Here is a 72,089-nt window from a genome sequence, read left to right on the forward strand (position 1 = left end):
ACGAAAAACTCTCCCCACTGTAGTTGCCATAGTAACCAGCGATTCGCCGCATCTGGCAAATTATAGGGTTGTATTGAAGGGCGAGAAGGTGTGTGTGTACGTGAGAGTGTAAAGTGTGTGTTGCTTTGAGTGTGTGTGTGAGATTGTAAGGGAGAGCGAACTTCTCCTGCATACAAAAGCTGATGTTCAGGTGAAAATGAAAAGCAGAAATGGATCTTCGATTACCATTTTTGCAGCCAATCAATGTCAGATACGACGGCACTCACACACTCACATATACACAAGGAGACAAAGACACAAACACACACACACACACACACACACAGCGTGGATCATTAATGTCAGTTATTAGACTCTAAAACTCAGAGTGTGTTCAGATACCGTCCTCCCAGGGGACATCTCTCTGTGCTGATGTTTTATGACTTTGTTGAGGACGAATGGACAAAGACAGACCGGAGAGAGAGATTTCGTCTCCAGTGACCTTGCAATAACATCTCCATCGCTGATAAGGAGAGAAAAGGTATTGTGAAAAAAGCAGTTTGGTCCAGCTGATACAATCCCCGAGTGGAGATGTTTGGGGGCACAGTGATTCTCCTCTTTGCTCTTATGAACCCTGGAGAAGGTCAAGAGAAAACAATTGTCTCCTGTCAGTCATTTAAATCAGTGATTCTCAAAGTGAGGTCTGTGGCACGGGCGGGGATCCCTTTAAAATTTCAGATTCATTAATTCACGTCAAGTCAATTAATTACATGATCTGTGATTAATTAATCTAAATTAATCACATACATCAATTTTTGTTGTGAAAGTATTTACGAAATTTTAGATCAAATGAATTTTGGCAGATGTGTCGCAGTAAAGCTGCTGGATTTTGGACACAGCTGTCCCCCTGTCTTCTACCACCAAAACTGGTCCACAGTCCATTGCAGTCCATTTTGTAAGGGAGTTAGTTAGTCGGTCGCAGGTAGACTTGCTCAGTTTGAATGCCTGGTTGAGTGTGGCTTGGCTAGGCTGGCTGCTAGCGCTAGCATCAGAGGCTGTGCTCGCTTGGACCTCCGGGTTTGCTGCTAAATGCTTTGTGTTGAGGTGATATTTCAGGCTTTACGTGCTCTAATGGTATGAGAATTCCTTACTGCAGGAACTGCAGAGACTTTGGGACTTGTCCCACTGCGTTTCCCCCTGACACTCACGGCTCAACTACAACAGCAACCGGCTGCGTATCATGCCGACATTAAAGGACACCGTTTTTTGTTGGTTTCTGTTGCTGCAAATCACTGCCCAAGCGTCAGATTTCAATGACTTTGGAGTAAGACCGGGATCACGGAACAGGTGTGAAGGGAAGACTCTGGGAACAGGGAAGGACTAACCAGACAGGTGTGACAGAAAACAGGTGGGAAAACACACAAAGACAGGAAGTAAAACCAGACACGACACATGAGAATGAAATCTACAAAATAAAACAGGAAACAGATTTCCATTTCTGCCCATAAATCCCACACACTGGACCTCCAAAGTATCTTGAGGCGAAGTATCCACTCTTTTGTTCGCTTGTGGTGTCTGTGCTGATTAAGCTTTATTTAAATATCAACCTAAGATCACAGTTTGGTGGATACATCATATCTGACTACATACATTTGTCCTTAATCTGCAACATAATTGATGGTTGTGTTCAAGGTGTACCTGCAAACGTGAGACAGTACATGTGTGCATGATACGAGCATCACAACAAGCATTTTTACAGCGGATAAACAGGATCAGTCCTGCCCAGTGGCTGCAAGCACTGCTCTATAAATCACAAGGGTAAATGGTCTGTGTTTAAGGTTTAACCGCTCCCCATTAGAGAGTCATGTATGGCTGTCAGCGTGGTGTTTATTGGGAACATTACGCTATTTATAAAAACACATCGGTGTTACAGTGTGAGTCTGTTTCCTCTTCACCTGACAGCATCTATAAACTCCTCCTCACCCTCAGGATGATGGTTGAACCGAGCCAGACTTTGACGTCTTTATTTTTACTGTATTTCAATTAACTGAGCGAAAAAGGAGAAATTAGGAGCTGTGTGTGGAGGAGCGGAGGAGGAGGAAGGAAAGGGAAAATGGAGGAGAGGAATGAGAAGTAAAGGGAGACGTTAGATGGACAGCGGATAGAGGAGAGGCGGAGGAAAAACAGAGAAGGGTGAATGATGGATGGATGTGTGTTTGTGTGTCCGTGTGTGAGGACACAGGTACACAGAGAGAGGGAGAGGTGTGTGAGGGCGCCATTAAAGCCTTGTACTATAAATCTCTGCCAGTGCGTGTGTGTGTGGAGATAACAGAGGGATGTCTCTCTCCATTCTGGCTCTGTCAGAATGATGTATGCATCCCTTTCTTCCTCGCTGTGAAATATTACAGGGGGGCCCTGTGTGTGTGATCTCAGCCAGCATGTGGCCACCGTGTTTGGTAATTCTTCACCTCTTATCAGCGCTCACATGAGGTATTGTGGGTGCCAGACGTGTGGCTGCCTGGGAAAAGAGACAAAATGACCCAGAAACACACTCACACACATCCAGGTGACTGGGAAACAAACAAAAATGAGAGAAAGTCGGGGACGAGGGACGAACTGGAGACAGCTGACAGTGACAGCTTTCTTGATCGAGCGCTACAAGCTTGACAGGTGTGATTGATTATGTAATGGTGAGCACATTTTGGTGCTCTGCTCTTCATTTAGCTGACAACATTTTCTTTATGGCACCTTGTGTTATGGTATCATAATCATGCCAGTGCCGCCGGAGCGCCCGAGGAATAAATCTTTATAATCTCCCCCCACCACATGACACACTGAGAGGTGAGCTGTTGCCCAGGCCTCTCAGGCTGTTTCAAATGGCCTCCTCACTTGTCACTCAAATTACATCATCATTCAACTGCGTCACGGACAGAGAGAGATGGAGTGAAAGACATGGAGGTGGAGGGGAAGAGAAAGGATGGAGAGTGTGTTTCTCCTCAGGTGACATTTCGCCATCTCACGTGTTAGCTGCAGCGACTGATGAGTGATTGCTTGGAATCGTAAGTGTTTCTCTTTAAAGCTGCACTAATTAATGTTATGTAAACAATGGATGAAATAAAAATGTGTGATGCAAAAAGGGTGGATGTGAATGAAACACCACCCGAAGCTCTACAGAGCCTTTAAGTCTCTTTTGGCTCATTGTTTTGGTTTCCTGCCTCTCATCAGCCGTGTTTCCAGCAGCAGCAGGCTGCTTCTTTACAGTGATAAAGCTCTAACACACAGACTCTGCACTGTCCAGGACCAGATGGCCCAACAACAAAGTTGGCGACTAGCTGGTAAACAAAGTGGAGCATTTAGCAGCTAAAGAGTCCAAGTTTTTCCCCCAGGAGCTGTTGAAGGCCATAAAAGAGTGAATGTTCATGAAGTGGCCAGAACAGCCTCAAAATGAATGTGAATGTTGCTCCATATCTGCTCAATATAACACGAGGCAACTGTTTGCTTATGAGGTGAAAATATGTGATTTTCTGCATGTTCTGCTGCCCCCAAGTGGCCCAAAAAAGGTAGGTTTAAAATAATATTTGTAACAAAATATGCATCAGAGTATGAGTTCCAAGCTTTTCGATATTTTTTTAAGCTGTCATGGGATAAAAATTATGCACATAAATCTTGCACAGAGTCTGACGTGTTTTATTGTTCTGTTCATTGAAAGTAAAAAAAGGGGGATTTTGAGTCTATCCAATTCTAAAAAAAAGGGGAGCAGCAGGAGTGTGCCACATCATCTCATTCACAATAATACCCGTATAATTTTTAATATCATGTGAAAATTTCATATCATGACACTTGCAATATTTCGACTTGTTGACATATTGAAGTCATACTGTAACCCACGGCAACAACAAAGATGGCTGAAATTATTACAGACTCTGCGGTGGTTCCAAAAATAGGAGCAGCTTCAGTAGTGTGGAATAAACTGTGGCATCCTGAATGTTTTATGAACAGCCCTGGACTTCTCAGACTCTTTTAGTGTCTTACTGCTCAGAGGGAACTCATTCAGCGGCTCCTCTGGCAGCAGCACAGCATCTCTCCCTCTCCTCTCTTGCCGTGAGCACACGGGAGTCGGTGTCGTCAAGTGATTTCGTCATAAACCTTTGGTAAGGTAAACCTACGTGACGCTTGCAGCTCAACAAAAAACTCCATATATGTGAATGTGTGATAGCTGTGGTATCATAACAGCCTGTCACAGGTTACAGCGTGATGATTAGAGGAGAAATGGCAGAGTGTAAAGGTCCAGGTGGAAAAAAAAACCCAACTCAATCATTTAGGATTTTACTGAAAGAAGGAAATCACCTGTTGATTTATATATATAGATCCCAGGGGAGATTTCTCTGTATTTGGGAGCTGTTTAAATGTGTAATTTGTGGTAGATTTTATTTTGTTGACCTACTGATATTGTATATTAACCTGCATGTATTTGGACTGTGGGAGGAAGCTGGAGTACCCAGAGAAAACCCACACTGACGGGGAGAACATGCAAAGTCCACACAGAAGGGCTTCCCCACCCCAGGTTCGAACCAGGAACCCTCTTGCTGTGAGGCGACAATGCTAACCACTGCTCCACCGTTCCACCATCATCATCAGGAAATGACCCTAAAAAATAGACATAGAGGTAGAGTGGAGAGCACAGTCTCACATTTTTGTCTCATGAATCTCCTTGAAGGTAAAAACCAGCCTTGTGGATCTCTGTTAGTTCTGGTTTATGAAGCATCCACCCTCCTGTACCATCTCTACTCTTTCACTTCTTTTTGCCACTTTCAAAGGGCTCTGCTGCACCCTCAGATGGTGTGAATATGTGTGTGTCTTAATGGTTAATAACTTTTTACTACAATTATTTTTAATGCTGCTTTACTGTTCAGCTCCTCAGTGCAGAGCATTTTGGCCTGGACATCGGACTCCCTCTTGTTGCACAATCATCATTACAGATTAATTGGTCAGTTTCATCATCTGATCACAAGACGTAACCTTTTTTTGACATTTTGCAAAATTCACTCATCCAGTCGCCTCATAAAGTCAGCCCGTGTAGACTCTGTCATGGATGGACGGCCGGGAGAAACGACAGAGGCAGAAAATGAAGCGTGGAAAAGGGGGATACTGTGAAAAGTGGGAGGCAGATGGATGGTAGCGGAAGGAAGGGGTGGAACGCAAAACCCCCTGAAATGGGTGATGAGCGAGGGAGAGACAGAGACGGAGCGAGGAAAGAAAATGAAGAAATACAGAGCTGATGAGTGAGGAAATGATGAATGGGCTGAAAGGGAGACAGATGGGGCCGGCTCCATCGGAGAGCTGTGTGGCAGGGAAATGGAAACAGTAAGTGAAGCAGTGCTTATGAAGTCAAAGATGATGATGATGATGATGATGATGATTGTGATGATGACATACAGACACACATAATAAAGGGCCCAGAGGCTGGAGTCATCCTCTTAAATAGATTTCACATTAAAAGCAAAGCATGGGTAATAATATAAATATTAGCAGTAAAAGCCCTCGGCTCATGTTACGACGACACAAACTAGTGAGTGATTTAATAGAGCAAATATAATAAACTGATGTGTTGCTACTGTATGTGTTTGTGCACCAGTGCAATGAATGAAGGAAAGAGGTGAGGACTATTTCCTGGACCTGTAATGGAGTAAAAGAACTGATAAATGTGAATCAGATGAGACGGTGTTACCTAAGAGAACAATTCAAGATTTGTCTTCCAGAACTGATGGCCCTTTATATGAGATTCTGCAACACATTCTCACTCCGACCTCGTCACATATTGATGTTTGGTCATGGACCTTCAGTGTCTAGATACGACATGAAAGGTACCCTGGGTGTATAAGGAGCTGGAAAGTTCTTATAGGGTAGGTGGTTGGGGTGGATGGGTCCAACAAACATTAGACTTTCAGCTGGAGCCTACTGTTCACTTCCTGTATGAATGTAGAACCAAACCAAGCCTAATCACATGTTTTTGTTGACTAAACGTAACCATGTGTAACGAGTGTGGTTTGAACCCAATAGCAGCACCAAAAGCAGGCAAAACAGTTTGTAATGACTTCTTATGTACTGTTTGGCAAAAACAGATTGAGCAGGCAGGTAAACAACAATAGAAGTCAGTTTCTTGGTTCGCGGCCTACCGGGACACAGGTGAAGGCGAAGCAGGAGAATCAGAGACAGGCAAGGTCGGCAACAAGAAAGCAGTCTGGGAACACACACTGGAAGCTCTTGCACAGGAATAACAAAGAATAGTCTGACAACAGTTGCCTCGATGAGGTGAATGTGGTGGACTGACAGGAGCAGGAGATGTGTGGGCAGGTGATAGGCTGGCAGGTAGGTGTTGTGAAGAAACATGGTGAATGGAAATTTACTGGGTCAACTAAGAGAATGGCACGTATGGCAGTTTGGGAGTGCACACTGTGACACCATGTAAAATGTATGAAATAAACGTAGATAGGTGTTTCGCCGATGTTTATCTTGAAAACGACTGTATGCATCTGCCAAGCAGAAACTGTACATTTGGTGGGTTGCAGTCGCATTCATACTGGCACTACTTCGTCCGCTTTAAACGAACCTTGGTCCGCTTCCACGGATAGTCCGGTTCGTTTGGAGTGGTAGGTCTCGGTTCACTTGCAAGTGATCCCTGGTGCGGTTTGCTTACAGTGGGAAATGCAAGAGAACTATCCAGTGAACCAAAGAGAGGAAGTGATGTAGAGCGCATTGTATTTTGTTTGGTGTTTTTGTGGTGACCAAACCGGCTGAAGGGGATGGATTTCCTTTTTTGGTCCTGAGCCGGGTTTTCTTCTTCCTCATGCTTTTTTTCTTTCAGGTCAGTGGTTGTTTCGGGCAATACCACCCCCAAATGAGCAGCTGTTTTAACTCCGTGACGTTGTCCAGGCGTTTTGGTCCGCTTTAAAAAGTGTAGTGTGAAAGTGAACCGAACCAAATGAAGGTGTGAAATTTTTCAGCATTCCCCGCCCAATTGAACCGAGTCCCCCAGACTATCCTGGTGTGAATGCACCCTGAAAGTGGGTCACTGGTCCATTGTGAATGGACTGCAAAAGACCCGCAAACATGTCAAGTTTGTAAAAAATACAGTTTATTTTGAAGTACAGTAATTTGCAGCACAGAGTTTTTATTTTGAAGTCCCATTTGCTGCTGTAGAGTGAGTGACTAACGGACAGCTACTTGACAGAGACACAGCTCAATGACATGGCTAAATGCAAATATGACGCTGAATATATTAAAGTGTGTGGTTCTTAAACTAATGACTAAAGTGAAATCTGGACACTGTGGCTGGACCAGTTGGGAACCACTGGCTTAAAAATTAATTGACATGATGCCTTCACCTTTTTGCACCACACCCTCCCACTCATAAATAACAAACAGTCCCTAAATCACTGACAGTTTGTCCAATTCTTAATGAACCTGCTGAAGCGTGTCCCCAAACTGTTTTCATAAATGATCAGTGGGTGATGGTATCGCCAAAGAGGGTGGCCCAACAGAGAATTGGTCGATAATGACTGATCGTCTGTCCAAACGTAATAAAACCTGTTAGTCATGTTTAATGTGGATGTTGGAAGCTATCAAAGGTCTGTCAAAGGTCTGTCAAAGGTTTTGATCCTTTGTCGCATTTAACTTTTAAAGGTCTGTGATGGCTTGAACCGCAGAATCTGGTTTTGTACATTGTGAAATGGTGTCTGTTAATGTAATTTGTGTGTGTTTCTCTGTGTGTATGTGTGTGTGTGTGTGTGTGTGTGTGTGTGTGTGTGTGTGTGTATGCACCCCAGGAGAAATACTAATACTAGCCTCTGTTTTGATGAAGCTAATGAGGATCCTAATAAATTAATGAAGGAATGTCACTGAAAGAGACAAATTACTGGAATTACTTATACAACATCCACACAGTTTCGCATTTCAAACACTGATTTCAAACTGTGGCGTTCAGGAGCAGCTCATAATCTAGACCTGCCTTTGTGTCTTTTGATTTGTGCCTAGCAGTTGCGTCACACACTTTAATTAGCCTCACTTGGCCCTCGCCCTGGAAAAGTAGAATTTTGGCCAACAAATAAATCAATACTTGTAACACCTCACTTGTCCTATTATGTCGTCTGTTTGTGACGTCAGTACCTGGCTACTCTCTCTCTCTGTTATACAAGACAGACGCACACACACACACACACACACACACACACACACACAGCCATAATGGAGCAATTATCCTCTCCAGCTCCGATCTGCTCCTCTGATTGTAATTTGCATTTATTATTAGCCTTCAGCCTGCCAGAGGCTGTGAGGCATGAGGATGGATCGTCATACACCACATCACACTGATAGACCTGCACAGATGCTTCATAAACACGTGTGCCCGAGGACACAGCAACATGAGCATCAACGTGCCACACACACACACACACACACACACGGATGAAGTCGTTACGACAGCATGATGTTGCTTCGTTTTGTTAATGCTGATCCCCGTTAACGATGGGAACAGTATGCTCAGTGACGCTCCATCACAGAGATACATGCTCCACATTCTCCACATTGTGAAATGCTGTTTTGAGTCGTCCTGCTCTGCTCTCTCCTTTGCAGTCGAGACAGCCTCGAGGCTCATCATATGGAAATTTGTGAGAAGCAGAGTCTCTCAAGGCACATACAGTACATACAACCTGCCAACACACTAATAGATGTGTGTGTGCTGGTGCTCTCACACACATGCACACAAAGGGAATGTGCCGAGGATCACTGGGGTGTGAAATGATTCTGTTATCATGTCGTCTGTGCAGAATATATTTTCTCATCAACCGTCCATGGCAGGTGTGCCTGATGGGCTGCTGGTGCCGTGTGTATGTGAGTGTGTGTGTGCATTTTGTGGCTCTCTCCGTCTGTTTGTTGTTGGGGAGGAGGTGGTGGTAGTGGTGGTGGAGGGGGTCTCCATAAAAACAAGGTGACAGTGTCAGAGCAGCCTCTGCAGCTCATGTTCCACCTTGGTGTTTGACATTTGACATCAGGAGACTCATTTTCTGTAAAATCAGGTCTTACATGATCAGTTGGGTCTGGAAACATGTTTTAGATGAAGGCAAATGTCAATGTTGGGCTGGTTACTCAAAAAAATTGAATCCATTACTCATTACTGGTCACATATTTTAAAAAGTAATACCATTATTTTGCTTATTCCTCCCTCCCTTTCTCCTCAAAATTCAGAGTTCGCATGTGCCCCTCCGTATAAATGTCAGGATAATCTCTTTTAAGCACAGCTACGACTAGGTAACTTGCAAATTATTTTTTACCCGGCAGGCCCTCGTGCCTCTGAAAGATCTGTCTGAAAGTTGTGACAGGCAACATTTCATCCACCGTATATCCAGCCAAAAGGTTCACAAGTTCTTTGTAGCCTGCTGTCCATAATTAAGGGCGCATTCACACCAGGATAGTCTGGGGGATTCAGTTCGATCGGGCAGGGAATGCCGAAAAATTTCACACCTTCATTTGGTTCGGTTCACTTTCACACTGCACTTTTTAAAGTGGACCAAACCGCCTGGACAACGTCATGCAGTTACAACAGCTGCTTGTTTGGGGGCGGTATTGCCCGAAATGACCACTGACCAGTAAGGAAAAAAGCTTGAAGAAGAAAACCCGGCTCATTGATTGTCCAGGACCGAAAACGGAAATCCATTGTGGGTAGCCACAAGCAACTGCGATATATAGCCCTCTGACCATATATCAATAAGCACCTGCACCTCCATGTCTGCCCATGAGACATTTTCCAACTTTTTCTTTTTTTTTTTTTACCTCTGCATCGCCCAGTTCTACACAAAATGCACTGTGCTCTACATCACTTTCTCTCTTTGGTTCACTTCCTCTCTTTGGTTCGCCAGGGTTCACTTGCAAGTGAACCAAGACCCCTAGTTTTCAAGCGGACCAGGGTTCGCTTGTTTGGTCCACACCAGGGTTCAAATGAGTGTTCACACCACTCCAAACAAACCAATCTATCCGTGGAAGCGGACCAGGGTTCTTTTAAAGTGGACCAAATAGCGCCAGTGTGACTGCGTCCTTAAATACAGCCTTTGATATTTAGCCAGTTTTGGGCTGCAGCCATCCTCCATGGCCAAGGAGGGCTCAACCTCAATTGGGTGCATTCCCATAGGTTTCACATTGTGCTGTCGGTCGTAGTCAGGGAGGTTCAACAGAGCAGAAGTCACAGCATCATATTGCATCATATCATCAGGGTATAACCATAGACTGTACAACACATGGGCAGTGAAATCTAGTCTACAGTTCTCGAAAGGCTCGATAGCTGCTGCGCTATCATTTCGATGCTCTGGGAATGAGTAGCATTAATGTTGGTTGATTCAAGAAATGAAGGGAAATTAACTGATCCATGGCACACTTTTTTAAATAACGTACTTTTTAATCTTTGGGCTTGAGAGAAGGTATCAAGTATTTTCAAGTCAAAAGACTCACAACCAAGTGAAGTCATGAGTCATTGGTATTACAGTCCACAACAAGTTGCAAGTCAAGTGGTGTCTAAAGTCATCAAATTTGGCTCTAGTCTGATTTGAGTCCAACTCCTGTGAGTTTAGTCTACACTTCTGGTCTTTATGTTGTTTATTTATGTTGCTGGAATTGTAAATATTTGATCGAAGCCCACTGACACATTTTTTTTAAGTGTGAAACTCTATATATACTACTAGTAACTTTTCCCTCCATACTTAAATGAAGCTCTGGAAGAAGAACCCTCCACCTCTCCACCACTGCCTAATCTTCATGGATTCATCAGCCTCATTTGCCTCATAAGCCATTATCCTCAGTCATCAGCCACCACCATGATCTGGACTCCATGGGGGGGATTTATCTTGCCGCCCTTCAGATTTCCTTGAACACAAAAAAATCTTCCTCTGGTGTCCAAGTGCCAAAACCCTCTGTTAAATCTTAATTAGCTCAAATCATCTGTTTATGTGTTCATTCATATTCTGTATTAAACTTTAACTTTACTTCACTCCTCTGTCCTTTCTGATTGAAGTGCAAGCGTTACACATTTCCTACCATTCAGCCATTCAGCCACAAATAGGGTCTTCAGAAACTGGAATCTCCAACAGAATCAGTAGAAATAAAGTTATGTATATTTAAGCAACGTCTGGCTGCACAGCATGAGGTGGCTTAGTACAGTTTACAAGGTTAAATTTGTCCATACCTCAGTGTATGTGTTCATTCTCGCCATATTTTGCAGGCGTTAAAGCCCAAACTGTGTGCTTATTTCTGCTTTCATGCATGAAAGGTGTCCTGTATATTTGTGTGGCTTCCTGGAATTGTACACCTGTGATGCCGAAGGAAATTAATGGACGTTTATTTTGGCAGGACAAAGAACCATAGAACAGATTTACATTAGCAACAGTTAATGAATGCAACATGTTCACAACAAATTAACAGACTTCAGGGGTCAGTAACCTCCAGGTTGGACTGTGTGCACTCTGGCAACTCTTTCCTCCACATTATATTTGTGTTTGCATGTTAATTTCTACCATTTTTTGAAACCGTAATCTAAAAGTTTAACGATTAAACGACATTCTGTGAGATATCGACAGTAGCTGTGACTGATAGATGTGTTTTTGTCTGTTTCTTTGCTGGGTTTCTTTTGCTCATGCAGTGACAGGGCAAACTCTGCATAAGACTGATTGCCTCCTCTCCACTTTTTACACTCAAGAAAACACACACAGGAGCGTGCACACGTACACACTCACTTAAACACACATGCACACAGTTCAGTGGCATGTCACTGTGCATGAGAGGGATGTCAAGGGAGAGCTCAGTCCGAGCAACTTCACTGCACTGCCTAATTGATGTGTGTGTTTGTGTGTGTGTGTGTGTGTGTGTGTGTGTGTGTGTGTGTGTATGTGTGTGTGAGGAAGTAGGAGTTGCAAACTAACTTCACCTTTCTATAAACAGTGCTTCAAACTGTGGAAGAAAATGAGCAGCCTGTCAGTCATGTGCTCATTTAGTCTCTGTGAGAAGCCTTCAGCCTGTCAGTCTGACAGTTTATATCTTCCTGAGATTGCAAGACAACCGTGAAACAATGCAGCCAAGCACTGTGGAGACCTGAACCTATTAACCACACACACACACACAATACCTCCATCATCACATTCTCACATTCTCACACACACACACACACACACACACACACACACACACACACACACACACACACACACAGATTCAAGACTGAGGGCAGCTCTTTCGATGTATGCGCAGCTAATGTAGCAGTTACAGCTACTTATTGGATGAAATATGGCCGACATGGAGGGTGGATGGAAACAGCTCGGCTATGTGTAAGACAGGGGGCTATAAGAGACGCCTTCAAGATCTTATATTTCTGAGCTTAACTCATAATAACATGACTCTTTGTGCACTCAAATGCTTCTTTGGTGGGTTTTTTATGTCACAAATATCCCAAAGCAGCCAAACAATTTTGTACCATACTGTTGCAAACTGAAGGAGATATAACCTGGGGTAAATGTACATATATAGCCTACTCAGCATCAGAACACAGAAGAAAGCGAAATCGTCGCATTGTTGAGGCTGTTGAAATGTCACAAGTACTAAAGTATCTGTGTTTCAAATTAGCCTGTCTCTGGCCTGCATATTTCAACGGTAGCAACATATCCGGCAGCACCTGAAGGCAGCATCGACTCGGAGTAGCTCTGTTACTATGGTAACGACTGTTTGCATTCTGTTGCGTCTGTCCTCAGCTAACTTAGCTAGTTAGCCGGGTGAGCCATAAACAAGAAAACTTTATCCGACATTACAGGAAAATTTAAGAATTTCACCGCTTATTTCTTTGAGTTGAAGCCGCTTTATCTTCCTCAATGAGCAGGTGAGCAACTGGTGTCAGCTAATTAGCTATGTTACGTTAGCTACCTGCTAATGTTAGCTAGCTCTGAACTAGCTACCCATGTTAATGAGCAGGATGGTTAATGACACAGTAATGTATTTCAGTACCGTCAATGTTGCCTGTAGCTGTCATAATAAATAAAATAACGGTAAATACAAATAAGTGGACCTGAACTTCTGATTAAAAAAATACCATTTTAGCCTTAAATAATATTAAGAAATAATAATGATAATAACTTTATTGATATAGCACCTTTAAAAACAGAGTTTACAAAGTGCTTTGACAAATAAATTAAAAGCAGATACGGGATATTCAGAAGGCAAAACAGAAAGCCACACTGTCCAACCAAACATAAGCGACACAAAACTAGGGTAGAGTTAATATAAAGTTAAAACAGACAGACACTGTGCAGTAAAAAGTCCCTATATACCAGTGGTGGAATGTAACTAAGTATATTTAGTACCAGGGGCGTAAATGTAGACGATGTAGGCTGTATGGTTGCACTGGGGCCCATGGGGTGGGGAGTGGAGGTGCCCATAGAGAGCGATTTTACATAAACTATAAATGAACTATTTTTAAAATCTATATAATTAATAATTTCTTATTTTATTTGGTATTTTAGTCATATACAGATTTGCAGTGATGATTGGTAATATGCATGTTGATATTGTCCAACTTCAAGTCTGTATTTGATCATGTTAGGATACTATATAATATACAGGCGCTGTTTGGACCAAAAATCTGGCACTAGGGCCAGCATACTTTTTCTCTTTACTTTTAGTATGTACTGCACCTGCCCTTAAATGTACATACTGCTGCATGCAGTATGCACACAAGGGGACATACTACTGTCTCATAACATTACACCCTGAGCTTTGAGCCTCCCTTTTATATACGTTACCTTGAAAATAAAACAGACGCCACTCACAAAATTCAGAAACAGAGATCAACCCGTTGAGCTCTGCTGTTGTTACTTTGCAATGTGTGTAGTTTAACTTTAAAGTTATAACTGCACAGATTGTAGATTCTGACATATTTGTAAAAGTGAAATTACTTCTGCAGTTATCTGTTGTTATTTTTATAGTTATGTCCTGTTGTTTGTAATATATGTGATTATTTTTACTTAATTAATATTCCTATTGTTACTGTGCTGTCAACCGTCATTGTGACTTTCTGACAGCTGTCAACTGTCATCTGTTTGCAGCTCAGGCCATGTAACATGTCATTCGCTGTGCAGAGGATTGTGGGTCAGAATAGCCAGAAAAGCATGCTGGCTTGCATACTGCCAAATACGACCAGATGTAGTAGAACATCCTGGTATTTTTGGCATACGGCATTTGACATATTATGTATTGGTACACACTAAATCTTTTTCTGGAATACTATATAGCGTGGTAGTATGGGAAGTGGAACGCACAGTGTGTGCACAGGCCCATCTGAACTACCGTATGCCACTGCTCAGAAGCTACTTGTACCACTTAATTTAAATATTTCCATTTTATGCTACTTTATATTTTTACTCCGCTGCATCACAGAGATAAATATTTTGCTTTTTACTGCACTACATTTGTCTGATGGCTTTAGTTGCTTTCCAGATGACAGTTTTTTTATCCCCTTCCTGTCCAGTGAAAACTATGAATCTCCAGTTGTGTTGATGTTGAATGTTTGTGATAAACTGAAGGATGAAGTGTTCCTTCATGTATTAAGAAAATTCTCATTCCTCTATAGATAAATAAACTCTTTAAAACCCTCTTTGATCAGCAGGAAAATTAATCGTCACAAAGCTGAAAACTGGGCTGTTTTTCTGACACTATGAAAAGTTGACTTTTAACCAACATATGATGATCATATAGACCATGATACATTGCTGTAGATTAAACTACCCAACAGTATATAAAGGAGTTAAAATGAGCTCCACCTTAAACATGAACAGCATTAAAATACAACATATAGGTCTATACATTAATGCAGCAGTTTTATGAATCCAAAAACATCAGATTGAATAGGAAAACAGAGTGTAAGTGCTTTCTGCTGAGATATACTTTTAGTTCAGTAATGTTTTGAATGGAGGCCTACTACTTGTAGAGGAATGTTTTCATAGCGTGGTATAAGTGCTTTTACGTAAGTATCTGAATACTTCTTCCACCACTGCTAGCTAACACTGAAGTGCCACATATAAACTTTAACCCCATATGGAAACGTTAGGATTTTATGACCCAAATTAATTTACAAACAGACATTTACATTTTTTTCACTGCTGTGATTTGATGTCCAGGTTAGAGTGTTTGGGGACATCGTCCACCAGTTCACAGAAACAGGTAAACACTATGGAAAAGAGTCAACATGTCTGATCTATTACAACACTCTAATATTCTATGTATGAAATATACATTGTGGATATTCTGTGTTGTTAGACACAAATACACTTCACTGTATGATTATTAATTTCGATCTCTGGACATAGGTGGCAGCAGGAGTCACCTCTGCTCATGCTGAGACGCACAAACCCAAAGGTAAGATGTAATTCAGACTTCACGTCCGTCAACAAAACATCACATCCAGACTTATTTCCTTTTTTTTTTTTAAGACTGACATGATGAGACCATCATGTCAGTCTTAAAAAAAAAAAAAAAAAAGGAAATAAGTCTGGATTCATTTGAGTTTCACAAGAATTCATTTGAGATCCACCATTTTTCATGATTATATTTTATGTTTTAGACAAAATGGAGAGAAAGGCAGTCTCTGATAAACCTCGGTGAGAAAAGTTCCATCTTTACAAATATACATTTCTGTCGTAACACACCATGCTCATCCACTATCTTTATTTTTCCCATTTTGCATCCAGCAGGAGCCTTCCTGCCCGCGCAGTGCCTCGTTCTGTACAGGTGGGCATTCTGAGATAGACGGCACCAAGACTGGATTGACAGGAACATGATTTGCTTCACTGCTGTAATGAAATTCTTTTATTTCTTTAACGTTTCTTGCCAGGAGACTCAAAAGTCTGGGCTTCCAAGTGGGGAGGTGCAGGATTCAGATGGTATGTGACAGTGTGTAACGATCGAGTACAAAACTGGACTCAGTGGCAGAGGAAAACCCTAAACACCAAGAACAGTTTATCAAATCCAAATCTTTACTTAGGAGGTCAGGGGTCAAACACGTGAAGGCAGAAAAGGAAATCAAACAAAAAGCAAAGTCCATTAATCCAAGCAGAGTCAAAAACCAAGGAATCAAACAAAAGGAAAAGGCTGGAGAGCATGGACACACTAGGGCAACAATGACAATCAGGCAACTGGATAGGGGAAACACTGGGCTTTAAATACACAACCATTGAGTACTATCTACACACAGGTGAGAGGAACAAGACACAGGTGAAACACATGAAGTAATTAACAAAGGCAGGAAAACTCGGGAAGTAAAAGGAACACTAAAAGCAATCAGAATACATTTAAAAATTAAACAGGAAGTGGACACAAACAGCATAAACTTGACAGAATATCTCACAGTGGACTCACCTCATCAGTTCTATTTCACAATTAAGCAGAGAGAAGTCTGTGTCTGAACATGCAAAAATAATAATGTCTTAACCCAAATCAGTCTCAAAGGACAAAAATGCAATGCAACCCTCAGACATGTAGAGGAATGCATGCTTTGCCTCATCATGAATGAGAAACTTTTTTTTTGCAGTTGCTGTTCATCACTCCCATAAGCAGAATATCTCACAGTGGACTCACCTCATCAGTTCTATTTCACAATTAAGCAGAGAGAAGTCTGTGTCTGAACATGCAAAAATAATAATGTCTTAACCCAAATCAGTCTCAAAGGACAAAAATGCAATGCAACCCTCAGACATGTAGAGGAATGCATGCTTTGCCTCATCATGAATGAGAAACTTTTTTTCGCAGTTGCTGTTCATCACTCCCATAAGCACATGGATGAATGCGTATGTGCATGCTTGAGTTAATCAGAAGTCATTCTGGAAAATGTAGTGACTCACAAACAAAGTCAGGTTACACCAAAAGTAAACTTTACTATCTGTGTCATTTTTCCTCATCTTATCTCCAGAATAGGGGCCGATACCGATACTCATATATCAACTGTTTTTCCATTGTCTTTTTAAGTAATTATCAGGGTCTCTTCTGTAGTGGAATTAACATCATATTATATATGCATACTCTTATCGTAGTGGCACACCAGCAGATGGAGACATGAAATACAGTGGTTTTCAATGTAGGTAATATTTATTAATTGTGCAAATTAAGAAAAGGCATGTTGGCCGATTGTAATAGTTCATTTTAAAGCCGATATTGGCCGATACCGATGATGTGTTGATACCATCGTGCATCCTTACTCCAGACTGTTAGAGTGAGTTGAATATTTATACTTTATATTATATACTTGGATATCCGCTGAAATATTGGCCCTCAGCCCAAGAAGCTAATTATCATCAGACCAATAGCCGATGGGTTCCAAGTTTGCTTATCCATAGTCAATGTATTACCTACAGCAGAACACAGTCAGCATGCACACAGTTTGGAGAAGCAGACTGGAGTACTGACACGCTGTCTGCACCGAGGTAAAGTGGTGAAAATATTCAAAATATAGCGTACACTTAAACTGATACTGATTTTTTTTTAAGTGGCTAAAATACATTCTGCTGCTGCCCCCATCCATAGCAGTACATTTCTTAGCTTCTCTAAGCTAGTACCTCATATAGCTCCACTTCAAAAAATCCAAACTTTCCCTTTAAATACTACTATCTGTGGTGCCGAAAAATATTTAGAATCAATGCAAGGATTTTTCTGTCTAAATGAAATGTCTTGTATGTTTGTGGTTCTCCTGCAGAGCGCTCACCAGAGGAACTGATCAACATATCACAGAGGTCTGTACTCTGAATTCACACAGGAGGTGATCAGACAAATGAAATATCACCAACACTCAGTTTTAAGTCTTAAATGTGATTACAGGGTTGAAGAACACAGACAGTCGACTGCAGCGCACGATGACGAGCTGAAAATGAAAGACATGAGGAAGACTCCAGGCTCAGCACTAACAGGTATGTTGTTGTAAATGCAAAGTAAGAAATGAGGCAAGAAAGAAGCTGATGATGGTTTTAATGGTTGTCAGGCGGAGCGATGCATTCTCCTCCACCAGCTGAGCCTCTCTCCGCACCTGGAGAGGAAGAACAGACCGAGGAAGAGGACTCTGATGATGAAGACATTAAGGCACCAGTGGAGCTGATAATGGAGGTAAAGTTATTCCACACTCATGCTGTGCTGAGAGGGTGGGATAAACTGTCGTTTAGTTTTATTTTAAATGCCAAAAAATCATTTGAATCCTTGGTTTTAGTCAGAGATATATTTTTTACTCAACATTGGATATTCTTGAAAATTGAATCTGAGGTGAAAATGTGTGGTTTCAGTTCCTCAGAGCTGTGATGGACAGAGACTTTCAGCTGGCCAGCAAGCTGTGTCAGATGAGTATGTATCCTGCAGCCATCACCCGTATGTCTGTCAATCAATAAACCAGCCACCGGTGAAGTCAGCCAACGTTGCCTCTTCTCTCCTCATTCCAGTCCTCATCTATGAGCCAGACAATCCTGAGGCCTCTGAGTTTCTCCCACTGATCCACAAGAAGCTGTTGGAGGGTGAGAGCAGAGTCCATCCATACAGACACAAACGCTGCGTCTGAAATGACACACTGCACACTACATATCCAATATGTGCAACATGCTTTTGTGAGACTTAACAGTTGTATGTATCTGAGCTATAATTACAACGTCACTTCCTAAGAGCATCTGTGCCAGCTGAAGGCACGTAACCACGGTAACCTGTGCCAAAGTAATCGCTACCGTCATCTTCAAGCACTTCTACTATGACGTTGCTGTGTTTCCAACAGTGATTCTGCCCCTATGTCAGGCAGTTTAGGCTATGCCTTCTTTTCCTAACCATAACAAAGTGTTTTTGTGACTAAACATAACCACACGTTAACTGCAGTGTTGTTCAAACATAAACATTTCAACATATCCCCTACATACCTATCTGTGGGTTGCAGAAATGCACAATGCCAACATTTTTTTCTGGCGATTAGGTTGTGAATTTCTTGAGTTTTTGGTTTTTCTTGGAGTTCTTGGGCTGATAGAAAGGGCAAACCACAGACAAACTTGTCATCTTGGTCACCAGATAATGCTTAAATTTGGCCTACTGGAAAAGCTGAGCAACTAGTCCAATAGTTGCATGATAAAATCACTGGTTTTTAATATGTAGCATGTAGATTATGTATAATTTAGTGGTTAGTTGAAAGCTGTCGTCAGTGCCTCGTTGCATTGTGGGTTTTTGTTATTCTAGTATAGAGTCCAGTGTTATGCTGTAATATTTCACTGGAAATGAAATGCAATTCACACACTACTGGTTTCGGACCAAAGATATGGACGCTAAAAAATCTCACATACTGTTTCAGTGTCACAGTCTGCTCTGCGTTAGTTAGGGTGCTTTCAGACCTAGAGTTGTCTTGCTTTGGTCTGAATCAGGGACTTATTTTTTCTTCCAAATTTGCATAATTGCCTAGAGTTGGTTTGTGTTCTCACGGCAGCATTTACAAGCGGACCAGATCAAATGTCTTGTGCAAGAAAGCTGCTCTTGATTGGTCAGAATTTCCATGTGGGAAAAATCCAGGAAGTAAACCAAACGTTAAAGAAGAGTACACTTGCAAGATAAATGTGACACTTTCTAATGTCACAATGGAGGGACAACTACGCAGGTTGATTTTAGCGCTGCTCATCGTGGACTATATTGCTGTCATTGTTCATTTTAGTCAAACCATACTAGGGATGGGTCACGATTTTCGAATTTTCGAATAGTCGTTTTATTTTGAAAAATCGATTTTTTTAATGTGACTATTACTATTCGCCGTCTTATTTCCCCCCTTTATTTGACATGCAATTCAGCTCCTAACTGCACGAGGGCAGTATAGGATTGCTACAGCAGTGTGAGATGGGCTACCAGCTAGTTTGATGCTCTTCTACAAACAGGAGAAACATGCAGAGACTACTGCAGTCATCAAAAAGTTCCGTGTGGAACAACTTCGACAAAATAAACGAAAATGGGGTGCAGTGCAAACTCTGTGAGGCAAAGCTTGCGTATCACAAGTCTACAACAAGTATGCACAGTCATTTGAGAGCGAGGCACGCAGGAGGCGGCGAAGGATGTACGGCTGGGCTCAGCGGCGCGACACGTCTGCAGCGCGAGTCCCGTAGCAGCTCGCCCCCGTTAATCAATTACAGCGGCTCCACCGGCAACCCCCGTCTGCCGCGCGACAACTCTCTATTTTACGCGGCTCTTCTATTTTTGTCGCGCTACGCTCCCCTACGCGACCCTCCAGCAGATAAAAACTACATGAAATAGTGTGCTAAACGAGCACAATGTGTTTTTAAATGAATAAACCATTATCAGAGGTGATATGTGATGATTTTTTCCATGCATTTACCCATGTTTATCCGTGACATTGTGTAAATGTCCGTGGCGGACATTTGAAAGTGAGTAGATGACAAACAGTACAGTAAACTTGTAGATAACTCAAATATATGTAATAACTTGGGTGGAAAATGCTTTAACATTTCATGCAGCCTACATGCAGCCTCTCGGCTCAGCAAACGGTAAACAACCCCGCTAGCGTCTCTACGTGTCGCTTCCGTACACAGTCAGTGGAGTCCAAATGAATACGCCGCGACGCTACGCTGACGTGACGCTTTGCAGCCGGTGGAGCCCGGCCGTAATGATGAATGGATCTCTGTGTGCGTGGCTCCGGGGGGGGTGGGGGGTGGGTGCGATTATTCGAAAAATCATCGAATAGTTACCATGATTTTCAAATAGTGTTTTTGCTTGTGCTGCCCATCCCTAAACCATACAGTTTGAAAACGAGGTGCGGCTCCAACTAGAAAACAATGTTTTGATGCATTGGATGTGCTGAATGTGCATATTAAGGCAGTACAGGAGGAGGTGCACATTAATAATCCTCCAGGACTGTAACATGCTCATGTTTAACCCAAACAATGTGTCATGTGACTGCAGTTGGTTCAGATCGAGGTCGGAACACGTTCTCACCACAAACGAACCGTTTGTAACTGGACTGAGACCACCTCTTCAAGAAGGTCTCAGTCCGGTTGTTTTGGTGTACACCTGAGTGTGATTGCTGTGTTCACACCTGTCCAAACAAACCGCACTTAGGGGGCAAACAAGCTCGAGTTTGATTGAACTGAACCAAACAGGGCAGGTGTGAAAGAGCTTACACCCATCTCTCCACCTGCACTTAATCCCCTCGTCACATTAGGTTGTATGTGGTTCTGGTTTTCAGTTCAGTTATTATTGGATCCTTGATGTTGTTGTTTGTCTGCACAAACCTTGAATAAAAACCTACTTCTTTGAGTTCCTGTTGCCTGCAGCCTCCTGCGTTTGCGTCCACCAGCCGGCCGCAAACTCCTCATGACATTTAGTGTATTGAATAGTATGTTGGTATGAAATTTCATACACGAGTTTGTGTCGTGCCTTTTTTCCATTAGACCAAGAGGCAGAGCAAAGCACTGAGGAAGATGAAGATGACGATGACGACGATGATAACAGCGACTCTGGGAGTGACGAGGAGTCATCTCAGAGTTCAAGCTGCTCCTCTTCATCTTGCTCCTCCTCCTCACCATCAGATGACGATGAAGAAGAAAAGCAAGTGAACAGACACAAGCCGTGTCCTCCTTCTCAAATCGCCCCCTAAAAAGGAGACATTAGTTCTTGTCACCAGATATCTCTGCTAACAACATCTTATAACTATTGGAGAAATGTACTTATTTTAATCTACAAAACTTTTTTGCACAGTCTTTGTGCATTATGTAGATGTGTGTGAAAACCTGCTAATAAATATTTATTGTGGACAAAGCTGAGGCTCTTGTTCATGGAAACTTTTGTACTTGGAAATACAAAAAAATTAAAGCTAAACATGATATTTTCTAACTGAGCCCCATCTTCTCCAAACAGCAAATACATATTTCTGTCATTGTTTGACTTCACCTGTGCTGTACCTGACATGAAAAGTCCAAAAGTCTGCTGTGAGAAAGGTCCAATGTAGCTGTTGGTCACCTTTCCCATTGTGCAACCCAGTCGTCAAGATAAATGTTGGCATTGTACGTTAATGCAAACCACAGTTGTGCTACATTTTGTACATTATTGCGTAAAACTTTATGTTTCTTTATTTCAACAACACTGTGGTTAATGTGGATAGATTTAGAGACAAAAAACACTTAGTTGTGGTTAGAACAGGTAGGCAACCTCAGTCTCTGGAGACGTATGCTGCTCTTTAGACCCTCTCCAGTGGCTCCCCATGGCTTTGACATAAAATTATGTATTTAACATCCAAATTTTCATTTGGGCAGGGAGGGTGTGGGAGCCCTTCTGTGCAGAGTTTGCATGTTCTTACTGTGTCAGCGTAGGTTTTCTCCAGGTACTCCAGCTTCCTCCCACAATCCAAAGACATGCAGGTCAACTGGTGACTCTAAATTGGCCGTGTGTGGGTGTGAACGTGAGTGTGAATGGTTGTCTGTCTCTATGTGTCAGCCCTGTGATAGTCTGGTGACCTGTCCAGGGTCTGAAGCTCCTGCACCCATCCATTTGTGAACTGCACATGAGACTCTAATGATTTATAACTTCAGAACTGCTCCGAAGTGTAGGCACTCACACCGCACACAAGGTAGGCGAAGATGTCTGTTGTACGGAACTGCGGCAGTAGCTCCTCGTCACTGCTCCACTCTTTATTCGGAATTTCGTATGGGTCCAAACCATTTATAGCCTTCATTTTCTCCATATACCAGTCCCTGGCTTCGTGGATTAATGTATCCCGGTAAATTCCCTTTCCTTTCTGGCATTTTAACATCTTTCTCCTCGCTTTCAACCACTCGATGCGACTCAACTACTGCGTTTGTTTACGTTCACGAAGCTGCCCGTAGCCATCAACATGGCGGCGACGTCCATGGTGACGTCACTGCGCCACACATTTTCTCTCTGCTTAATAACTTCTGCTGTTTCCTTTTTTAGTTATTATGTGTTTAACCTCCTCATAAGTGTCCCTGATGACACGCTGCTCACTGGGCGAGAAGTAAGCCACACGTGTCCTCTCGATTGGTGCATCAGTGAAACTGTGATCGACCCATGTGGTCTATTTAAGAAAGCCGTGGACGCGCACTCACCTGAATAAGTTACACCTGGCTTGACATAGCCGCTAGGCCCCAGGACACAGTCATTAGGATGACAATAAGTCACAGCCCAGTCCACAGAGGGAAACGTTGGCAATATATGTTTCTGAAAACCACAATTATGTTACATTAACACGTTTCACATGTATCATGTCAGTGTTTGTAAAGTCACGTAGTACATGAGCTGACTTTGTCATCAAGAGGTGGAGGGAATGGTGGATGGTGTGACACCAAGGCAAGATGGCTGCCAAGCTGCAGACCACTGTTAGAGAACCAACAAAAACCGGCCGTGATTTAGCAGGTCATTGCTGTGTGTTTAGCCCCCAAAATGAGGGTGTTTTTTTGCGATCCATCACTGTGTTTCCTGCAGCTTTTTAGCCCCCGAACAGGGGTGTTTTTCAGGGACACTGCTGTGTTTCCTGTTTTTTTTTTGGCCCCCAAACATAGGTGTTTTTTTGGGACCTGTTGCTGTTTTTTCCTGCAGTTTAGCCCCCAATTGTGGGTGTATTTAGGGACCTGTGACTGACTCTCCTATGGCTTTGTAGCCCCCAAACGTAGGTGTTTTTCAGGGACCCATCGTTGTTTTTCCTGCAGCTTATTATCCCACAAATATGGGTATTTTTAGGGATCTGTATCTGTGCATCCTGTGGCTTTTTATCCCGCAAATGTGGGCATTATTTAGGGACCTGTGGCTGTTTTTCCTGTGGATTTTTAGCTCCCAGACTTGGGTCTGTTTTTTTACTACCCCTGTCGGTTTTTCAGTGGCTTTTTAGCCCCTCAAGCATAAGTGCTTTTAAGGGATCAGTCACTGTTTTTCCCTCTAGTTTACCCCCTGAATGTGGGTGTATTTAGGGACCTGTAGCTGTTTTTTCAGCAGCTTTTTAGCCCCCAAATATGGGTGTTTTTCAAGGACCCATCACTATTTTTCCTGTAGCTTATTATCCCACAAACATGAGTGTTTATTAGGGATCTGAGTCTGTGTGTCCTGTAGCCTTTTATCATGTAAACATGGGTGGTTTTCGGGGACTTGTTGCTGTAATTTTCTGTAGCTTTTTAGCTCCCAAACATGGGTTGTTTTTAACTACCCCTGGCAGTTTTTCAATGACTTTTTAGCCCCACAGGGGCCTGATGCTGTTTCTCCTGCAGCTTTTACCCCCCAAGGTAGGTGTTCTTTGGGGATTGTGGTTGTGTTTCCTGTGGCTTTTCAGCCCCCAAACATGGGTGTTTTTTTAGGAACCTGTCACTGTGATACAAGTGACTTTTTAGCCCGCAAACATGGATGTTTATTAGAGACCCTCAGCTCTTTTTCCTTTGGGCTATTCGTCCCAAAACATGGGTGCTTTGTAGCAACCTGCAGCTGTTTTTCCTGTGGCTTTTTAGCCCCCAAATGTGGGTGTATAAGTGACATATGGTGTGTTTTAGCGACCCATTTTTAGTCCCCAAACATCTGTGTTTTTTAGGGATCGTGGTTGTGTTTCCAGCAAATTTTTAGCTCCCAAAATGTGGGTGTTTATTAGGGACCCTTGGCCCTTTCTCCAGCTGGTTTTTAGTCCCAAAATATGGATATTTTGAAGCAACCTATAGCTGTTTTTCATGTGGCTTTGTAGCCCCCAGATTCAGGTGTTTAAGCGACATATCTCTTTTTCTCAGCGACTTTATAGCCCACAAACATGGGTGTTTTTTATGGATTCCTGTGGGTTTTCAGCCCCCAAGCATGAGCCTTTTTTAAGCACCCCTGGTGGTTTTTCAACAGTTTTCTAGCCCCCAAACATTGGTGTTATTAGGGGCCTGTTGCTGTTTTTCCTGTGGGTTTTTAGCTCCTAAACATGTCTTTTTTCACTCCCCCTTGTGATTTTTCAACAGCTTTTTATCCCCCAAGGCGGGTGTTTTTTAGCAACCTGTTGCTCCTTTTTAAATGGCTTTTCAGCCCCCAAATGTGGGTGTTTTTTTTAATTGACCAATGTTTTTTTTCCAGCGGGGATAGTAGCAGGAAAAGCAGTTGTTTGTTTACAGCAGGGATTGTGCTTCTAAATCTGGCTGTTTAAAAGTCAAAACATGATATTTTCCTCACCAAAATTGAGGGGTTTTGTGTGTCAACCTAACCGCACATTAACCGCAGCATTGTTGAAACATAAAGTTTTAATGTATACTCAATAATTACATGCAAATGTAACATAGCCCTGGTTTGCAGAAAAGTACAATGGCAACATTTTTTCTGAGGACTGGGTTGCAAGCCAATGCCCTCCAGGCTGGATTCCCTCTGATGTCTCAGTGTTATTGTCCATGTCAAGGTTATTAAAAGGGCACAAAAACTATGATGCATGCAGTGTTGTCATCTCACGAAGGTGAATGTTATATTTATGGATAGATGGATCTGCTCTCTCCGTCACTTGATGCTTTTGTACAAAGCCCCCACAGCTCCACTGAAACTGGGATGTATAAATTCTGAATGTATATCTGTTGTTGCTAAAACCCATAAACCAACTGTGTTTGTCGTCTCAAGGTCAATTGCTGTGTAACCTACTCTAAACACATTTCACATCTCCATCCTCCATCCTGTGACACCCACCCACACCTGGAGACACACATTCACACACAGAGAGGGGTGGGTATACGTCACTGGTCCTTTTCCTTTTGCTTTTTGGGCTTCTTAAAGTGGATTGTGGCTTTCACTAGCACTCAGGGAAGCTTCATTAGTCGTCAGAGGGAGGCAAGGCTGTGACTCATGCTTGCGTGAAGAGACCAATGGGAAGCCGGAGCCTGAGATATAAATAACGAATAAAAAAATATTCTTGAGGGAGAAAGGGTCACTTGCGCACCGCTGGATGGGATTTTATTAGTGCGCTCTGTTGGTATTCCGCCATCACTGGACTGTTCCTTGTCGCGCCTTTGGGTGGCAATTGTACCATCTAGTTATAGTTTCTCTGGACTCGACAACCTGTGAGCCGGTAAGATGCCTTCTCCTTTCATTTCACCAGCGCCCTTCATACATTTATAGGCTTCATATTCCTTTACAGACGCACAGGGGATTGTAACGTCGGAGTTATTCTGAAGAAAATTAACCAAATAATCTGATATAATTCGCTGTGCCGTTTGAAAGAAATGAGAGATGAGTGACAGAAGGAATTCATTAAGTGACCAGTCTGTCTCTCACACCACGGTGACATTGAGTGATTATATTATGGGATGTGCTTGTTCAAAGCGCAACTTAATTGAAATGTCGATTGCAGAGTCAATAGGTAAATGACGTATGTTATTTATGGTTGCATCTTATTGATGTTTACTTAATAATTCAGCTTTGATGTGATCAATCTGTCCTGTCATCTACTCATTTAAATTTGAAGCATATTTTTTAATCTTTTTGTCTTTATTTTTTTAGAAATTTCAGTGACAGAGACATTTGATATCTATGGAAAAATATAATTTTGTTCCAGTATAACGAGAACAAGATATATATTTATTATATCTGTACCTCTCTGATAACTTAAATTTTTATCTTTTACATTGCCCATTAATGTCAGATACAGCAGCCCTGTGAGGCTTTAATGGCCAGTTGAATGCAAGAAATATTGGAGGCTATCTCCAAAATGAATGTGCCCACATAGGCGCTATGTTATCACCAAGGCTATTCATCCTGATGTGCGTACTGCTGGTGCGTCGTGCGCAATCCTCTCCAAACCGAGCGGCTCAGCTCAACCACCTCTCCATCGGGAATAAATGGTTCCTGCATGCAGTGGATCATTTTACTGATCAAATCCCTGATCTAAATTGACAAATCTATATTTCAGGTGTGTATTCTTTAAGCTCCTAACCCTGGACCATTTGTTTGCAGCTGAATAATTCCCCAGCTGGAGATCAGATAGCAGAAGACTGATGGCAACGTCTGAACCGAGAGCCACCGGCGGGGAACAGGACCCCAACTCCGCCAATTTAAGACCTCCGTCCTCAAGTACGTCCTTACACACTCCTCCCTCTGTTAATACCACCGTGATCCCGTATCGATCCCCGAGGGTAAATTCTCGTTAAGGCTGTCCCTCTCCGGAGCGCTCAGGCTGTGCTTACAGAAACAGCCCGCTGGAGCTGACAGGGGCTCGGTGCCTTGCTCAAAGACACTTAACGCAAGGTTTAAAGCCATGCAGCTCCCCCCCTACACACACACACACACATCTCTGTCTGCCTCTCCCCTCCTTCCCTGTCTGATAAAGGCGAGTCTCGCCCGGGCCATTTGCTGCGTGTGCTCCGTCGTTAATCATTCCGGTTAAAAACAGAGCCATCACAGCTGCCTGTCGCTGTCTGGCGGATCAGCGGTGCGCACCGAGCGGCGAACCTGGCGCTGATGTAATACGCCATCAAGGCTTTGGTATATATAATGATCCAAGAGCATTTTTTTAAAAAAAATAAAAAAATTAAAAAAAATGTATTTTTCGATCGAATATAACCCTGATTTGAATTTCCCTCCTGTTTTCCCGCAGTGACGCCTCAGTGTCCGGGTTGAAATCCTCCTTTTGTTTTTTGTTTCCCATAATTTCACAAAAAAAAAAAATGCCAATTTTTATCGATGTCATAATTCATCTTATCTCACTCCCCAGGATGTTTGGGGCCCTCGAGGCTGCATAGATTAGCTGCTCTTGGACAAATATTCCGCTGCTTTTTTTAATGTGGCAGAACCTATTTAAACATTAACCTGTGGGGTTAATTCATCATTTTAGGGCCGTTGTCGCGTGCACAAAATCGACCCCATAATGGTGCACTTGAGCAGCCATCTGCAGTGCAACGCAGGGGAAATCATTACAGGTTTTTTCTCTTCGATCAAATGTAAAAGGAAATAAGCTCCCGTGCTCCCAATGCACGATTCAGTTTCATATTTTCTCTCCTTATCGAATAAAGTTGTATTTTTATTTGTGGCCCCTGGGTGTCGATAAATATGTCTACAAAAAAAATGTTAGACTTATTTCAAAAGTGGAATTTGTCCCGAGAAAAAGCCCATTAAAAAGAAGATGTTTGTTTTGTTTGACTTGCTCGTATACTGCTGCTGGATGTTGCCATTATCTCTCCTCCACGCTCCATCTCACGCCTGGCGGCTTCTAGTGTCTGTGCCTGCGTGTGCGCGCCTGTGTGTGTGTGTGTGTGTGTGTGTGTGTGTGTGTGTGTGTGTGTGTATGCGCGCGCGTGTGTGTGTGCCTTGGCCTCAGCACACCCCGAGCTGTTCTCTCAGAGTGGAATTGCTTCAGTAAATTTAAATACTTGTTTTTGTTTTGAAAGTTTTCAATCAGGTGTATAGTCATCGCCGCCGCCGCCGCCGCCGCTGCGCGCTCTGCATTTTATTCCCTCTGGCTTCTGCTCCATCTCTGCTCACGCATGTCCATGCTCGGGTGTGTGTGTGTGTGTGGGTGGGAGTGTGTATGCATGACACGCACTAGCCTATAAGTTTCTGCATCACGCCGGCTACAGCCCAGACTCTCCGGCCACGGACATTACCAGCTCGCTCCAGTCACATACTGTGTTTCACTCAATTAATTCCTGCCCTCCTCCGTGAGCTCATTTCACGGGTGTTAATTCCAGTCCGCCCCTTGGCTGGGTGTGTGAGCCGGCGTGGGCCGATTGAACTTAAATCGGAAATGTTATAAGACGCATCCCCTTATGATCAGTGGGTGCTGAGGTAAATACAAATGTTGATAAATTAGCAGCCAAACAAACATGATCCACGCAGAGACAAAAAAAATCCTCGTATAAAAATATTAGAAACCACCCTGCAGTGTTCAGACTCACACACCCGGCCAAGAGCCGTGCGCATCACGCCTCCACTGTGCTCACTGTGCTCCACCAGCTTTCTATCCATCATCCGATCATCCACGTTGTCTCCGCGGCCTGCACACCAGAAATTCAAACGTTCATTCTGTTTTAGCTTACGAATATGCGTGGATGCACGGATGCACACGGAAACTGGGGATGAAGATTTGTGGTAAGTTATTTTTTTGGGCGCACAAAACGCTCCACATTTACGCATCTTATATTTTCAGCCACAGTTTTGACACAAATGCAATTTTGGATGACCAGAATCTTCTGGATATGATTGGGAATTTGATATGCATTCTGATTATTTTCCTTTAAATGTTTCATCATAGGGTAGCTCTTATTATTTCTATTTATTTTTAATAAATAACCCCGGATTGAGGCCTGAAATAGACCATGATAAAGGCTGTTATTAGAGTAGGGCTCTCCACTACTGTCACAGCGTGTTTCCATCTTCTAAAGGTCAGTGGACATTAGCCTGTAGGTCTGATGATGATCACCCTCCCGACCGCCCCATGCACCCCCCACGTCTTTTTCCATCTCACCACCGAGAGAAAAATCCTCGAGACAGGCCTGGAAATATATGTTATAACGCCCCTCAGAATAATCTGTAAATAAAGGAGTAGTTTTATTCCTCATTCAGATATTTCTTTGCAGCAAAGAGTGCACGGTGTGACGCTGCAGCAGAAAGGAATGTGACAAAAATAAAAATGTATGGATCTGTGTATTTCCTGCAGCCATAGCAAAGGGAAATAAATGCCAAAGAGGATATTACTGGCCTGTTTGTTATGGCAAAAATCAATTAAGACTCAAGGATCGAATAAGTTTGCCATTTCTGAGAGTGGGAGAATGACCATTATATTTTGATTGGTCTAAATGACATTTTAATGAACCGGAATGGAATTGAATGGGAATATTTCTTTATGGAGGCTTCGGTAGCTCGATGGTCTCAAATATTGATTTTGAATACGTCATTTAGGATTTAATGAGCGAGGTATTGTGGAGTTTCCATTGCAGAAATTGTGAGAGGGAATATTTCATACACACACACACACACACACACACACACACACACACACACACACATCATGCTGCAGATACAGAGGGCCTGTGTGACATCTGATGAGTGATGGAGTTTATAGGCCCTGCAGGAGGCAGTCTGCATCCTTCATTAACCCCTCTTTATTGGCTGTGTGGGTCATCATCACCCTGAGCCGATCAGGACTCACTGGGGTGCGGTTGTGACGCCACAGGGTGGGGCGGGCACCCACGGTGGTCCCTCTTCTAGCTGTATGTATATAGGTTTGGCCTCCACCAGAAAAACATTCCTCATGAAAGAATTCAAGGCGTCAGGAGCTGATTTTGCACAGCATAGATATTTTGCAAAGCTGTCTCATATTTATAGAATTTTATAGAACATTTGGACATTTATTATTATTTGTGTTTTTTAATTATATTTTGGTCTCATAATTCCGTTTTGTGTGCGGGATGGATGTGTTTGGTGATAACTGCTGCCCTCCGCCGTGTAACACCTTAGGGTTCCTGCAGAAGAACAACAGCCTGGATGATAAGGGCAGGCTCGCGGGCCAGAAGAACCTGCTCTCGTGCGACAACAGCGACCGGGACGCGCGCTTCCGCCTCACCGAGACCGACTTCTCCAACCTGTTCGCCAGAGGTGAGAGATACGTCACAGCCAATATTAAAAAATAAGCTAATGTGTGTTTTATTAGAGCTTTATGGTCTCATTAGTCACCGGCTCATTACTTGACATTACAGTGGTTGAGATAAAGCTGTTAAAGGTGTGAGATATAGGGTTTATTAGCTGTTGGCTTTATTATCTTTTATTTCTTTACAATACTGTTCTTACACCTAATAAAAGTCAACTTTCCCGCAGGGGTGTAGCTCCAAATTCAGGGCCCTATGCATAAGCAGTCTCTGTGGGGCCCCTGCCCCTCCTCTCTTGAGCCATGTCTCTCTCGCACACATTTTTATTTTTATTTTTATTTTTACACGCCAGTTTGTTTTATTTCCCTGTCCTGTCTGTCTTTATTTTAATTTTAGAGCCCCAGTTTCTCTTTCTTAGTGAAAGAAATGAACATTTGTGCTCCATCAGATAAGCAGTCAGGAGTGGACTAAACCATTTTGCACCTTTGGGAAATGAACGGGGCCTCAGGGAGCTCCACTATTTTTTTTATACAAAGTTCAGTCTCTCAATTGATTCAATTCAATTCAGTTTTATTTAAAAAGTCCAATATCACAAATCACAATTTGCCTCAGATAGCTTCACAGCATACAACAGCTCCACCAAAAAAAAACCTTTAACCTCAACCTTTTTGTGTCAAGGACCCCTTAAATTGATGCAGATTTGATGCAGTCACAGACCCCAATTTTAATAAGATTTTGCTGCAGGGATTTACATCTGAAAAGATTTTGGATGTTAGATTTGATTCAGACCAGATTTTTTTTTTTTGTCGTCTACAGTTGAGGAGATAACCGTGGAGGAAGTAAAACCTATGATGTGAATAGTCTGTCTTATTAATTTGGATGCAGCGATAGTAAAATTCTGGGCCAGTACTGATGCAGATTGTTTTTTGTTTGTTAGTTTGTTTTGTTATTCCTCCTTTTGCACCAGGAAAACAAATAAATCTTCATTATTATAAAATTAATGACACTACCTTTGAATGAACACAAATTCAATACTGCAAAATGTAAGAAACAACCTTTAATATAACCTTCTTTTTTTACATGAAAATCTTTTTTAAAAAATAACTGCCTCAAAAGGCTTTTGTTTACTGTATATTATAATTCCCTCTCTAATATCTATTTTATTTTGCTGTGAACAACAACACATTTCTCTTTTCAAACAACTGTATTTATTCAAGTTTGTCACCAAAACTACATTTTACAGGATTATATTGAATGCATCATGAGTAAATTACAATTTATCTTCACCCAATAGTCATTTTTACTGAATAGAGCTTGAACGCATCATAATGTAACTCAATGCAGCCTCCATGAGCTGTTAGCTCCAGCCCTGGCTGGTTAGAGCCAACTTAACTCACTCTCCTCCTGCTGAATTCAAGGCACATTTGTTGTTCACAGTGTAGCATATCAGAGAAACAATAGCGTGCGTCCTCTGACATGTTGTTTACTGCATCCTTGTGTCCAGAAGGTCCCCAAAACCTTTTCTATTGTCCCCTGGATGTCTTTGTCTTGAGCTTTGCTTTGTAGCCTGCACAAAAGTGAAGTGACACCACAAAAAAACATCTGTCATCTGTAAATGTAATTTTATTTTATGACCGGCTAATGGCAGTCAACGAGGAGAATATCGGCCATACCGATGTGTGCATCCCTACTTATGACTCTTACTCACATTGGGGTCACTTCTATAGTGAATTAAATGTTGACAATAACCTAGGCTATTTCCCATTTTTCTGGGGACCCCCTGGAACTCCCTCAAGGACCCCTCAGAGGTCCCTGGACCTCTGGTTGAGAACCACTACTTTAGAGGAGGACACGATTAGAGGCATAATAATGATTAAAACAACATAGAAAAATCAGAGACTGGGAGTTGACTTACTGAAATTCAAACAGTAACATACACCCTTTTTTTTAAAAAAAAAATTATTCTACATTTCTTTTTGTAAGGTGACAAGTATTAGGCTCACCTGTTGGTGCATTTCTCAGTTTAAAGCTCACTAGCCAAAATGTATGACCAAAGATGATATGCAGTAGTCACTAATGATATCAGCCAAAGCTACAGTAGGCTCTACTGTTAGATTATAACATCAAAATTATGTCATTCAAGTTCAATTTCAAATCCAGTGCCTATATTGCACATATGCAGGATATTAAACTTAGTTGTCAGTGCACATGTCGACCAGGATCATTAGACACAGCCAGGTGACCAACAAAAACTGGTTAGGAATACAAAACCAAATTTGGGCTTAAAAGAATGACTAAGTGTCCTCTAATTACAGCACTCAATTAAATGGCGGTGATTAACTCACTCTTGGCTCGACAAAGCGGGACCTAACTCCATCATTCAGGCTAAATGACCCTCTGTCTCCCTCCTCACCTCTCAGACCTGCTGCCAGCCAAAAATGGAGAGGAGCCCACCATCCAGTTTCTGCTGGAGATCGTCGACATCCTCACCAACTACGTCAAGAAGACTTTTGACCGCTCCACCAAGGTGCTGGACTTCCACCACCCCCACCAGCTCCTGGAGGGCATGGAGGGCTTCAACCTGGAGCTGTCCGACCAGCCCGAGTCCCTGGAGCAGATCCTGGTGGACTGCAGGGACACGCTCAAATATGGCGTCAGGACAGGTAGGCCAGGAGACAGGGACACCTTCAAGGCTGAGCTGAGCCATAAATGTGCTGGTTTGAATAATTCATATGATGGTGTGTGTTATTTTAAATATCAAAAGGAGACAGGGAGGTGTTGGAATACAAAATAATAACCTTTTACTCTCTCAGTTCAAGATAGGATATTTTTATATGTTCATATACAAAGCTCAATATCATATCCAAGCTTGGCAGTTATAGTTATTAGGTTACATGATTGGGGAGGTGTCAAACAATTTTTTTTAAGCACTGGGGAGGGGCTTATATTTTTTTATTTTGGTGTAGAGGAGGTTCATACAAATTTAAAAGGGTTGTATTTTGTATTTATTCTGCTGCTGTTTTTTAAGAAAACAGGCATTTTTTTAAATTTTTTTTAGGAATTGAATTTTTGATTTTTTAAAATTTATTTCTTATTTTAGATTTTTCAAATTTAATTTATGTTGCAGTTTTTGATTTTTTTTTTTTTTTAAATTAAATATTTGATTTTTTTGGGAGGGCTATTTGCCTTTAATTGATAAGACAGTTATAGCATCAAGGAAGGAGAAAGCAGGGGAATGACATGCAGCAAAGGACTGAGGGGTGGAATCAAACCCACGGCCACTGTGGCAAGGCTACATGGGGATGGATTTTTAAATTTCTGATGGTCCTTGGACACATCATGTGCAAGGAACACTTCTGTCAGAAAAAAATAGATGAATAAAAAATTGAGCTTAAAATAGAGATATTTCAACAAAATCTCAGTCTCATTTAAAATTTGACCAAAAATAAATTGCTTGCATGAACTAACCAGCATGCATGACAAGAATGAAAAACTGAGTCTCTTTTTGAAGTCCAGGATTTTAACTTTTTCGTTTCAAACATCAAAAGATGGAAAAAATCTTATACCGTAAAACTTATATTATTTGCTGAAATCAGTGAAACCAATGGGCCTATATTTGGGACAAGCCTTTAATTCCTTTCACACAACACTGCTGATCAGCAAAGATGGGAAATACAATCAAACTGTTTATTTAAGCCAGTATGAATATTACTTGTTTAGAAATTAGCCTTCAGATAATGTATAAATTCTGAATCAATTATTTGATCTGGCTCTGACAGACAGCACATCAGAGAGAGAATTATGGCACCCAGCATACCGACACAACACCACTTTATCCTTTTAAAACAACACTCACAACTTGGATAAATTTTTATGAAAACCCATTTTAATTTTGTTGATCTGAGGACCCTTATATGGACTAAAGGAATATAAATAACTTACAGGGTAATCAAGGAATGGACACATAATTAGAGGTAGCCAACCACCCGGTTTTATACATTGAAGAACTTCTTTAAAAAAACATCTCGGCAACCAGACCAGGCCTCTAATTGAGACAGGCCTTTCTTTTTCAACAGTAAAAGGGACTAACTAATTACTGGTGGAGGGAGGGTCATGCATTTTCTGCCAGTCACTTGGGGAGGCTCAAGGAATATTTACATCTTTGGGAAGGATCAGAAATAAAAGGGTCACACCCTAGCCACCTCCCTCATCTGATAAATAAAGAACAGTCCCTGACACCTCTGTTGGTAGTTTCCCCAAAATGGTGATACATAAATTCTAAAAAAAAAACCCATACCCTCAGGTTTATCAATACTGACAATTTTACTACGCAGAGACAACGTCAGTACACACCATTAGAGAAGAAGCTGTTTACCAGATAGTGTACAGCCTATTATTTATTGTCCCCCTGGTAATTCAGTTGACACCCCCCACCCACCCACCCACCCTGGACTTAGCCTATTAAAGCAAGTGTCGCCTGAGGGGATCCTAACACGGACTGTTTCAAGCTGTTAAAACCGACAGCGCTCAAACTGTCCCTTGGGTTTTATATATCACGTAGGGTCTGCTGTGTCTACAACTCAACACCACTTTTCATCCACATTCAGACACGGTGTGGGGGTTTTTGTGGAGCTCTGCTGGAGGAGCTGTCCACGGTGCTGAAACACAAAGCAGCTCATTCTTTGCAGCACTGTGATTGAAATTAGATTTATTTTCTATATATGAACTGAGATGTAACGTTGCACAGATATTTATACTGCGAGCCGTACAGCACCACCTCCACAAGGTGCTTATATCCATGAGTGCACTCAGGCTCCGGGCCTATTGACGGTGACTGTGTGTGCAGGCACCTCAGAGTCTAACTGGCTGTCATATAACCTTGTTACCAGTGTAATTATGTACACTGAGCAGTGCTTTGTCAGATCCCTGAGGTTTCATGGCTGACCAAGGGAATACAAAATCAAACGAGGAGCTGTTTCTTTATGTTTTTTATTTTTTCACAGTCAGATGTAGGGGAGACTGGGGCTGGTTGGCACACGTTTCCCTCTCTGCTGTATTTCTCAGGCATAATGTGTGTTAGAGTATTCCAAGCAGCAGCCGTGTCAACAACAGCCTGTTACATGCATTGTCTTCCTTCAAAATACACTTCAGTCTTCACAGGAAATGTAAAGTTTACATACAGTATCTTTCAAAATAAACGCACTATGTCGGTACAACACTGCAAATTGAGTTTTTTCCCCCCTCAACAACAAATGCATGCGGTTGGGTTTAGGAGGGGAAAAAAAAAACAGATTTTGGCTTCATAAGCTAATGGGACACAAACACCACTCTCCCGCGTGAAAGTCGTGATTGTTAACTGAAACTGAAATGACACTCTCACCAAAAAAAATGAGTGAATTTCAGATGTTTTAACATAGTAGATGAGTTCAGGTGAAGAAAGCAAACTTTTTTTGTGTTACAGTTTTGTTTCTGTGACCTGAGAAAAGCTGTGTGCCAACCAGCCCCGGTCTCCCCTAGGCAGTCAGCTTTAGCTTGCAGGACATTGTAGTCGTATTTATTTATAAAGCTAATTTACTGAAGACAAGGCAGATATATTAGTGGCTCTCTTTGTGACTGTTTTCTCTTTATGTAAGGCATGATTCCCTCAGTGCAGCCCTGTTAATAAGAAAGCCATTAAGATAGTTTGTGTTTATTTTTCTCTGTTCAGGTCACCCTCGATTCTTCAACCAGCTGTCCTCTGGTCTGGACATCATCGGTCTGGCTGGAGAGTGGCTCACCTCCACTGCCAACACCAACATGTAAGTCTTGTACCTATTTTGATGATTTCGGAATGACACTGGGTTATTGTAGAACATTTGCAGTTATCTCCATGGCTGGTTTATGAGACAGTGGGCACAGATATGAAAAAGGCTCCACCACCTCTCCTTCAAAGGAGGATACACAGACTTTATAGGTGTATAGCTTTTTCTTTTTTGTTGTTGTTTCGCATCTGTCTGTAGTCATTATGCATCTTTTTGTGGTTTTGTGTCTCTTTTTCTTGGGGTGATTTTGTATGTGGTCATTTTGTGTCTCTGTCGGGTTGTTTTGCCCCTTTTTGTGTCTCTTTGCAGCTCCTTTGCATCTTTCTGCGGTCATTTTGAGTCCCCTGGTCGATGGGGGTTAATTGAGTGAGATTTTGCAGGTGAGGTCAGAGGTGCCTCTGACACTTTGTGCTCAATAGGCCTGTTCAGCAATCTATCAATGTTTGCTCCCCAGAGTAAAAACATGAAAATACCAGAGGACTTTTATTTTGACCACATCACAGATAGAATGACGCCAGAATTAATGCTGAAAAGGCACAAATTGGCGCATAAAAAAAAATAAAAAATATAAAAAACACCAAAATAGAGAAAACTAAGCCAGGCGTTTCCCATCATGCCTTGGGTCTTGCTGTCGGTGGAGAGCAACTGCAACACCTGACTCTAAAAACTGCGGCCGCCTCTCTCACAAGATTATTGCTGTCCACTTTTGTATGATGTCAGAGCATGTCAAAATGTCGGCCACAAAACTAACTGCCATGCACTGTGCAGCAATCACCAGTGATCGAATCTGCGCAGGCCTCATCTTAAACGAGCCTTTTGACTCAACAGTGTTCAGGTATTGAAATATGAATGAAACACATTACACACTTGTGACTATTAAAAATAAACCCATTGTCCCCATATGAGGACATATGTCACTGTTCTCCAATAGCTTGGAGAAATCAAAAATGCATAGCAAACAAAAAGCTCTGGTCTCAGGAGGATAAAGAAGACAAACTGTTCTCATACGAACTGCAGTGATGTGAGCAGAAACCAAAATGAGAGACAAACCGCAGCATGGCATCTTACATTGTCAATGAAGATGAATTTGCATGCATATATAAAATATTACCATAATCAAGTGCGGATTAAAGCGTCACTTGAACCAATTTTTTGCTTCCACTAAAAGAGAAACAGCATTTGTTTCTATAACGGAACCCAAACTTCACCCTGAGCTGTTTCATAAGACATTTGATACGATGCCCCATAGGGACAAAAAAACAACTTGTTTAATCACCTTATTATTTAAAGTCACAATCTGATAAATACCATCAGCTGTCCTTTTTGACCTTCAACACAACACCGTTATTATCTACACAGGGGAAACACCTCTTCATGTCACGACAGGACAACTTCCAGTTTGTAGGCCACTGGAAACAGCCCCCAGTGGTTACACTCATATAAAGTCATGGTGGGGGGGCTTGTTTTGTTCCCCTCAGCTCGCTCCACAATTAGTCACAAGCATGTGTCCCAACAGCCTCTGAGGGCAGTTATATAAAGTGTTTGGTTTGTCCTGTTGAGACAGTGTATTGATGGACAGTAGGCTGTACTGTATATCGGATGCAGCCCAGCCTTAGGGGTGGTTAGATTGCATATTGATCTCAGGTCACAGTTACATGGTGGCCCAGTCTGATAGAGGGCATGAATGAACCACATCCACATCACACACTCTCAACACACACACACACACACACACACACACACACACACACACACACACACACACACACACACACACATACACATACATGCTGTGAATAAGCCATAACTCTGTTTTATGATCACTGGAATTAAATGAAGAACATCACACTAATATTATAGTACAATATCAGAGTATTGAATACAGATACATGCACACACACACATTGACAAGCATTTCTGTGCAGAGCCTAATGTTTACAGCTCTGTCAGTTCACTCTCAGTGAAGGAATGAATAAATCGTTTTAACTTGATTCCCTCATTTGAGTAGATATAAACTCAAAACAGCTCTTAATACAGGGTTTCTGCAGATCCTTAAAAAGTCTTAAAATGCATTTAATTCATTAATCTAAAAAATAAGGCCTTAATTGGTATAAAATGTCTTAAATTAGTCTTTAAAAAGTCTTAAAATGCTCAGACAAGGGAAGGAGAATTTTATGAATCAATGTTTTTTCACTGTGAATTGTAAAAGCTCAAAAATAATTGGTAACATCTATTCTGCAAAAGTAATTTAACGTCATGTAGATCAGAATAGTGGAACCACCAACACTTATATTTTGTTTCCAGTCGAGATGATTAGAGGATCCACTGTCTGCTAGTTAGCTATCACTGTAGCCTGAATGAAACAAGGAAGTGCAAATGCAGCACAAATTGGCTGTTAAACCAGATCTGGCAGCATGGCTGAAACCGATACAAAGCAAAACATACGAAGCTCTGTGTATTTCAAAGTTTTCAAACTTGGCATGAAATCCCAAATGCAAAGTTAGAAACACAATGATGTCATGTTTTGTTAGAGCAATCCTTTGGGCAAAATTGTCTGAGCCAGAGTAACTGATGTCAGATCATTTATTTATCTAAAATCTCTTTTACAAGAAAGACCTGGCCAAGGTAGTAGCCAATCAAAACACATTGAAATGTCATAAATCAGTGCAGGAAGGACCCAGGCAGGTTTATGTTTTAACAAAAAGCTAGCTTTAATAAAGCTGATTTAAAAAACAAACAAACATCCAGAACAGGCAGGTAACTGAAAGTCCAAATGAAAGAAGAACCAAAACTAAAGTGCAAACCCACTGGGATAATATGATGAACTCAGAAAAGAAATCGAACACAGGACACTAGGAAGGAAACAGAGCAGGGAATCACACCAAGACCACAGGGATAAGCAAAGGAATAAATGCAGATAATCTGACAAGGAACAAAGAGAAATCACACAGGTATATATATACAGAGAGCTAATCACAAGAATGAGACACAGCTGGAGTAGGAGGACACGGGGAAAAGGAGGGAAATGGGCTAACAATAAGGGTGTGGAGGGGAACACTAGGGTGGAGCAAACAAGACTAATACAGAACAGGTGTGAAAGGGAGGTCTCTGGGAACAGGGAAGGACTAACGAGACAGGTGTGACATAAAATACAACTTAAATATAACTTACCTTAATGTGTAGAAACCCTGCTTTGATCTCCTCTCTAAACTTAATTTGTTCTCTAAAATATTAACAATAGGCCTTTTTTGCCACACATTTCTATTTTTCTGTATCTTCATCATCATTTGTAAAATTAGGTTTTTATTGATGCATGACTGATGCATGCATTATCACTAATTCACTTTAATAAAGATATCTGCATGCATCCTATTCTTGCAATCACCATCAAAACGTGACAGCGCAATATCATTTACTTATCCCATTCGGTCTGCATTCAATCACCAGTAATGGTTTCTCTTTTTTACAGTCAGCATACATGTCAAAATGAAAATGAGGAAGCTTAGTGCTAAACTTCATATTTACCAAAACATGCACACTGCTCAAAAGTAAGAAATGACTGCCCTATGCACTGTGGACACCTACAAAATGTTTTAGATGCTTATTGACAGCCACATTGACAGTATGAGGACTGACTGCAAGGAAACTGCACTCTTACGTAAGGCTGCAACTGACATTGTTTCTTTATCGTTTAATCTGCCAATTATTTTCTTAATCAATTGTTTAGTTATTCAGTATAAATGTGAAAAAAATAATAATAGTGAGAACACATCACACTTTCCCAAAAGCATAAAATCACACCAAGAAAAAACTGCCTAAACTGCACTCAGCATGTGGTGCTCAAAGTACCAAAAAATACATTTGCAGAACTCAGCAGTAATGTCTCTTTCCAGAAATCATGACTTGGTTACTCAAGATAATCCACAGACCTTGTTGTGAGCAGTTTCATGGTGAAATTTTTTTTTCACCCCACTTGCCAGACAACAATGTTGGCATTGCATGTTTTTGAAACCATGTTACATGACAATTTAAGCGAGTCATTACTGTTTCTCCAGCAGCATTTTAGACACCAAACATGAGTGTTTTGTAGCAACTGTTTTTCCAGCAGCTTTTTTAGGAATGAAAACCAGTTGTTTTTCACTAAAACATTTCTGCTTTTCTTGTCAGTACTCTGCCCCCCAAACAAGGTATTTTAAGTCAAAACATGATCTTTTCCGAAACAGAACCGAGTGGCTTTTGTGCCTGAACCTAACCACACATTAACCACAGCATTTTTGAAATGCAAAGTGTCAACATATCCGCTATGTAATATTGTACAAATATAATATATTCGTTGTTGACAGAAATGTACAACGCCGACTACACCCGCCAGCAATATCACCACACAGAAGGAAGCGTGCATCTACTCATGAAGGAGCGGCTCGTGTTCGTCACAGCGAGTGAAACATGAATGGCGTCCTTCTCGGCTGAGCTGTAACATTAGCTAGCTCAGTGGTGCTAGGTGTGCTAGCTGTAGATGCACACTTCCTTCTGGGCTGTGGTACACTTGGCAGGTGTAGATTTTTTGTAATTTTTTTTGGCATATACTATTACTTAGGTAAACAGTGTGGCTGCTGATTTGTTTAAAAAGGCATTTTTTTTTAAAGATTTCGTATCAGCTTATATTGCATCTTATGCTGTCACCAGTATGTGCCTCTTGTCCATGAGTAGATGCACGCTTCCTTCCACACAGTGATTCGGTTGGCAGGTATATTTCAGTAGAAAGAAAATAGTTCCTATATGAAACTGCTCACAGCGAGGTCTGTGGATTATCTTGAGTAACCAGGTCATGATTTCTGGAAAGAGACATTGATGTTAAGTTTTTCAGATGTGCTTTGTATTTTTGGCGCTTTGAGCACCACATGCTGAGTGCCATCTAGTTCCATTATATTGGAGAGAAGGCAGACATCTCTACAGCTGATATCTCCAACACTCTGCAAGGAAAAATATGCATCTTGGATTCTGGGGTGAACTTACCTTTAAATATCTAAGCACAACAAATCCACAGGAGTTTTTCTAGGTGACATTGATCTAGAGACAGAGTTTTGTGGTACAAACTGATGTATAACTGCAGAGACAGCACGACCGGCACAGTGAAAAAAGACCATATGCGATAAGTCGCGGGTAGAGGACAATATACTCCACTCATATACACAGATTGAGTATTCTGTATCCTCTCATTATCGCGGCCTCTATCTTCTCTCCCAGACTGGCTGCTAAATAAAAGATCAATGTGAGGATAATAAGCCAAACGCTGGAGCAAAATTGAGACACTTAATTCATCCCATTTCTCAAAACATTAGCCGAGGAAACTACCCTCTCTCAGGAAAAACTTTCCCATCTCATCTCCTGGTTGGAAGAATGCCCCAAGAGACAGGGCCATTGAATTCACACGCTGGTGCACACTTTCATAATGGCACACACGCGCACACACACACACACACACACACACACCAGCTCTGGCTGTCCCAGATACAGCAGCTATGGTTTCCAGTCCATTGACTGCAGGCTCATTGTGAGCTGGTCTTAGCAGATAGGCCAGCTGGGCCCCACACTGACACACAATGTCCTCCGGCTGCACAGAAAACCCTGTCACACTGTGGAAACTGGCTGCTGTGGCTCCCTGCGGAGTGCTCATTCTGGCTCTATTGTCCCCGTGGATACAGACTGACTCCTTTGAGGGGCTGAGAGGAGAGTGTGGCTGGGGGGTCAGAGGGTTAGTCACACACAGACACACACATTCAGAAACCGACTCGAGCACATTGAGTGCCCTTGATGACGATAATAAGGGCATTTAGGGGTCGTCCCTGGAGACGGGCAGGTGACTGAGGGGTAATTTTCACCCTGAAAAGACCAATGATTGGCTCTGATTGTGATAATGATCACCATTATTGTCATTACACGGTGAAATGACTCACACAGAAAGAGGAATTTTAAAAAGGTGCACTGGTTTGTCCCTTTTATCTGGTGTTATTAGGGTGCATTTTCAAGAAGAAATGAAAGTGATACATCCAAGATATTAGGTATTTTTCTGTCCCTTATATGATATAATTTTAACATAATCAAAGAACATCATATTTTTGAAATTATGAGGCTGAAATTTGACTCATTTTGTCTTCTTTGTGATTCTATCTTTCATCGTCGTTGCTCATACACTCACAATCTGATCTGGTGCATTAACCAGAAGCTAATTTCCCAATCATCCCGTGGGTGAGCCCTCACCAGGAATAATTACACAATTCTTTTCTCTATTTCCTGTGTTTTTAATTCCATCCATCATCAACCGTGGCTTTCACTCTCTTCTATTTTCTCTCCTGTTCTCTGCTGCTTCTTTTCGCCTCGTTGTCCTGTTTCATTTCTGTACGCATCCCTCGCTGTGCTTCCATATCATCCCCTCCTCTTCCTTTGTTGTCCTCTGTCACAGTTTCCTTCAGTGCATTGTTTCCCTACAGCTCCCTCCGCTCACAGCCTTTATCTCTGCTCCCCTCTAACCAAGCTACCAAATCCCTTCGGTCCTTGTTTAGATACTGACTTGTAAAGAAAGGAGTGGAAGAAGAGAGGAGATGTTGTTGTTGTAGATGGTAATGGTGGTGGTGGTGGTGGCTGATGGGGGTGGACGAGTGTTGTGTAACTGGCCTCATTTTAAAGCAGGGTAAACAGGGATCAGTCCTAAGGGCGTGTGTGGGAGGCAGTGAGATGGCCTGTCAGTTAGCGAAGAGCTAAAGCTCAGGCCTCACTGTGAGAGCTGGTTTTCTGTGACACATTTAAAGGGATAGTTTGGATATTTGAAGTGAGGTTGTATAAGGTACTTATCCATAATCAGTGTATTACATACAGTAGATGTCAGTTGGCATGTCACCAGTTTGGAGAAGCCGACAGGAGTACCGACACAGAAGCTAAGCAATGTACTGCTGTGGAGGGGGTCAGCAGAAAAATGTATTTTCGTTATCTGAAAACATCAATATCATTTTAAAAGGACGTTATATATAAAATATTTTCACTGCTTTACCTATGGGGTACTGAAGCTGTTATCTATGCTCTCTTCAAAGTCAGACTCAGAATCAGTGATTTAACATCGCTGAACACAGGAGCTGCTGGTTTACCACTGCCTCGATCAGATAGTTTGTGTTATTGTGTGACCTTGGTGTTGTAAAGGGTTAGTACAGATTCACCAAAGTCACACAATAACACAAACAAACTAACTGAACGAGGCAGCGGTAGACCAGCAGCTCCTGTGTTCAGCAAGGTAAAATTAAAGGAGTCTGTTGGCTTTGACGAAAGCATAGATGAAGAACTGAAGCCATCGACGGCTTCTCCATCCGAGCAGGCTGTCTGACGAAAAGCATTGAAAACATTCTAAATATAGCTTACACTTACAATGGTTTTTATTTTTATTTTTTTAGATGGCTAAAATACATTTTGCTGCTGCCCCTGTCCACAGCAGCAGGGGAGAGCCACCTTAAATGTTACACGTTACAGTTGTAAGTTGCTACGTAAATGTCATCATGGCTTCAAACCAGTTTTACACAAATTAAAATCCAGGTGAATTTTTCAAATCTAAAATTTGGGTTTGTATATTTTGGAGCTAAAATCCACACAGCTGTCTGCCTGTATCTGGTCTTCATCAGTCGGCATAGTTTCCACATGTCATGTATGCCATTTCTGGTCTGTAAAGAATGACAAAGCACAGGTGCGTCCAGCAGCTCATTTGTAACATGTTACATTTTTACCTGCCTGGACTTGCGAGCACAGCTTTATTACTAAACTTGCTAAACTCATAACTTGTATGCCTGCTTTTCATCAATTAAACTTGTAGATATAAATGGACTGTGTGGCTGTAGCATAGACTCTGAAGCTCAGTGACTTGTTTTGGACCCTCCAGGGGTCAGTGCACAGATACACACAGAATGTCCCGGAACTGGATGCACTCTGTGTTCAGTCAGATGTCATTCAATTATATTCTAAATCAGATGAGTGTTGTATAATACTTTTATAACTTCCATCGATCAAATTTGCTGTGTTGTTGTAATCAATACTTGTCAACAAGGTTGAATATCATTAACTTCTTTACATTATCTGATCACATCCTTTGCTATACAACGTTGTTTTTTAACTGTGTTACAATCGTAACTCACACTGTTACAATTAAGACGCACATGTGCTTCATTTTTAATTCCTCACAACTTGTTTTCTCCATCAAAAACTTAAAGTGGTGTTTGACAGCAGACCAACACATTCTCACTCCAACCTCGTCACATATCAGCATTTTTGTCAAGGACTTTACATGTCCACACACGACGTGAAAGGTACCCTGGGTGCATTGGTTGTTGATGTTCTGGGACACCGTGTCAACTTCAGCCTGTTACATGCATTGTCTTCTTTCAAAACACACTTCTGTTTTCACAGGAAATTTTACGTTTACATACAGTCTCTTTCAAAATAAAAGCACTACATCGGTGCAACACTGTTTCTTCCTTTAATAATAAACGCACATGGTTATGTTTTGCCAACACATGCAGTGGTTGGGTTTAGGAAAAAAGAACAGGGTTTAGCTTTACATTCACACAGGAAGTGAACACCAGCCTTCTGGGTGAAAGTCAGTGATTGTTGGACCCATCCACCACCGTTCCAACCTGCCCTACTCGGATCTTCACCACCTTAACTTTTATTGTTATCTTGCCGTGGATCCCCTTGATGCCGCTGGGCACTGTTTAACAATAACAGTGACCAGCCGCATATCATGTCATGTCAACGGATGGCTTTGTTTGTCCATGTCTGACGCCAGAGGTCACTGACCAAGTGCTGGTTTTGAAGGACTTTGGAGTGAATCCAGTGCGTCATTTCCCTGAAAATATCACACATGTAGGTCAAAGAATCTAAAACATATTACAATTATGGCAACTTTACCCCAACATTGCTTAGCTTTTGAGGCAGTACACCTGCCTGCTTCTCCAAACTGAGTAATACATTGACAATGTATAAGTAGCTCATGCAACACCATTTCAGAAAAACCAAATTATCCCTTTAAGCTTCTTTAGCTCCTCCAGGATGTTGCTTTTTGTTGTCCGAGGAGCTACAAAACATTTTATTTTTTGTTAGCTGACAGAGAGGTCAGAGACGCATCTAACATTTCTTTAAAAAAAATTGTCATCTGTCTCTCACCTCTCCAACAATTCTTCTTGTGAATATTATTTTTGGTCTTTTTCTTTCTTATAATGAAAGAATGAAATTAACAATTATAGGGTCTTCCTCAATTTTTGAATATTGGGGTCAGAAGAGGCTGTTATCTCTTTTAAACACTCCCCCTGTGTCTGTCTGTCTGTCTGTCTGTCTGTCTCTCTCTCTCTCTCTCTCTCTCTCTCTCACACACACACACACACACACACACACATACACACGCCTCCTCTCAGCCATCAAATCAGCCCCATTCAGACTCTCCGCTGAGATTGGCAGGATTGACAGATAGCCATCAGAGCTTTGTGGGCTTTAATTAAACCACTGAGTGATTTTGGAAAGCCTTTGAATATGAATGTTTGCTGCCCGGCTCCTATCAGACACTTTTTAATTAGCCCAGTCAGCACAAGCTCCAGTTTGTGCTCTGTGGATGGAATTATAGTAAGGCTAATGAAAAACCAGTGTGTGTGTGTGTGTGTGTGTGTGTGTGTGTGTGTGTGTATTAAAGCTTTCTTATCTGCAAGTGTGTGTGCATAAGAATCTCCTTTTATTCTTCTTGCTCACAAAGCTGTTGTTAAAGGGACAGTTCACCTCACAATCAAAAATAGATAGTTTTCCTCTCACCTGTAGTGCTGTTTATCAGTCGAAACTGTTTTGGATTTGGATACATCTGAAAAACTCAACATCAATGTCTGTTGAGTTTTTCAGATGTGATTTTTTTGGCGGTTTGAGCACCACAAGCTGAGTGCCATCTAGTTCCATTATACTGAAGAGAGGGCAGACATCTCTACGGCCGATGTCTCCAACACAGAGGAAAAATATTTGACTTTGGGGTGAACTGTCCCTTTAATCTCTCGACCCTTACAGTGATGTTGAATGACGTGCTATATTCATATTTTGTGTGATGTGACCGACAGGTTCACCTATGAGATCGCTCCGGTGTTTGTGTTGATGGAGCAGCTGACTCTGAAGAAAATGAGAGAGATGATCGGTTGGCCCAACGGAGAGGGAGATGGACTCTTTTCACCAGGTTAGTCCATAAATAATAATTCATATACATATTCAGTGTGTGTTATTTTGTATTGAAAGGGGAAAAAATTCATTTTCTTATCAACAAAAAGTCTAATTTCCAGTATGCACTACAGTATATGTGTGTGTGAATGCTGCTGTCCAAGGTGCTGATGTGTGTGTGTGTGTCTCTTCTCAACAGGGGGCGCCATCTCCAACATGTACAGTGTGATGATCGCACGTTACAAGTATTTCCCTGAGGTCAAGACCAAGGGCATGTCTGCTGCTCCCCGCCTTGTCCTCTTCACATCTGAACATGTACGTGACTGTGAACACACACACACACACACACACACACACACACACCATTTTAGGTGTTGTAATAAAGCAGGCGCTACGCTTCATTGGCTCTAGATTGAGGCCATTGAGGAAGTCCAGTGATAATCAGTAGGTCTATTTGAATCAAGGCGATGGCCAGTTTTATGGATTCTTTTTGCTTTTATCACATCTGCTTTTGTCTATAAAGAACTGAACGGCCGACAACATGACAGAAAACAAGCCAAAGCTCTGGTAGCAATTACCTCACAAAATCTCCACTTCATTTCAATGAAAGATGAATTATTAAAGCTAATGTGTGTCCCTACAGAGCCACTACTCCATAAAGAAGGCTGGAGCTGCCCTGGGCTTTGGTACTGAGAATGTGATCCTGCTGAGCACAGATGAGAGGTGGGGAGCTCATTTTGGACATTTAATGCCTCAGTTAACACAGTAAATATGTGCAATAGTGTACGTGAGCACTGTCACAAAAATATTCTACTTGTGTGACATGTATGTGATGATAATGTTTTCAGGGGGAGAGTCATTCCTGCAGATCTGGAGGCCAAGATCATCGATGCTAAACAGAAGGTCAGTGTCATCGTTCTGTTGTCTTTCTGTCAGTTTGTTTGTTTGTTTGTTTGTTCTGCCTTTGTGCCGGCTACAGCTGTAGTCGGAGGCATTATGTTTTTAGGTCTGGGATTCCTTACGTCCGTACGTCCAGACCAGGGTTATTATAGTTTACAAAAACTAAACGAAAAACTAAAACTGGGTGTGAAAAACAGTTTAGTTAACTGAATTAGAAATAAAAACTCTAGCTTAGAAAAAAACTAACTGAAAACTACACTAAAATAAAAATATACAGTAAATGTTTTTAGGTTTCTTCTTAACAAACATGACAGGGTGTCTACGGGTCCTTGAAGTCGTGAAATATCTCAAATTTTAAACATTAGGTCTTAAAAGTCATTAAAAAGTCTTAAATTTGAATTTGCGAGGTCTAAATCTCAAGGTCTAAAGTTTGTGATGCTACAAAACTTCAAACCTACCACTGAACTAATAATGTCTTTTACCATATGCTGTCATTAACTTGTTGGCAAAATGTGGATTAACTCGCCCTAATAATAATATTACCACAAAAAAACGTACCTCAGGACGAGACTACATGTATACTACTTACCTATATACTTAGCTGCAGTGTTTAAACGAGATAAAAAGATGTTTTGTCAAAAAAATCTGTCTGCCTGCATTAGGAGGCAATGATGCATTACTGAGAATGTGATGTCGACATGACTGTGAGTCAGGTGTTGTGTTTGTATTGTAATGCCTATTCTAAATGTTAAAATCCTGCCCCTGGCGACTAAAAACTATCTAACTGAAAACTAAACTGAATTGAAAACAAAAATTAAAAATGAAATAAAACATAAAAAACTAATAAAAAATACAAAACTTTAACAACTCTGGTCAGGAAGTACGTCCATCTCATTCTTGGTAATGCAATCTCACTAACACCTTAAAGGAATTCCCTCAAATTTGGCACAAACGTCCACTTGGACTCAAAAATGCACTGATTACGTTTTTGGTTGTCAAAGGTCACTGTGACCTCACAAAACACATTTTTGGTCATAACTCAAAAATTTTAATGATATCATGATTAAATTTCACACAGATGTCTGATAGGATAAAATAATGAAGTGTTGACATCATATGTCCAAAAGGTCAAAGGTCAGCTACACTGTGACATCATAATGTTTTGCATAAAACACTTTTCTGGCCATTACTCAACATCATATCTCAGGAACAGAAGGGAAGTCGTTTGGTCAGATACTGAAATGATGACGCTAATCTTGAAACTGTGCTAATTGTACAGATCTTCTGTGCTGACGGGTTGAAGATGTGTACAAAGCATCCGTGTTTTCGAACTTGTAGCTTCTTTGTAGCGACATCCATTTTTGAAGTGTTGTCTACTGTCATGGCTACGTACAAGTCTGGACAGACATGGATGTAAACTGTAACTTTTGATTGGCTGGCGGAGGCATGGTAATTCTAGTTTGTTTCTTCATCAGTCTAACCAACACTTTTATCTCTGTTTGTTTATTCTGCAGGGTTACGTGCCGCTGTTTGTGAACGCCACAGCTGGTTCGACAGTATACGGTGCATTTGACCCCATCAATGAGATCGCTGACATCTGTGAGAAGTACAACCTGTGGCTCCATGTTGATGTGAGTACTCGACACTGGAGCAGCTGCTGCAGTGTTTTGGTAGTGATAGTAGTGATACTGTGTCTTTGCCTGCGTACCCTTGTGTAAAAGTGCTGTCTCCTCAGGGAGCGTGGGGTGGTGGACTGCTGATGTCCAGGAAGCACCGTCATAAGCTCAATGGAGTCGAGAGGTGAGTACATGGGAACTGGTGGGTTGCTCTGTGGTGTCATTTAAAGACAATGTTCAGGGAAACTACCTCAGTACATTAAGATGCTTATTAAACTTTGCAGGGCCAACTCTGTCACATGGAACCCTCACAAGATGATGGGCGTGCCTCTGCAGTGCTCTGCAATCCTGGTCAGAGAGAAGGTACAGGAAACTCCAACACTCTTTTAAACTTTGTATTTTGAAGGTTTTATTTGTGCATTGTACCTACTTGTTAAGAATTGTTTTAGGAAATGAAATAACACAACAGACCCTTTCGCAGCCATATCATTTATAACATGCAAAAAAACACCCAACAACAGTAAATTAATGAGGTGTGGAGCAAGTGGACCCAAACGCAGGGGGCAACAGGAACTCAAATAGATCACTCTTTATCTAAGGTTGGAGCAGGGAAAAGCAAACTGAAGATCACATAACAAAACCAACAAGCCCAAACTGAAAATCAAGACTTAAATACAAACTGGTCTGATGAGGGGATGAAGTGCAGGTGGAGAAAAGGACGGAGAAGTTCAGGTGAGGGGAAAAAAGGTGATTAGACAGAAGGACAGGCAGGAGGCTGATAGCCTGGGAAAAACTCTGGAGCAGTGAAGGACTAACGAGGCTGATGTAGGACAGGTGTGTAGACGGGCAAAGGAGGGAAAGGCAGCACAGGAACAGAAACCCCAAAACCCAGAAAACACAATCTTCTGTATAACCAACTTAGTGAAAACAAATACAGACTAACTGATACAGGCAACCCTCACATATGTCATTGTTTACAAACTGTAAAAGGATCTACACATACCATAGAGCAGTGGTTCCCAACTGGTCCAGCCAAGGGGTCCAGATTCCTCCTTAGTCATTAGTTCAAGGTTCACACAGTTTCATACATTCTGCGTCATACTTACATTTGGTCATGTTGTCGAGCTGGTTTGCTGTCTCTGTTAAGCAGCTGTCTGTTAGTCACTCTCTCTACAGCAGGGAATGGTACTTCAAAATGTAAGCAGTACAACCAGTAACAACCAGAACTAGATAGGGCCATTTGCATTTTTGCGTAAACCAGTTCACCCACACACTTGGCACATGGGAGTTTCAGCTCTCCTCACTGCTAGATGCCACTAAATCCTACACACTTGACCTTTAACGGTGTGTATTTTATGTGTGTCTGTAGGGGATCCTGGCAGGCTGTAACTCCATGTGTGCAGGCTACCTGTTCCAACCAGACAAACAGTACGACGTCACCTACGACACAGGCGACAAAGCGATCCAGTGTGGCCGACACGTTGACATCTTTAAGTTCTGGCTCATGTGGAAGGCCAAGGTGAAATGGACAGAGTCACACACACACATGAAAACATATTGCTCTTTAAACAATTCATATAAATGCCGTCATAGAAACAGTCATGCTGTGGCTTCATACTGTTTTCTGTTAATGTTTGTTCCCTTCAGGGCACCATTGGGTTTGAGCAGCACATTGACAAGTGTCTGGAGCTGTCTCAGTACTTGTACAACAAGATCAAGAACAGGGAGGGGTATCAGATGGTGTTTGATGGAGAGGTGAGTTGGTACAATTTTCTTTCTCTTTTTTCAGCGAGCTTCGTCCACTTGGCGTTTAGCCTCGCTGTATTTGTGTGTGTATATGACCTGTGTTTAATTCTGTCTGCAGCCCCAGCACACCAATGTTTGCTTCTGGTACATCCCGCCCAGCCTGAGAGGCATGCCTGACGGTGAGGAGCGGCGAGAAAAACTGCACAGGGTAAGACTCTTGTCAGTGACTGTTATCTTTTACTTCATCAGCTGTTGCATCGCTGGCGGAAATGAGCTTTTAGCTGTATCTTTAAAGATAGAGGAGTTCATCCTTTATGTGATGCTCCGTGTTGTAAGTGTTTTTTAGGTCAGTGTGTTATGAGTGACGGTGTATGTTAGTGACAACTGTTGCCAGTGTGAAGGTCGAATGAGCTCATTTTGAGACATGTACGAAGTGTCTTGGTGGTTTGAGTGAGTTTCGGATTTGAGATTAGCTGTTTGGTCAAGATGCATGTTGGTAATGCAGACCGTATGAAAAGCAACGCAATCGCCAGAGGAAATTTTTGGCATTAAACGTTTCTGCAAACCATGGATATGTTACATTTGTACATTATTATGTAGAGCAGTGATTCTCAAATGGTGTGCCGCAGCACAATGGTGTGCTGTGATGCCAATCCAGGTATGCCTTGGGATTTTGTGATAACTACACACTTTTATGGCAATATTCAACTGGGTCTATACAAAAAGTTCTTAGGCTTTCCATGTAGGCGCATGGAAGGGCAGGGAGGTGTGCACTTGCCACCTTCACCAGGCTTTTCACGTAGGCGTGTGGATGAGGCTTTCTGCATAGGCAGAGAGGCCCCAGAACAGAGCCATACCGCCAATGATAATACTGCAAATGGAGATAAAGTTTTCTTCGACTAAAGTGTTGCTGACTGACCTGCAGTTTCCTGGCTAAAGGTTTGGTTTTTTTTGACCAGTCCTCCACCCCTCCTGCCAACCCTATGTGAACTTTCTCACTCTTTGTACTATGTCAGCTGCTCTCAGCGTCAACTAGTTAGTTGCCCCACGGCCTGGTGTGGCTCATGAAGACACTGAAGGTTGCCTTTGGCTTTGATATCACACTCATGACCAAGGTGCAGTATTTGACGCCCTGGGAATGAAAACAGGCTAAGGTTTCACACCATCCACTATCCCCTCCACCTCCGGGTGACAAAGTCAGCTCATATACCACATCACTTTAGACATTTAGTTATGTATGACATGTGCAAATGTAGCATGTTTGTGGTTTGTAGAGAAGAACAATGCCAACATTTCCCTCTCTCAACTGAGCTGATGTAGTTTAAAAAAAAAGTGGCATCAGTATTAACTGATGCTTTTTAGCCACAAAAAAACTGTGATCTCTAATTTGTCTTTTTTTTTTTAACTCCACCAGGTGGCACCAAAGATCAAAGCCATGATGATGGAGTCCGGGACCACCATGGTGGGTTACCAGCCTCAGGGCAAACATGTCAACTTCTTCCGCATGGTCGTCTCCAACCTGGCAGCTACCCAGTCAGATATTGACTTCCTCATCGATGAGATCGAGAGGCTCGGTCAAGACCTGTAGACCTCTCAGCCGTCGCCGCTCTGGGGGCCAGAGGGCGAAGCTGCAGTCTTCTATCTGATGTATTTCTGAGGCAAATGAGGTGAAACTTTCATGGTGCTGCAGACAGAATAATGACAGGACGTGTTTTAAGTTCCAGTCTGTCTCCGTCTGAAGCACTCTGACTGTTTCTCCGATGGAAGAGAAGCTAACAATGACAGAGACTCTGAGTGTCCCACATAGTTCCTCCTCTAGAGAAAATATAGACGTACCTGAAGCCTCCAGGTACAACACGCTCTAATGTGTGTGTGTGATGTGGAATCTTGTAACGTCTGTGTGTGTAATCTCGTCCAATGTAATTTGTCTTTCAATGTCTGTGTGCCTGAGTGTGTGTGTGTGTGTGTGTGTGTGTGTGTGTGTGTGTGTGTGCGTGGTCAAACACTGAAAGGGAGAAAAGCACAGATGGGAATATAACAAACTATCATTAAATTATTCTGCTGTATCATACATTTGCTACACACGATTGAATCATTGGTGCTTCAGCTGTGTACATATATTTAATCTCAGTGCACCGACCTATTTGTCCTAAACCAGTGCCCCTGAAGCAGTGTGTGTGTGAGTGTGTGTGCGCATGCGTGTGTGCGTGCGTGCGTGCAGGTGTGTATCCTGTCATGTATTTTAAGCTGTGTTAAAAATAAGCTTATTATGACCTAACGTGCACACCATAGGTACCAGGCTGAGAGTTTTTAGACACACTCCAGCACCTGATCTACAGTCTGCAATATTTTCCCTCGTAGAACTTTAAGATTTAATATGTCTGCAGCTGTCTCAAGTCTGTGACGACTTTTAACTCGTAAAACGCTGGCTCGTTGTCTGTTTTCATGCAATCACGTGATATGTGTTTTTAAAAATATTTGATTATATATATAAGAAGTAATATTTATTGCATTTCCACTGTTGCCAGATTCAGGTATTTTATTGTAAATGTATCTTTATGTGTATTACATGGTAATACATTTGTAAATGAAATCACAGGAACTTAGGTAAAGTTTATTTGTAGTTATTTCAGCCCGTTCTCACTCCCAACTCGCCAAATACCGCCACTTTGTCAGTGATTTTGGCGTCAGAAACCGTCACACACTGGCACCTTTGGTGGCAGATAGATAGATACAGAGACGGATGTACTCTGCATTCATTTTGTCCATATTTGTGCACGTTTTCTGAAAGCTCACAGAAACAGACAAAACAGAGCAGTACCACCACAGTTAAGGTGATCGAAGGAGACTATGAAGGAAATTCAAATAATGGAGGAACGGAACGAATCAGTAATATATATTAACATCAGAAAATATTGAAAGGAACTCTCCGTCCACATGTCAGGATGTATATAATGGCCGCACAGACCACCGTCATCTACAACGCTGCCTCCGTTTAAAGGTACAATATTCTGACCTCCTCCACTGACGCCATGTTTGTTGTTGTGTGAACAACTATTTTTTGACTCCGTCCTCTAGTGCCACCTTATGGCTGTATCAATGCCATCATAAAGGACGCATGAAGGTATGACGACAGTGACGTTTACAACATTTGAAACAGATGTATGTAGTCTCATGCTTAATGGTAGTATAAATGAGCGTTTTGAGGCAGCAGGCAAAAACCCCAGTCTTCAAATACCACCCATTTCTCAGTGATTTCGACGTCAGTGACCGACACACACTCCTTCCACATGTCTGGATGTATATAATGGCTGCACAGACCAGAGCTGCCTCCGTTTAAAGGCACAATATTCTGACTTCCTCCCCATTGTTGTGTCAACAACTGCTATTTATGACTCTGCCCTCTAGTGCCACCTATTAGCTGTATCTATGCCATCATACGTGACAACATTTAAAATGAACGTATCTATTGTCGTACGTAAAGGTGGTATAAATGAGTCTGTAGAGGCAGCAGGCAACAACCCAAGTCATCAAATATTGGCGCTTTATCAGCGGATACTGGACTCACGCAGAGAGGCACCCTCTGGGTGGTATGATAGACACAAGTCAGCAGTGGTTTGTAATGCCAACAAACTCTGGACTTTCACCCGAGACCCTGCTGTATGGTTCCCGTTTGAATTTTGACATGCTCTTCTTGCCTAAATGTCAGGAAAATTAACCTAAAAACAAAGTATTTTACCAACGTCACAATCTATCTTCTCAAAATACGCTTTCATTTTCACGGGAAATGTACAGTTTCTGTTTGTCTTTTTCAGAATAAACTTACATGTAACAAACGTAAACTGACACACTATCCCAAAACATCCAAAACAGACGCAGGAAGACACCTAGCGCATCATATTTTAACATGTGCGTCCACTGTTAAAGAGGCAGTATTTAACGAGTTGGAGGTGGGAACGTGTTGGTGATTTCTGTCAGCCAAAGAAAGTGAATCGGGAACAGAGCAATCCATCGTCCTTCATATAGAACTTCTTATAGATTATAGGTGTTTGTAAAATGTTACCTATTGACCCTTGACTGCGATGCAATTTCTATGGTGTGTTCCTTTCTGTGATTGTGAGTCTTTTTGAGCGAATGTTTTGAGACGACTGGCTGGCCTTCTGATGAGATTAAGAATGAAGTCTATATAATCCTCTGGCTGTCGCGCCGGTCTTTTATTTTAGAGATAGCACAAGGATGTGAGAATGTATTGTCCTCTAGAGACTGGGAAGAAAGTATTGTTGTATCTGTCTGAATCCTAATGCATTTACTGTAATATATTATATATTAATTGTAATACATATTCTCAATGTAATGGGAACTCAGTGGAATATCTTGTATAAAGAGTTCCTGTTTGTGTCTTTGCACAATGTTCACCTTTCTTTCTTCCATTGTAAATGGATGTGTACTATGGCAGTAAAAAATATATATAAGACTTATGTAAACAAAGTATTTATGGTATCTAGGGACCATATGTGAATGGCACAATTGCATAAATCATATTTAAGGTAATCTATGTGCTGTATGACTCCTGTATGTGACCAATCTGTTTTTTTGACTAAGCCAGCTGTGAGGGAACGTTTCCCAGGAGGCACTTTAACAGAATAACAACATCTCTATAAAGATCTTTAATAAAGTCTATTAAAGGGAACAGCGAGTCTGAATTATTCACACACACACACACACACACACACACACACACAAATCTATATATCTCTGACACACATTTTTCTTGGTAGCTCCACAAACTCATTTTTTTGTCCGTACATTAAGGTTTCACACTTTGCCTTTGAAGTGTCTGTATCAGTAGCTACACACACACACAGACACACACATACACATTATTGCCTTTCTGTCTAATCATCCTGAGGAGATTTTATTCAGTCCCCAGCTGAGCGTTGGATTGGCTCTTCTGAAACCCTCCTCTTCTCCTTTACTCTTTTCTTTCCTCGTATTTGCTCCCCTCTTGCTTTTTTCTTTTTCTTCAAGGAGCAGTGTGTAAGATTTAGGGGGATTGTGTGACACCTAGTGGTGAGGATTGCAGATTGCAACCAGCTGAAACGTCACCCACTTCAAATTCCTTCAGTGTTCATTGTTGAAGGGGTTCAGACCAGGTGATTAAACCAGTAAAAACACTGAATATAGCTATTTAATTTTACAGCGTTTCTCCTACCCTGTTTGGGACGTGGACTTAAGAGACAGACATTTAAATTATCTGCAGAGGTCTCTTCCTCTCCAAACCAACAAATTCAGTGATGTAACCCAGTAAAAATTCATGTTTTTCCACCACTGTTTGTCAAGGAGGGGCTGCTAACTACAGCAGCCAGTGTAAAAACATGAAAACGTGTTTCGCAAAAGCACAAATTACCCTATCTGGAGCCAGTGTTTGGTTTGTCTGCTCTGGGCTACTGTAGAAACATGGCGGTGCAACATGATCTCTGTAAATGAGGACCTGCTCCTACACTAAAAAAATGATTCATGGATTCAGTTGATAACACTGTAAATAATTTTTCAGAAAAAAAATTAAGTTTGTTTCATTAACACATTTTAGTCAGTTGACAGTGTATTTTAAAAAGTTTGTCAAAATCTAGCACATTTTTGACTGTTAGAATATCTTAAATGAAATAATTTGACCACTAAATATCAACATAACTTTTGGATAAATATTAAGTTGATTCAACTCAATTAGGTTTTTCAAGGTCAAAGGAAATCACATTGGTTGCACTAAAATAATTGAGTTTGTCAGATTATAAAGAAGAAGAAGAAGAAGAAGAAGAAGATGCAGAAGAAGATGCATGCATATTGTTACCTTAATCATTTTTAAGTTGAACCAGCGGATTATTTTTTAGACTGAGGCAACGAAAACACAACAATTCTTATTTTCAGCCTATACACTAAAGAAAACATACTTACCATACTCAATTTCTGCCAGTATATCCCCTTAAATCCTACACACTGGATCTTTAAATTCCCTACATCTCTCTTCTCCCCTTTCCTTGTTTCACTTATGAGTCTATGACGTGATTCAGCCTCACTAAGCCAGAATTACATACACAAACAGGCGCACTGGTTTCGTAACCCTCACATTGAGGGCACACAAATATCAGATAAAGGACTGGCTGTGGAGCTCGGCTCAAGATCTACAGTGAGAGCAGCAGTGAGGATGTGATGTACTGACACCGCCCTCTGGTGGCGACTCCCTGTCTGCACTCAAAAGGCCTTTCTCTCAGCAAACATTTTGATATGTAATAGTAGCAAGAACACAGGTGTTACTAATAACACTAACGATGGCTCTGTCTCTCTCTCTGTCTGAGTGACACTGACACTGGAGCCTATCCCAGCTGCCACTGGGTGAGAGGCAGGGTACACCCTGGACAGGTCACCAGACTATCACAGGGCTGACACATAGAGACAGACAACCATTTTGGACTGTGGGAGGAAGCTGGAGAAAACCCACACTGACACTGGGAGAACATGCAAACTCCACACGGAAGGGCTCCCCAGTCCCCAAGTTTCGAACTCCCCACCCTGGTTTCAAATCTGGAATCCTCTTGCTGTGAGGTGACAATGCTAACCACTGCACCACTGTGTGGCCCTGAGTGCTGCAGCCCAGCATAAAAGAACGATATGGAAAAACTGATCCAAAAAAAGTATTTCTGAGTTTGGTTGATGTTTTTCTTTGGTTCTTTGGTGAAGACAGAAGGCAGCGCAAAAGCTGTACCATAATGAATGAATTTATCTAGTCTAGGTGTTCACTGTAGGTCTTACATGTCAATTACACTTAATATACACAGAAAGACCTGCGCATAAGAATGAAATTAAGAAAGAAAACTTTGTCAGAAAATGTTTTTCTTTCTTTAAAGTATCAACAAATGGCTCGCCATATAGCACAGATAGAGGTTAAACTGGTTCATATTAATACCTGTATTTTGTATTCTGTTACCTTGACCAAGAGTTGATTTGCTCTTGTTGCATGCCATTGTGTCTACCTTAAGTTTAGACCTGTGTGTAAACTGTTTTGAAAATGTAATTTAGAGTGGACAGATGTGTTCAAGCAAATGAGGAAAAACTGTAACAGGAGATGGAGAACAAAACATTCTGGTAGAAATAGCGGCAAAGTTTTAAAGGTTTCTCTAAAAGTGATCTAAAAGGCCTAAAAGCTACTGTATGTGTTACATCTAAGAAAAACTTGATGATATCAGTGTCACATTACAGAAACAAGCAATGTCAAAATTACAAATCCAACAAGGATATTTTGGTGCTCATCCAAGAGCTGCTGGTGTAAAAGGAGAGAGCATCATTACGGCTCTCGTAAATCAACTGCAGGGCTGTGAGCTGTAAGAACTGGTTCTGGGCACAATACTGCAGTAAGGCAACGGTGTATAATAACTGTACATTGAAACTGTGACACACAAGCTTTCGTCGTGGGAAAGATCAGCTGGGATTTTCAAAAGCGTGACCTCATGCCGCACATGGGCCGAGGTAATGAAAAGCCTGTATTATACAATTCAACACAACAACAAAAAAAGTAGCTGCAGGTTAAAGGATGACCTCGCTGTTCAGAGGAGCTGCAAATGACTGAATAGTCTAGATAAATAAACTAACCAGATGTTACATCAACAAACACTGTTAAATCTCCAGGAGACCACATTTAGTGTAAGATTATTATGTTTATAAGTCAGCTTTAGTTTTGCATTAAACATTGAATGCACATAACTATTGTTTTGTTCATCTATTTTGTATAGAGGTATGTATGCACTGTATATGTAGGGCATGTGGGTTTTAATGAAATGCATGCTTATATTTTAGCCCCTATATTTTAACTTTATGTCACTACTTTATGTCCATCAATCTATTTTCAACCGCTTATCTGTAGCCAGGTTGAGGAGGCAGCAGGCCGAGCAAAGTATTCCAGACATCCCTCTCCCCAGCAATGCTTTCCAGCTCCTCCTGGGGGACCCCAAGGTGTTCCCAGGCCAGATGAGATATGTAATCCCTCCAGCGTGTTCTGGGTTTGGGTCTCCTACCAGTTGGACGTGCCTGAAAGACCTCTAATGGGAGGCGCCTAGGAGGCATCCTGATCAGATGCCTGAACCACCTCAACTGACCCCTTTCGAAACAAAGAAGCAGCGTCTCTACTCCGAGCTCCCTCTGGATGTCTGGGCTCCTTACCCTATCTCTAAGGCTGAGCCCAGCCACCCCACGGAGGAAACTCATTTCAGCCTCTTGTACCCCTGATCTCATTCTTTCCGCCATTACCCAGAGCTCATGACCATAGGTGAGGGTTGGGACGTAGATCGACCAGTAAATCAAAAGCTTTGCCTTCTGGCTCAGCTCCCTCTTCACCACAACAGTCCAGCGCAGCGCCTGCATCACTGCAGACACCGCACTAACCTGCCAATCCATCTCACGCTCCATTTAATCCTCACTTGTGAACAAGACCCCAAGCTACTCCTCCACTTGGAGTAGTAACTCTTTCCCAGTCCACCATTGGCGGGGGCAATCCACCGATTTCCGGCAGAGAACCACGGCCTCAGATTTGGAAATGCTGACTCTCATCCTGACCGCTTCACACTCAGCTACAAACTGCCCCAGTGCATGCTGGAGGTCATGGTGTGATGAAGCCAACAGAACCACATCATCTGCAAAAAGTAGAGATGCAATTCTGAGGTCCCCAAAATCCTTGAGATTTTATGTCTTAGATTCTTATTTTGCTTTTGCCAGCGACTGCTTCTGTAATTGTTTTGCACTTGACTATCAAGAACTTTAAACTTGAAATTTGGGTGCGTGTGTGTGCAAACAAATGGTGACAAGGGATTAGATTTACTTCAGTAATGTTACACCTTATACGTGATACAGACGGATATGGCCTGAGAGACAGTTACACTATCCAAACAGATTAGTTGGTTTATGTGTGTACTGTAAAATGTGATGCATGTGAGCACACACTGTAAATAGAATCCTTGTCCTCCTTTTGTTGTAACTGCAGAGGTTTTAAGGTGAAAGAAAAAGGGCACAGGTTTTGTAGTTTTCATTAAAGCCACTTTGTTTGACATCTAAAATGTTACTGGTGATTTTTACAGTTTTAATTAGCAGGTTTTTATAAGAGACAGTAGTGCTGCCGAACCAACAGAGCATGAAAACTAGTACAGTGCACTTAATAAAAGCGTTGGTAGGGGAGCTAAATTAAAGGCAGTCAGTGTTAAATGAAGGCAGATAACTTCAAAGAACATACAAAGCTAATTTCAACAACTTCAGCTCTGGCACACAAAGTACAGACCGAAACTGTGTTACTAGATAAAGTGAATATAAGTGATAGCCAGCAGGTTTGTCTGTTCTCAACTGTGACATTAATGTTTAAATTATAGTGGTTTAATTTGGGTGAACAGTGATAGGCAAACTGGAGTGTGTTCACAATAATTCTGTCAAGATGACTACATGATTCAAACAAAATATTCAGAAGCTGTCGTAAATAAAGAGGGAATATAACCCCTGTGTTTGACAGATGTTGGTTTCTGCGCTCTGTGTTAACTTTGATATTAATGCACTTTTCTATTAATGACCTCCAGTGGTGAAATAAGTACTCAGATTACTTTTTTTACGCACCAGTAAGTAAAAGCAGCAATACCACATTGTAAAAATAATCTGTAACAAGTAACAGTTTGTTTTCAGGTTCATACTTCTGTTCAGTTTTTCTACTGGAATCTGTTAACCCTTTGAAATCTGAGCAAATTGGCCTGCTTTCGTTTAAAGATAGGAAGAAGGCGATGAGCAATGAAAGAAGAAATGACCCAAAAAAAATAGCAAGAAATTAGTAAAAACAAAAACAAAACGAATCAAGGAAATGAGTAAATAATAATAATAATAATAATAATAATAATAATAATGAACAAGTTAAGTAATTAATTATAATTCTGTAACATAATTTTAAAATGTAATAATAATTCTAAATATCTAAATATAGTTTTTCTCTGGCTTTTCCCCTCTTTTTCCCTATGTTTTGTTTTTAATAATTTTCTAAATCAATTAAGTTTTTTTTTTCAATTTGTGGGACATTTCATATCAAGTTGCTCATTGCCCTTTTTACCACATTTTTGAAAGAAATCATACCAGGTGGGGCGTCGGTGGCTTAGTGGTAGAGCAGGCGCCCCATGTACAAGGCTGTTGCTGCAGTGGCCCGGGTTCAAGTCCAGCCTGTGGCCCTTTGCTGCATGTCTCTCCCCCTTTCAAACTTAACTTTCCTGTCCATTAAAGGCAAAAAAAAAAAGCCCAAAGAAATATCTTTGAAAAAAAAAAAGAAAGAAATCATACCAGTTTGCTCAGGGTTCAAAGGTTTAAATACTTGCAAAAGGTGTCTGAAAGCAGAATAAGAAAAGTGATGTCACTCCAGGTTTCAAAGGGTTAATGTTCAAAAAACATTATTTCTCATACTGTCTACCTAATCATACTTTATTCACTCTTTGTCTGAAACACTCTGATTCAGTGCCTGTACAGTAGGTATAATTATCAAATGTAATTGAAGTGCCAAAAGTAAAAGTAGGCTATCAATGTGCAGACTGGCCCATTTCAGAGTCATATAGCCTATACTCATATTTTCATATTCATATTTTATATTACAGGTTACAGATCACTAGTTAAAAATGTAATAAGTACTGTAACACTTTAAATTACCTCATCAAAGTAATGTAACATATTACATTTGATTACTTTTTGTTTACTTTTCTAAAAAATATTTTAAATTTGGCAATAAACCTGAAAATTGTCTGGAAACAGGGTATGCCAAAAGGAGTCACTCCTGTGCGGTGATAAGATGCAAAGCAACAGGCTGAATGTTATAATCTACTTCTAATCTTTTTACAGAAAATAATGTACTTGGATGTAACACTTTGTAATCACCAACATTTTGATTAGTACCTGTAATTTAATTACATATATACGCAATACACAATACACAGTACAATTATTCAACTGTGCAGTGTTCTTCAGGATACAACTTTATTCTTACCAACACCTCTTGAATGTATATATTTATTCAACATACAATGCATATTTCTTATGTTCATTCTTTTGTTTTTATTCTACTGATATATATTAGCTATAGCATAATACTTGTGTTATATTTCTAAGTGTAATACAGTGTAATGTAGCATAGTGCAAATATATGTATGTTTTTACACACTTACAGTCTCATCACAGTGATGATTTGTATTTTTATTTCTAATATCTCAAGTACCAGTATCAAACATTGTAGCATAATGCACATTTTTGGTTATATTTTATTGTATTGCTTTATATTTATATACTTCTATATCATAGTCTTATTCTCACTTCTTATAATTCTCTATTCTTTACACCAGAGCGACTGTAACTAATCACAATATCACCTCAGGGATCAATAAAGTATTTCTGATTCTGATATTTAGAATAATAGTTACTGATTACAATGACATTTATTTTGTAATTTAATTACATGTAACTAGTTACATGTAATATATAGTCTATAAGCGTCACCAATGTTGTAGCCTGTAAAGGTGGAGCAAATTTTAACAAAGATAGCATATTGCCAGGTTGCTTAATCTATTAAAATCATATCATATTTTATTAGTTTGTTCGTTACAATAATCTGAGTCTGCAAAGTAACATAAATTGTAAAATAAATATAGAGGGATTAAAAAGTACAATATTTGCCACCTAAATGTAATGGAGTACAAGTAGCTATAAAGTGACTTAAAATGAAAATACTCAAGTAAAGTAGAAGTACCTCAACATCGTACTTAAGAACAGTACGTCTTTAAATGTAGGGCTATTTAGTAACATTCCTTTACCGATTAGCTCTTTAAAAAAATGAATAAAAACTAATATAATGAAGGAACTGAATTGTTTGTACATGACAATTTGTTAAATTTAAAAAAAATTTAATTGAAAATTTTGAAAAGGCGTTATTTCCTGCCACGTAACGGCGCATGCGCATTACGCCGCTAACCATTTGGCGACGTGTACCCGGTGAGTGGAAGTGTTCAGGTATCTCACCTCTGCCTGGCGAAACGCTGCCATTGAAACCTTTAAAGCCTTAACGGAGCGAAACCATGGGAGGTGCGCAGAGTGTGGAGATACCGGGAGGAGGCTCCGAGGGCTACCACGTCCTCCGGGTGAGTTTTTAGCCTCTACAGCCTGCTGTTAGCCGTTAGCTGTTAGCTTAGCATCGGGTCAGAGGCAGAGGACTCCCGGCTCTCTGTGTTGACGAGAGGCCGGGGCACTGCTGGGGCCTCCGTCTGGGAAACACCAACACAGTGTCAGGGAAACGTCGTGTTTGTTTGAGTCGTGTCAGAGTCACATATCGTTTGTCGTTGTATTTGCAGTTAATTTCTGTCTGTTAGCTTGTTAAAATGCTAACCAGAAGCTAACTCCACTGCTGGAGCTAGCCAAAGCTACGGAGCTGCCCTGAATGACAGCTGCCAAGCTGGTTTTGTTAGTGCATCCGTTTTCGGATATGTCTCTGTGCCCAGTGCTTTTTCTCCTTTGTCATGCAAATTTTGGACTAAGACGGCTCTCGTAACAAGGTAACCCTGGGCAGTTAATGGCAGTCATCCTATTTCAAGCATCCGCACTTGAATTGTGAGAAACTTTAGGCTGTAGTAGCAAGATACCCAAGCAGGGGTGGGACCAAGTATTTGGATAGTCACAAATGTTAATAGCTGTGTACAGAAATTAGTGACTCATCAGATTTTGTGACAGCAAAGCGTCAACTATATGAAAAAGATGTTAATCTAACGTTAATAGTGTCAAATGAGGTTATTGTGCTCTACATGCAGAGCCATACACTTAAAGTTGTCTTATGACAGCTTTCAAATGTGTTGTATCAAATATCTGAGTATATCAGGAAATAGTCAAAATGTCTGACCCTGCTGCCTAAATACTATGGGGGCACCATGCTTCCTAATGTGCCTCCCTGTCCAAACTAATTTTGTGATGAAGTATGATGAATAGAGCTGTGTATTGGCAATAATCAGGTGTAACAGGGGCTATGACTATGTTGAGACATATTGTGATACAGTAAAGATGTTGATGTTGATTTTTTTTTTTCAATCTACTTGTATGAAGCTGTCCTAGTATAAAGAACATAATCAGAACATTGGGAAGTGTGTTTGCAATTATCACAGTTCTTGTAACTTCCAACATTATAGCACCACTTTCTGTGCAATCTGAGCAAAGGAATCATCTACATCAGTAGAATAAATCAAGTGTCTCAATATTTTCTCACACTCCAAATGATGAAAACATTTATAGTGCCAGTGCAGATGAAATTCCTAATTCAGGTCACAGAATAATACTTGTTCAAGCAATCTAATTACAACTGATTTGGCTGCATGTATGGTAAATAACATTTGAAGTTACTACATGACCCAAACCAAATAACAATCTCACGTTTTTCTTTAAATGTTGCTTATTTGGGCGCCATTGAAGGCCCAGATCTCTTGTATGTTGGTTAGCTCAGGTCCAGCCGTTTATGCTGTAGGCAAGTACCGCTCAAGTAGGCTTTGGTGGCATCAAAGTATTATGGTACACTAGAGTATTTAGAAATCCTGAAGGTAGGAATTTCAACACTGTTGAAAATACAGATGCTCTTCTCGCTGATAAACTGATAAAGAGGTGCTGTATTGATGTGATGTGTTGTAGTGCATGGTACGCACCACCAGAGGTCACTCTCTACCGATGGAACAGGCAGCTGAGCTCAGAAAGATGATGACTGTGCCGTCCAGCAGCAGCTCATGTTTTTCTGTTATTTTTGCGCAGGTTCAGGAGAACTCGCCCGGACACCGAGCGGGACTGGAGCCTTTCTTTGACTTTATCGTCTCCATCAACAACACCAGACTGGTAAGGAAAGCCAGCAGGTGTCTCTAATAGGAGGAAATACAAGTCATAAAGGACTGCATGTTTCATGGTTGCCCCTCTGTTCTCCTTCCTCCTCTTTTCTACAGAACAAGGACAATGACACCTTGAAAGACTTGCTGAAAGCTAGTGTGGAAAAACCAGTTAAGATGCTGGTTTATTCCTCAAAGACCCTGGAGCTGAGGGAGTCTACTGTCACCCCGAGCAACCTGTGGGGGGGGCAGGGCTTGCTCGGCGTCTCCATTCGTTTCTGCAGCTTTGAAGGAGCCAATGAGAATGTTTGGCATGTGCTGGTATGTTGCCTTGAAGTTTAGTCTCTGTTTATTTATTTGTCTGCGCAACAATGTTTGCTAACTTATTCTTTCCTTTCTCTCTTTAACAGGAAGTGGAGCCTAATTCCCCAGCAGCCCTTGCTGGCTTGCGGCCGCACACGGACTACATCATTGGAGCCGACACTGTTATGAACGAGGTAGTTTATCAGCACTTAAGGTCCTTGCAACTGTCAGTCCTGCACATTCTCCACCTGATAATGATAGTGATTGTGTGTTGCCTAATTTTGTTCACCTTCCCCGACTTTATCTGCAGTCAGAGGACCTCTTCTCTCTGATAGAGAGCCACGAAGGGAAAGGCCTGAAGCTCTACGTGTACAACACAGACACAGATAACTGCAGAGAAGTGATCATCACACCCAACAGTGCCTGGGGAGGAGAGGGCAGGTAAGACGGACTTTAACACAGATACACACTTGTTACTCTTCCTTGTTAGATGTATGGGTTTAAAACTAAGTTTGTAGATTTTTTGAGAGTTGGGTTCACTTTAAAAGAAATATACATCTCACCTGACCAGTCATTGTATTTCCCTGTGAGTTTCACCAATCATAGCAGCCCCCTACAGAATGCCACCAAACTCACTTCTTTGTTTCTGGTTGTGAAGATGCAGATGTGTATGACACAAACGTCTCACATTTACCAAGAAATATTACTAATAAAGGACTGTGCAAGGCAATTCTGATGTTCTGCACGAAAGCAGAGGTTAAATGTTTTGCAACACGTGCAAAGTTGCGGAAGAACACAAGCAGCCTCGATTGACAAACACTTTACTACCATAAAACACAACCAGAAAATGGCTGAAATGCATTGACAACTGACAAGACAAATAATCATATATAATGTGTTTGCAATTTTCACTTGCTCCCACAACTTCATTGCAAAAACATGTCTTAAATCATTGCAACATGCATTGCGGTTTTTCAGAAAAGCTGCTGTGAAATCAGACATTTCAGGCTGCAACAATCCCAAAAAAGAGACTGGCTAGTGCAAAAAGTTGACAACCCTAACCCAGTCATGGAAGGGCATGCTCTGATGGTTAAGAGACATGAGGATGGTAAAAAAAAAAAAGTTCATGAGGGATGTGAGGGCTGACCCTGACAGGTTATTCATCAGACTGGAACCAGGTTTTTCTCAAGTGTTTTTTTTGTTTGATTTTGAACTTTTGTTTTCCCCCTTTCAGCCTTGGATGTGGGATTGGCTATGGATACCTCCACAGGATCCCCACCAGGCCTTTCGAGGAGGGGAAGAAGATCAGCTTCCCTGGAAACTCTCCCAGTGAGCCCGTCAGTCCGCTGAAGGATGGATTCACTGAGGTCAGGACACACACACACACACACACACACACACACACTATAGCTCAGATTGCAAACATGCTAAAAGCAAAGGGCTTAAATATTAATGTATTAACTAGGACTTCACCATTTGCTTGTGCTTTATCACGTCAGCCCGAACTTGACTGATCAGTATTCAGTGTGTGTTTGTGACATTGAAAAGATTGTGAAGTTGTGTGTTTTGTATCCTCAGATTTAGTTCACACTCCATAAATGCACTTTGCCTCGTTATGTATGCAGCAGAGCAGGCGGAGGGACAGAGAGCAATGTTGCTCATTACAGTTGATTGCACGTTTGGATGAACGTGACCTGTTTGACGGCAGCATCCTTTTCTCTACCACCTCCATGTTTTCTCTTTAACCCCTTCAGGTTCAGCTGTCAGCAGTGACCCCTCCTCCTACCGCACCTGCACCTACTGGCCTTGAAGATTCACTGTCAGGCCTGTCGATCGGCACAGCACCGCTCACCGTGCCCAGTGAGCTTCAGACAGGTATTTCTCTTCTTCTCTTTCTTTCACACACATCCAATTATTCCAACACATTAAAGGGATAATTCACCACTTTTTATGTGGATGTCCAGTCAGTGTTGATGGTAAATGTAGTGAACCCACAACAACACAGAAACGGCTAGACTCTGTCTCTTTACCCATTAATATCCGATGGGTAACATTAGCCATGTGGTGCCCACAGTTAACTCTGGCACTGTGTGTGTGTGAAGCCCATTCTCCTGCAGTAGTTGTCTCATGATAAACACTGAGAGAGAGCAGGGCAAGGAAGGACTGAGCACATTGATACACTGGACGGAACTAAACAGTGAGATGCAGTTTTCCTGTTTTGAATAGTTAAATTTGTGGTGAAGTTGTGGTGACTGGACACAATTGTAAAGTTGTGCAGAATTCAGGAGGATTGGCTGAATTTGCGAATCGTAGCAAGCTGAAGGGGCTGTTTAACGGTCCTCTGTCCTGTCGGCCCTGCTGTTCTTATTTGTATTTTCCAGTTTATCTTTGAGATCCTGAAGAAGGTCTCCAGCAAACCTCTGTCCAAGTGAGGAGGACAACTTTCATGCATAGTAATGCAGAAACGCACACACAGGCTCTCTGGGTTGTCATCAGCGACAGCATTCAACAAAAACTGCCCACGCTGAAATTCATTTTAGCACAATGATTCAGCTTCTGTTGGCATCCAAGGGCAACTTGAGCAAAGACACCACCAGTCTGTGTTAGCTCTCTGCAGCTCAGGTTCTGGAGGGTCCCCACAGGCCAAATCCTCTCACACAGCAGCTGTAGCCTTGGTCTCTCTCTGCTGCATTTCTTCAGCTGTATGCTCTGGCTCTGAAAAATTCGGCTGAATATCCGAGTCAGACGAAACACTGAAAAATGTATCCTCATCCATAAGATCTTCTGCACTCGTATTTTGGGGTGCCATTTTCATCGTTTGAGACGTAGCTAATTTGCAATACAAGCAAAGAGAGCAAAGAAGTTCTGTGGAGGTGAAATCCAGCCGGTACTTCTTCCTGCCTCAAACTACCCACTGTCACGTCAAGTTGGATGCAGGAAGAACAACTGATTTTGCAACTGAAACCAGGCTTTCCCTGTTAATATAGCACACAATAAGAAATCGACCATGTTTATCATCAACACTGATTTCATATCCACATAAAAGGTGGTGGATTTTCCCTTTGAGCTCATTATATGACAGGGATATTTGTGATTTGGAACAGCTGTGCCATGCTCTCATAATCATTGTGTATTATTCCAGGTTTGCCCACAGTCCCTCTGCTCCCTTCCTCCACCAATCCCGCCCTCAGCCCTCTCACTCCACTGAATCCTGCCACCACTGGCTTCAACCCCGCCACCACGCTACCAGGTGGGTGATTTCTCAAACATACACATGCAAAACACACGTGATTATCAGTCTGCTGAGTCAGTGAGCTGTCAACACCAAGCATTTGGAAAAGCCTGTGGGTGGCAGAGACACCACAGCTCCTTCTCTACAGATTGCTACGGGAGTGTCTTCCAGAGAAAAAGAGGAAGGTTTTCCTTGACTGCATCAGCAAAGATCAAGTCTTAGTTTGTGTACCCAGCACACGCACTTTGTTTTCTTAGAGGACAAGCTGCGACTGTCAGTAAACAGTGGTTATGTTAAATTTAAGCAGTTTCAACTCCTCAAATGTTGCGAGTGTGTGAGTTCCCATCAAACTATTATCGGCCTGCAATAAACTGTCAGCTGTCTGAATTCCCACATCTTCCTCACTGTATCCTGTTGGCTCACTTATGAGTCCATTCAAGTCATGTGTGTCGCTCCTTTAAAAAAAAACATTCACTCTGCTCAAATATACAAAGTTCCTTTCTGCTTGTTTTCTTCAGAATTACTTTTCCAAAGCAGCTCCACTGCCATAAAGGAGCATGAGTGCATTTAAAAAAAAAATCATTAAAAAGATGAATGAATAATGATGGCACACCCTCATATGGCTTTGTGTGTATGTGCGTGTTTGTGTGTGGTTGCAGGTCTGATGCCCCTCCCAGGTGGCTTACCTCCGCTCCCTAACTTGCCCAACCTCAACCTGCCACTCCCAGATCTCAGCGCAGTGTCACAACCAGGCACCTTACCAATCGGAGCTGGAGGTGAATGACACAGAGCAAGAGAATGAAATTTGAATATGTTGTCCTGCACCTGAATATGTCTGTCTCTAGAGTAGCTTCATCAGTCACTGCTACTCAGACTGGGTAATATGGTACATCATCATCAATATAAAGTTTATATAAACAAATGCGCAGAATCCCAGAGAATATAATCATACATTTAAGTATGAATATATGGTCTTACACTAGGCATGACTTGATAATGAGCTTAGCTGGCACATTCATGCTGCAGGTGTCTGTGCGACAATCTATCAGCGCCTCCATTTCCTTCAGGGACTGAGTTTTTGGTGTCTGCAGGAATATGATGCTACTTTGTTCTAGCTCTATGAGTCCATTTTACGTTATGGTATTACCAGCTGGTTTGGAAACCAAACTGTAAATAAGTGTGTTCTTATTTAATGTGTTTTAGTTTTATGATTGGTTTTGATGTAGCACTTCCCTTAAACAAAAACTTTTTTCTATGGGACACAGTAAAAGTAACCTTAATGAGAAAGCAAATAGGTGTATATCATAAAATGTTCAACTATTGCTTTAAACGGTAAGTTTGTTTTTTGTTGTTTGTTTCGACCTGAACCCTATTTTCCCATGCTTTTGTGTCTAAGTGAATAATGGTATCAGCAGTTTTTGAAGTTGGTCCAGTATTGAGTGAGACTGCTTCAGCTAGCAGCCGCGAAGAAGGCTGTGATGTAAGGGGCGGCAGTAGCTCAGTCCATTGGGACTTGGATTGGGAACCGGAGGGTCGCCATCCGGACCAAATATGGAGCGTGGACTGGTGGCTGGAGAGGTGCCAGTTCACCTCCTGGGCACTGCCGAGGTGCCCTTGAGCAAGGCACCGAACCCCCAACCGCTCGGGGTGCCTCACCAAGGGCAGCCCCCTCACTCTGACATCTCTCCATTTTGTGCATGTATAGGTCCTGTTTGTGCATGTGTGTAATTGACAAGCAAGAGTAAAAACATTGAATGTCCCCTCAGGGGAACTTAACTTAAACTTAAGCACTCGGCATGTTCACACCGTCACATCACGTCCACTAAAAGTGTTTGTTTTGCCACTGACAGGCTCAGATTGTTATTATGTGTCTGATAACATTATGGAAAGGATCCCTACAGAGATAGACCTTTTTTTTTTATAAAGAGTAAGATCCTTTTTCTTGAACCAGAAACAGCCCCAAAATCGCCATCGCCAACCCCACCAGACTCCATTTAAATAAACAGTAATTTTATCTTACTGGGTGAATTAAAGGTTCATTTCAACCAAACCAGAGTTGGTGATTGTTGGAACAGTGGAACGACAAACCAAGGTGGTTTTAGTTGGTTTTATTTTGTTTTTGTCAACTTTGAATAAAGTGTGTTTTATGATGATAAAATTACTGTTTATTTAAATGGAGTCTGGTGGGTATGGCGATGGCGATTTTAGGACTGTTTCTGGTTAAACAAAAAGGATCTTACTCTTTAACAAAAAGATCTGTCTCTGTAGGGATCATTTCCATAATGTTGTCAGACACTTAAAACAATAATCTGAGCCTGTCAGTGGCAAAAATAAGCCCTTAAAGTGGACGTACATTGACGAACATGCCATGAGTGGTTGCACTCTAACCTGTTGCGCGGCTGCCGGCTGCAGAGCTCTCGGTTCATACTGAACCGGTTTGAAAATATGTTGTTCCCATTATTTACTTGGACACAAAAAAGGTAAGGGTTCAGGCTGAAAAATTCTGAACTAACCCTTTAAGTATGAGTGTATATCATATAACACAAAAATGGCGTTAACACATCTCTCTTTTTCCTCCTGCCTCCAACAGTCCCATCTCTGGCCGCTCTCCCACCTCTCAACATCCCAGGTCTAGCCCCCTTACCCCCACTCCCCACCATGCTGCCCTCCCAGCTGCCACCACTCCTCCCACAGGGAGTGGTCCCCATCCTGCCCACCTCCGCTGCTGCTCCTCCAGCCTCGGTCACAGTCACAGCAGCGCCTGTGATCGAGCCCGCCGCCCCTGCCCCCGAGCCCACAGTCCCCACAGAAGCGGCCTCCACGAACGCCACGGAATCACCGGCCCCCACGGAAACAACACTAACGTCGTAACCTGGGAGAAAAATGTCTCGCTTGCCATCAAACCAAAACACACACCCGGTTTCTCTCTTTACTCCCAGTCTGTCTTTCTCTGTGTTTTTCTATTTATTTGGCCAAGAGGGACAGGCAGACACCAGTTCAGATACAGAGGTCGGCCGTGCTCCAGGTGTAGGTGGGGAAACTCGTGTGGAGCAATGAAGGATGAAAGGATATGAAGAATGGGAGGACTTACCAACGTTACCAGATTGTCACAGAGCCTGTCCAAGCCACTGTACGAGGAGGACGAGGGCTACTCTTCGGTTTGTAGTTCGCTTCGCACTTCTGCTGTTACAACAGAGCAATGAGAACTTTCTTAGGACTTTCCCCTTTCTGATCTGGCAATCCTCTGTTTCACACTTATTTTTTATATAAACAGCGTATATAAATGGGGCTGGACGATAAATCGAATTTACTGAACTACATCATGAATCCTTTATAAACTGGAAGTCCCACCATTAAACAGCTCTGAGTCCAGTGGTCATTGAACTGGTCATACTGTAATAAATCATAATGATATCAGAAGCGGACCGAGAGAGGAAACATCATGCGCTGCTGTATTAAAACACGTCAATGATAATAAAGGTAAATATGAACTATCATCCAGCCCTAACATGTAACCATTTATTATTAGTTTAATAGACCCAGTGACCAATAGATTAATTTGAATGACATGTATTAATTTTTGTTGAAATTGCTGTATGAGTGTCTCCACCCCAATGAATGAATCTGCATTATTTTGCACCACCTTTGTGTTTTGAAATTAATAGTTTGTCCCTTTTGTATGTCTCCACGTATATCCACAACTCGACAGTATCCGTCTCTACCACACAGGGATGGTGACAGCCTGAAGGCCGCGCCAGAGGGGACACAGG

The 72,089-nt window shown here is 41.7% G+C and overlaps 3 protein-coding genes across 5 annotated transcripts in view; all 3 read left to right on the plus strand.

The window, feature by feature from the left end:
* The first annotated feature begins 12,737 nt into the window (after nt 1-12,737).
* Nucleotides 12,738-21,861, plus strand: erich2 (glutamate-rich 2). 2 transcript variants are annotated; one of them, XM_049597322.1, is made up of 12 exons: nt 12,738-12,889; nt 15,183-15,225; nt 15,372-15,420; nt 15,626-15,662; nt 15,753-15,792; nt 15,896-15,944; nt 17,750-17,786; nt 17,872-17,960; nt 18,032-18,153; nt 18,327-18,384; nt 18,480-18,551; nt 21,462-21,861. In XM_049597322.1, exons 1-12 carry the CDS (start codon nt 12,882-12,884, stop codon nt 21,665-21,667), a joined length of 810 nt encoding a protein of 269 aa, XP_049453279.1. In that variant the 5' UTR covers nt 12,738-12,881; the 3' UTR covers nt 21,668-21,861. The 2 variants fall into 2 exon arrangements, with proteins under 2 accessions (XP_049453279.1, XP_049453280.1); XM_049597323.1 differs by having other exon boundaries at nt 15,756-15,792.
* Nucleotides 21,862-25,783: 3,922 nt separating this feature from the next.
* On the plus strand, nt 25,784-53,718 carry LOC125901579 (glutamate decarboxylase 1-like). Of its 2 annotated transcripts, XM_049597281.1 has the most exons (17): nt 25,786-26,086; nt 26,971-27,087; nt 29,044-29,100; nt 30,469-30,606; nt 33,017-33,259; nt 36,304-36,394; nt 46,528-46,640; nt 46,821-46,936; nt 47,265-47,344; nt 47,470-47,524; nt 49,036-49,152; nt 49,257-49,321; nt 49,422-49,500; nt 50,507-50,656; nt 50,785-50,892; nt 51,002-51,091; nt 52,298-53,718. In XM_049597281.1, exons 2-17 carry the CDS (start codon nt 27,012-27,014, stop codon nt 52,469-52,471), a joined length of 1,752 nt encoding a protein of 583 aa, XP_049453238.1. In that variant the 5' UTR covers nt 25,786-26,086; nt 26,971-27,011; the 3' UTR covers nt 52,472-53,718. The 2 variants fall into 2 exon arrangements, with proteins under 2 accessions (XP_049453239.1, XP_049453238.1); XM_049597282.1 differs by lacking the exon at nt 29,044-29,100 and having other exon boundaries at nt 25,784-26,086.
* Nucleotides 53,719-62,903: 9,185 nt separating this feature from the next.
* The window catches only part of gorasp2 (golgi reassembly stacking protein 2), a 9,414-nt gene continuing 228 nt past the window's right edge, over nt 62,904-72,089 (plus strand). Inside the window, exons 1-10 of the mRNA XM_049597313.1 lie at nt 62,904-63,071; nt 64,717-64,797; nt 64,902-65,105; nt 65,195-65,281; nt 65,398-65,528; nt 66,322-66,454; nt 66,842-66,962; nt 68,230-68,337; nt 68,979-69,095; nt 70,910-72,089. The exon at nt 70,910-72,089 is cut by the window's right edge and continues 228 nt beyond it. Coding sequence (XP_049453270.1) covers nt 63,009-63,071; nt 64,717-64,797; nt 64,902-65,105; nt 65,195-65,281; nt 65,398-65,528; nt 66,322-66,454; nt 66,842-66,962; nt 68,230-68,337; nt 68,979-69,095; nt 70,910-71,190 — 1,326 coding nt within the window. The 5' untranslated portion in view covers nt 62,904-63,008 and the 3' untranslated portion in view covers nt 71,191-72,089. The remainder of the gene's footprint in view (nt 63,072-64,716; nt 64,798-64,901; nt 65,106-65,194; nt 65,282-65,397; nt 65,529-66,321; nt 66,455-66,841; nt 66,963-68,229; nt 68,338-68,978; nt 69,096-70,909) is intronic.

This window comes from Epinephelus fuscoguttatus, linkage group LG15 (assembly GCF_011397635.1).
Source record: "Epinephelus fuscoguttatus linkage group LG15, E.fuscoguttatus.final_Chr_v1".
Classification (NCBI taxonomy): domain Eukaryota; kingdom Metazoa; phylum Chordata; class Actinopteri; order Perciformes; family Serranidae; genus Epinephelus; species Epinephelus fuscoguttatus.

Bases quoted from the DNA above. Each gene is read 5' to 3' on its own strand.
- erich2 (XM_049597322.1), top strand. The intron at 15,421-15,625 runs GTAAGATGTAAT...TTTATGTTTTAG, and splicing joins TGAGACGCACAAACCCAAAG to ACAAAATGGAGAGAAAGGCA. The intron at 18,552-21,461 runs GTGAGAGCAGAG...TTTTTCCATTAG, and splicing joins CCACAAGAAGCTGTTGGAGG to ACCAAGAGGCAGAGCAAAGC.
- LOC125901579 (XM_049597281.1), top strand. From the start codon at position 27,012: ATGGCAACGTCTGAACCGAGAGCCACCGGCGGGGAACAGGACCCCAAC. The intron at 27,088-29,043 runs GTACGTCCTTAC...ATTCTGTTTTAG, and splicing joins TTTAAGACCTCCGTCCTCAA to CTTACGAATATGCGTGGATG. The intron at 46,937-47,264 runs GTACGTGACTGT...GTGTCCCTACAG, and splicing joins TCCTCTTCACATCTGAACAT to AGCCACTACTCCATAAAGAA.